A 70,325-nucleotide genomic window follows, 5' to 3' on the forward strand; every position below is an offset into this window, starting at 1 on the left:
CTGTAAGACACTGATGAAAGAAACTGAACAAACACAAATAAATGGAAAGATAGCCAGTGCTCATGTTTGCAAAGAATATTCTTAAAAGAATATTCTTCCCTGGTGACGCAGTGGTTAAGAATCCGCCTGCCAATGCAGGGGACAGGGGTTCGATCCCTGGTCTGGAAAGATCCCACATGCCACGGAGCAACTAATCCCGTGCGCCACAACTACTGAGCCTGTGCTCTAGAGCCTGCGAGCCACAACTACTGAAGCCCGCGTGCCTAGAGCCTGTGCTCCACAACAAGAGAAGCCACCACAATGAGAAGCCCGTGCACTACAACGAGATGTGGCCCCACTCTCCGCAACCAGAGAAAAGCCCACGCGCAGCAACGAAGACCCAACGCAGCCAAAAATAAAATTAAAAATAAATACATTTATTTTTAAAAAATGTCCATTCTACCCAAAGCAATGTTCAAATGCAAAGTAAGCCTGGTCAAAACTCCAAAGGCATTTTTCACAGAAACAGAACAAACATTCCTAACATTTGTGTGAAAACACAAAGGCCCCTGAATAGCCAAAGGGATTCTGAGAAAGGAAAACAGGCTGGAGGCATCTTGCTCCCTGACTTCACACTACATTAGGAAGCTACAGTCACCAATAAAGTGTGTAACTGGCACAAAAACACATTCACACACCAGAGGAACAGAATAGATAGCCCAGAAATAAACCTACAGGTGTGTGATCAGTTGATTCACAAGAAAGGAGCCAAGAACATACACCAGGGAAAGGAGAGTCCCCTCAATAAACGGTGCTGGGAAAACTGGACACCACACACCAGACAACAACACTGCACTCTGTCTACACCATACACAAAAACTGGCTAAAAAGCCAGTTTTCCACATCAAGCCCTTCCTCTCCTGGGTCCTCTAAAGACAGACACCCTCAGCGGTCAGCCACGCACAGGAACCTTCCCCCCACTTTTCCTCACTTTTTCCCTCAGGAGCATCACCTCCCAGCAGGTCCTGAGGAGACCAGACTTCCATTACTGTGGCCTCGATGCCTGTCCTCCCGGAGCTGCGGCCGTCAGCATGGCCTCGGCCCCACGTGTTCCAGAAGCCAAGGCTCCAGTGGGTCCTGAGGAGACCCAGCTCTTCTCATTTGCTCGGGCAGAGCCAGGTCCGCAGTCAGAGCGGGTATTCCTGCGGAGGGTCAGGGAGGTGGGCTGGCGTCCCCTCCAGCCAATGCGAATGTGCCGACCAAGCCTCCCTCACAGTTCAGCAGAGGCCCCGCCCCCTGAGAGCAGTTCTGCTGAATCCATTAAACTGCAGAAATTCAAACTGAAATACAGCCAAATATCTCATGACTTCTCCAAAATAGTTAAGGAACAATTTAACTGGAAACCATATGAAATGAAATGACTGCAGACACAAACTTTAAAACTTACACAAAAATCATTCAAATTTATTCACAGACATTCAAAATGCAAAACTATCAAAATTATAGAGAAACATAGAAGAAAATCTACATGACCTTGGGTTTGGTCTGTAGATCATGAACTTTGAGATTTAACACACAACACAAAAACCCAATCCACAGGGCTTCCCTGGTGGCACAGTGGTTGAGAGTCTGCCTGCCGATGCAGGGGACACGGGTTCATGCCCTGGTCCAGAAGGATCCCACATGCTGTGGAGCGGCTAGGCCCGTGAGCCATTGTCGCCGAGCCTGCGCTCCACAACGGGAGAGGCCACAACAGTGAGAGGCCCGCGTACAGCAAAAAAAAAAAACAAAAACAAAAACAATCCACAACACAAAATAAATAATATTGTGGACTTTATAAAATTAAAGATTTCTACTCTGAAAGACCTTATTCAGAAAGTCAAAAGACAAGCCACAAACTGGGAGAAAAATATTTGCAAACCTCATATCCAATAAAGGATTTGGACTCAAAATAGACAAAGACCTCTGAAACAGCCCTATAAAAACATGGGTAAGGATCTGAACACACACACACAGCCAAAAAAGATATACAGATAGTAAAAAGCAAACAAAAATATACTCAACATTATATACCATTAGGGAATTAAAATCATGAGATATCACACCACACCTATTAGGAATGCTTAACTCCAAAAATGTGACAATACCAATTGCTAGAGCATGAGGAACAACAGGAACTCTCCCTCCTTGCTTTTGGGATGCCTGTACAGTCACTTTGTAAGACAGTTTAGCAGTTTTCCTTTCCAAAGCTAAACAAGTCTCACCTTGGGATCCAACAATCATGCTTTGAAAATCTATGTCCAAATGCAAACAAGGATGCAATTATGCACAGCAGCACTATTCATAATGGCTAAAAACGTGAAGAAATCAGGATATCCTTCAATAGATGAATGCATAAGCAAATTGGGGTACATCTATGTCAAGGTGACTAGAATATGCCACCCCAAAATATGTCTCTCTGACATAAGGATTATTTCAGTCTGCTTAAAAAAAAAAAAAAAAGGAATCTGAATCCCTGTTTGTGAGTTGTAGGAGCCTCAGGAACTGAGGATGGGGTCCCTGAGGATAGGCACAAGATACAAGATTATAGGCATTGGGGCTTCCCTGGTGGCGCAGTGGTTGAGAGTCTGCCTGCCAACAGGTAGGGGACATGGGTTCGTGCCCCAGTCTGGGAAGATCCCACATGCCCTGGAGCAGCTAGGCCCGTGAGCCATGGCCGCTGAGCCTGCGCGTCCGGAGCCTGTGCTCCGCAACGGGAGAGGCCCGAGTACCGCAAAAAAAAAAAAAAAAAAAAAAAAAAGATTATAACATGACTGCATTCTTCTTTTTGTATTTTATTTTATTTATTTATATTTTGGCTGCATTGGGTCTTCGTTGCTGTGTGCAGGCTTTCTCTAGTTGCGGCGAGTGGGAGCTACTCTTCGTTGCGGTGCGCGGGCTTCTCACTGCAGTGGCTTCTCTTGTTGCAGAGCACGGGTTCTAGGCGCGCAGGCTCAGTAGTTGTGGCGCTCGGGCTTAGTTGTTTCGCAGCATGTGGGATCTTTCTGGACCCGGGATCCAACCCGGGTCCCCTGCATTGGCAGGCGGATTCTTAACCACTGCGCCACCAGGGAAGCCCGACGGCATTCTTCTTAAACGAGCCTGACCTACACTCACACGAGATGGTTTTCTCTTGTATGCACACTGACATCGGCACCTTCAGTCTGAACTGCAGACCTTTGGCTTCACCACCTGCACTGACAGCGTTAGCTTCACCTGCTGTGAACCACCTCCTATACGATTTCCAGAACCAGACAGCATCGAAGAGCTCATGCTCACGTGTAATCACGTTTGACAGGACCAGAGACTGTGCACTAGCATATGGGCAACTCATACTGTCCTCCCTTGATAGCAAGAAGTTCTTCCACTTGCTAAAATAGCAACTGTGCTGTTGGTGGTAAACTCAAGGCTCTGGCTTTGGGCATCAGGTCCTCACATCAGAGACTGGCCCTGATTGCCCATGTGCCTCAAAAAGCACACAGACTTCATTTGTGACTCTGGGAGGTGGGAGCCCAGTAGTCACACCTGGCCCCTGGCCATATTAATCACCCATCCTTGAAGAATAAAATTGCTCATTTTCCAGTCTTTTCTCTCTCCTTTACAAAGAGCAGAGACCGAACGCTGGGTGGTAAGGAAACTCTAGCTTAGTGAAGCAGTAGGAGTTTCAAGGGTTATTCCATGCCACGCAGTCCACAGTTGGCAAGCTTTCTGCGGGACGCAGGGCCGAGCCCTAAGCTCACATGGCGCGCTGAGACCATGCGGCCCCAGTGAGAAACTGCCCGTTGCGAGGCCCAGCGGCCCCCATATCCTTGAGTCTTAACGAGTATGAGTGTCAAAAGTTTATTACAGCTGGAAGGCCAAAGAATTATGGGGTAACAGTCTGCTGTTTGGATGTTGTGGCCAGCCACACTCAGTGTTGGAGGGTTATTACTTCTCTTGGCAGGCTATGAGGCTGTGAGGGAAGAGACACTTCTCTCAATCACATGGAAGTAGGGAATTGAACCACCCAGGGGTCTGTCTATGCTGCCCAGGTAGCTATTCTATTGCACAGTAACATGGTCAGCTCAGTGACTGGCAACAAGGGCTTGACAGGGCCCAGGCTGGCCTGGGCTAGAGGACTGCAAATGCCTGCCTGGATGGTTGAAGGTCAAGGGCTGTCCTGGCTAAGACCTGACTGTCTACTGCTGGCCACTTGAATAGGACAAAGGGTCCATTCAGTCCCAGGAGGGCCCAACCAGCCTTCAAGTATGCAGCACGTGGGGGCTGGCAGGTCACTACCCCCAGTCCTATATAAACCCACACATGTCTTCTGAGTGCTCTGTGGGTCAGGGCTGTGCTGGAATCTGGGGCTGCCCAGACAGAGTGGGCAGACAGAGGGTGGGAGGACAGAGGGACACCCTGTGGGACTTCTGGGGCCCTCCACAACACTTGACTGAGTAGAGTTAGATTTGAAACAATCAGTGACCAGAGTAGACATTTCATTCTTCTAACAGAGCCCAGTACTGGGGTACAGAAAATCAACGGTTCAGCTTACCTTCCTGACTCATGTGTGACCCTGGGCCACTCCTACCCTTCCTGGACGCCTCACAAAGATGGAGAGTGAGGAGGTGGAAGAGGACCAGTTATGCTTAAACCTAACTCTAACCCTAATCCTCTGATTCTAACACCCTAACCTATAACCCTAATCCCCCTATATATAATCCTAAGCTGTAACAACCCTAGCCCCAGACCCCTAGACTGTGGACCCTGACCCCCTAAGCTCTAAATCTTAACCCTCCAAACCTGACTCTCTAATCCTGACCCATAACCCTAAACTCTGACCCCGACCCCAGCCCTAAACTCTAGCCTAGCACTGACCCTGATCCCCAACACTGACACTGACCCTGGATTTTGAGCCAGAGCCCAACCCTAACCCTAGGGGTTAGGGTCCTTAATCCTGATCCTAGCCCCTAAGCCCAGGAAGTCTGTACAAGACGGGTTCTGGCTTCAAGGGTCATTTGAACTTTGGTCTGTCCATATCTTGCATATATCAGTTCATTCCCAAAGAAGTAGCCCCAGTAGCAAGGAGATCACGGTCCATTCTGCCATAGTTTGGGTCAGTAGTCCCTGACTTGAACCATGATCTTGGGCGGGAATGGCCATGGTCTCGAGTCTCTAATTCCTATCCCTGTCCCCGACCTCGATGCTGATCCTAACAATGAACAGTGACTCTGAATATGGCCTCTGACATTGACTCTTGACCCTTTCCCTGACCCTGGTCCCCAATCAGACTTTTGCTTGGACCCTGAGTCCTAATTCTTACTCTGTGACTTTTCATAACCTTATCCATATCATGAGAGCTATGGATTTTTAGACAGCATATTCACATTGATGTGACAGTTCAAGCTTTGAAAACTTCAGAAGGGTGCATGTGGTAGCGGTGACAGCCTTTGTAAAGGCTTAAGGTGGGTTTGAGCCTATTTATCTTGAGGAAGGAGGCTGGTGGCTTGAGCAGAGTGGGTGAGGGGGAGTCCAGCCAGGTTGTCCTTTGACAGGATTACATGAAATAGTCTCCTACCGTGACGAGAATAGGAACTGTTCTGGCACAGGAAGCCCTCCTTACATGTTAGTTCTTGTTTGCTATTACTATTTCCAGACTACAGATGAGGAAAACTGACGGCAGCTCTTAGAGCAAAGCTTTTCACAGGTAGTTCTCAAAACTGCTCCTCACACTTCGTTGTTACTGTCATGATTGGATCCCGGTCAACAGGTGAGGAAGACGAGGGGTGGGATGTCTTGGAACAGGATTTGTGCACAGTGAACACTCAGATGTCCAGATTCAGGCTGGTAACTGTCACCTGCACCGCCTGCAACCAGGTCCACCGGCCTCCCCCAAAACGTGAATTCTGCCCCATCCAGCGCGCGGCAGGGAGCCTGGCTGAACCTCCCCTCCACATGCAGCCCTGAGGTCCACCACGGTCCTTCCAGACCCACAGGGGAACGCGGCAGTTCTGCACCCCCAGCCCGCCCTACAGACCCGACATCGTCCACCCTTCGGCCCCGCCTCCCTTGAGAATGTGTCACGCTAGGCAGGGCCAGCCTCGGGATCACGCTGGGAAGAATCAGGGTCTCGCTGCACCCTTGCCCTCTCCTCCGCGTCCAGCCACGAAGAGCGGCCAAGATGAGTCTGGTGGGGCCAACTCACGGCCTCGGTGCAGAACGCCCACGCGGAGGTTTGCGGTAAACCGGAAACCTCGCCTAAGCCTGCAGAGACGGAAATCAAACTCGGCTCCCCACCGCCAGGCTCTGGCCCACTCGCCGCAACGCAGGTGACGTCACGTGGGGCGGGCTCTAGGGAGGCCTCTACACTCTCGCAGGCCACGGCTCCTCAACCGGCCAATCGCAAGCCTGGAAGACCAGGCGCCGCCCTCGCCTGCTCTGCCCTGAATCGGCACCGGGAGGCCTCAAGCATACGCACTGGCGCTTGCCCAACTGTCTATTCCGCGGTCCGCTCTCGAAGGGATCGGCGCGGGGCGCACTGCGCAGGCGTGCTGAGGGAGCCCCGCCCCCGGCGTGCGTTCCGTCCAATCCAAGCGGAGGCGCCAGACTGAGAGGAAATGGCGGGGCGCTCGGAGCTTTCGAGCGCGAAGCGGGCGGGAGCCGTGGGTCGGGCTGACGAGGCCGGAGGTAGAGCCGGGCGATAGAGGGCTGGGCGGGCAGGGAGCGCACGCGGGCGCCGCTTCGAGTCAGGGCGGACGTGGGGAAAAACGACTTTCGTCCCCTCCGGAAGGGTCTCGGCGGCTCTGCCGGCAGCCGCGAGGACTCACCCACAGGCCCGCGTCCTACATTCACACACCTCTCGCTGGCCTCGTTTGCCCCATCTGCTCCGTTTAAGTAGCGAAAAGTAGGAAGAGGACATCCTTTCGACTTGATGTCACACTCAGATGATAGGAAGACTAGTGGGTAAAGCTTTGCAGTAGCCCATCTGGCACCAATTTTAACATTTAAATTATTTTTCCCCCTTTTTTTTTTTTTCCACCTTCCTAGAGGATCACACAAAACATATAGATGCATGGACTGGATGGTCCCTGTAGCCTGGGTGGTGGTACGAAAACGGGGAGGGAACAGCTAAATCCCATGCAGTTCTCGACTGGTGGGCGTTCACGTTTTTTTCCCACTTTTGACGTAAATGTTGCTTCAGTGTCATTTAACATACCTTTTGCATATTTAACCAAGCATATCTGATGGATACATTCCTAGAAGTGGAACTTGTCTTCAAAATGTTGATGTAGCCAGACTGGCCTCCAAAAGGTTGCATCAGTTTCCACAGTCTGCCAGTTTCCCTACATCATCACAAACACTGGGCCTTATCAGACTTACTAATCTTTACCAACCTGCTAGATGCAACATGTTATTTTCATCTCTTTAATTATGACTGAAGTAGTACGTCTTTTCAAATATTATTAGCCATCTGTGTAGTTTTTGGTTAATTGTTCTCTCCATTTCTCCATTCTTAGGTAGAAATGATTATTTACCTTCTCTATATTGTTTGATTGGTTGGTTGCTTTATTTTTTTTTTAACTTTTTATTATGGATAAATTTAAGCACATACAAAAAAATATACAGGCACATGAAAAGATACTCAACATTGCTAATTATTAGAGAAATGCAAATCAAAACTACAATGAGGCATCACCTCACACTGGTCAAAATGGCCACCATCAAAATGTCTACAAATAATAAATGCTGGAGAGGGTGTGGAGAAAAGGGGACCCTCCTACACGGTTGGTGGGAATATAAACTGGTGCAGCCACTATGGAGAACAGTATGGAGGTTCCTCAAAAAAAAAAAAAACTAAAAATAGAGTTACTGTATTATCCAGCAATCCCATTCCTGGGCATATATCCGGCCAAGACGAAAGCTCTAATTCAAAAAGATACGTGCACCCCAGTGTCATAGCAGCACTGTTTACAGTAGCCAAGATGTGGAAGCAACTTAAATGTCTATTGACAGATGAATGGATAAAGAAGATGTGGTACCTATATACAATGGATTATTACTAAGACATAAAAAGTAAGGAAATAATGCCATTTGTAGCAACATGGATGGACCTAGAGATTATCATACTAAGTGAAGTAAGTCAGAGAAATATATGATATCACTTATATGTGGAATCTAAAACTGGTACAAATTAACTTACTCACAAAACAGAAATAGACTCACAGACACAGAAAAGAAATTTATGGTTGCCAAAGGGGAAAGGGGTGTGGGAGAGTTAAGTTAGGATTGGGATTAACAGATACACACTACTAAATAGAAACAAGGACCTACTCTACAGCACAGGGAACTATATTCAATATCTTGTAATCTATAATGGGAAAGAATCTGAAAAGTATATATATAATATAACCAAATCACTTTGCTGTACACCTGAAACTAAAACACTATTGTAAATCAACTATACTTCAATTTAAAAACTTTTTTTTTTAATATTTACTTATTTATTTATTTGGCTGTGCTGGGTCTTAGTTGCAGCACACGGGATCTTCATTGCAGCATGTGGGATCTTTAGCTGTGGCATATGGGATCACGTTCCCTGACCAGGGATCAGACCCGGGTTCCCTGCATTGGGAGTGCAGAGTCTTAACCACTGGACTAGGAAGTCCTAAAAATATTTTCTTAAGTCAAGAACAAAGTATAATTACCCCATGAACTCATCTTTCAGTTTTAACAGTTATCAGCTCTTGGCCAATCTTGTTTCCTCGTTATCCTCACCCACTCCCTACCACCGACTCCACTGTTTCATTTCGAAGTATCCCAGGCAACATAACATATCATCCATAGATATTGGGTTGGCCAAAAAGTTCGTCCGGATTTTTCCATTAAGATGGTATGGAAAAACCCAGACGAACTTTTTGGCCAACCCAATATTTGCATATATCTCTCTAAAACATAAGCACTCTGCAGAAAAGTAACCACAATAGCATTGTCACATGTGAATAATGGCTACAATAATTCCTTTGTTTCATCAACTATCTAGTCAGTTTTCAAATTTCCTTGATTGTGTCATCACCATTTTAAAAAGCGCTTTCGATTGAATCGAAATCCAAGTATGGTCCATTTATTGAAATTGGTTGATACGTTTCTTTAATCTCTTTTTGTCTGTAAGGGTCTTCCTTTCTCCCTTTTCCCCCAAAATGTATTTAAATTAAAGAAACTGGGTTGTTTTTCCTGTGACGTTTCCCAGTGTGGATGTTACTAATTGCATGCCCATGTGCCACTTAAAATGTTCCGCTCTCCCTGTATTTCCTCTGAATTGGTTATTTAGATTGAGAGGCTTAACAGGTATTAGTGTCATTTTTTTACAAGAATCCTACATTGAATTTTTACATTACATAGCTCATAATATCCAGTTATTTTTATTGTGATGTTAATCCATTAATAATAATTGCCTAGATCTACTAATTCATCAAGGAGTTAAAAATAAGTGCCTATATTGATTATAAGCAAGTTAATATGAAATATTTTACTTGGAGGCTACAGAATAACAATTGTATATAGGAAAGCTATTTATATTTATTTAAATGAGACATCTTATTAGATTTTCTCAGTATTCCTTGTAAGGCTTCTTTGGGTAATATTCTCTAGAAATTTCTAGTTCATTATGCCACCTACTAGTTAACAGTGATTTCTGAATCCTTGTTTCCAGTTTTTAATACCACTTCTTTTTTTTTCTTTCATTATTACATCCTGAGCTTTGGCCAAGCCTTGAACAGTATCAGCAGTAAGAGTGTACCCCTTTCCTTGCCCTGAGTTCTATTAAGGGGAAATCTGTGGTGTCATTTCACCCTTTAGGAAAGTCTGCCCAGGAAGGGCCGGTTCATCCCTTGTGCAGTGTCTCCCTCAGGGCAAGGAGCAGACGCCCCACTCTGGCTGGAGACCTGCCCTCAGGCCACCTCAGTCCCGGCCCAGTGTTATCAGATCCTTCCTCAGGCCTCTCACTCCTACATAATTCTTTTTTTTTTAAATCTTTATTGGAGCCTACATAATTCTTAAATGTTTGGTTTTCTCTCCACAGGGCAGGCCAAGTCCTCACAGAAAATTGAAGACTTGATGGAAATGGTGAAGCAGTTACAGAAAGGTCACGTGTCTCCTCTGTAGCTGGGGCTCAGCCTGAGATTTGGGGTCAGGCAGAAGTGGAATCAATTCCAAGGCCCAAAATTCACCACCTTGGGAAATTAACTCATTTGTTCTCTCTTACTTTTAAAACAATTTTTTGAAGTAAAAATATGAACCCATGATTCAAAATTCAAGTATAAGGGGATAAAGTACAAACGTTTTCCCAAAACTCAGCTGCAGTCCCCTTGCTGGCCGTCCATTTGGTTCCCATGCACTCTGCTGGATCCAGGGTTTCACCTTCCCTCCACCTCACCTCCGCTCCTCTGGCTTGCTCACCAGGCACCTTCCACCCGTGTTCCCACCTTAGGGCAGGCCTTTGTACTGACTGTCTCCCACCCCCACCCAGGGAACAGCAAGGTCTGCCCCCCTCACTTCATTTGGGGCCCTCAAGGGGTCTTGCCATATCTGAAGAAGCACGTCCCACTCCACTTTGTAATCTGTTGCCCCTCCTCTGTTTCTCTTGACTGCACTTAACCACAACCTGACTCAGGTTCTTTATCTGTTCCTGTCTCCCCTCCCCAGAATGTGAGCCCTTGGAGGGCATCCACCTCCCTTCACCTGCCCTGTCATTTTCACTCAACCTCCTTGTTTCCCTGCAGCCGGAAGCCTAGAGCCCAGGATTGAGGTCCTGATTAACCGGATTAATGAGGTCCAGCAAGGTGAGCTCAGGACCTTGGCTTGTCTGCCAGGTGCGGTTGCGTGATTGGCAGGGCCCAGTGCAAAATGAAAACGTAGGGCCCCTTGTTCCAAATTACTGTGTTTTGAAAGAGCAGAGCATTAAACTTAGCATGGGTTGGTCGGGCCCATCTAAATTCAGGTGCTGTACTCACACGTTTATTAACCTGTCCTGCTGTCAACTGAGCCCAACAAGAAAGGCTTGGGCTCTGGAAGCCTTGTTTCCTGCTTCCGGAAACAAGAATCTGGGCCCCTCTAGGTTTGCTTAAAGACAGATGTGAAATGTTTGCAAGGACAGACACTTACACAGTGTTCTGCGGTTTGGCACAGCAAAAAAGAAAGCCAGTGAGGAGCTAGGAGAGGCCCGGACTGTCTGGGAGACCCTGCAGAAGGAACTGGACTCATGTAAGCTTGTGGGGGATGACCCAGAGGTCCCCGCAATGTCATGCATCCTTGAACCCAGTATTCCAATCAGCATCCTTGCCGTGGCCAAGGGCTCCTGCCCCCTCTCCAACCTCAGGTCCTACCAATCTCCCCGCTCCAACTCTGTGGGTGGGAGTGTTCCGGAAACACGCTCCAAGCATACTCTTACCTTAGGGGCTTTGCTAGGAGAGGTTCCCCCAGATAATACAGGTTCCTATTGCCTCACATCATCATTCAGTTCTCAGCTCAAATGTCCCCGTCTCAGAGAGGCCTTCCCCAGTTACCCCACCCAAAGACCGCACTCTGCCCACACCTAGTCACATGGCTCTTACTGCTTGATGTGTTTCTTCGCAGCCCTTATCCAACTTCATGCAATGTGTTTATTTTTCCTCTTCCCTCCATGTAAACGCACTGCCATTCCACAGGGTCCTCACAGCCACCCTTTATCAACTTGAGGGCCCTTTGATGCTTACAGGGAGTATGGGCCCAAGAGGGAAGGGGCTCACCTCAAGGGGTCTACATCTGGGGTTAGGGCTCACCTTGAGGGGTCTACATCTGGGGTTGGGGGTAGGGCTGTACCAGACCACACATGTGACCATGGGCAAGCCCAGTCCCTGAAGGTTCAGTGTGTGGACTCTGATGCCTGAACATGTTACTGCTTTTTCCAGTGAGTGGAGAGAAAGTACGCCTGAAAGAGATCTTGAGCAAAAAGCAAGGTAATTGCAGCTACTCTGTCTCCAGGTTTTTGCCTTTGCCACCCTGCAGAAGCCCACTCTCTCTATAGAAGTAGGAGCCTTTTGAAACCTGAATCACCATGCATCCCTCCTGTGGCTTCCACCAAACATGCAGTAAATGACAGAGTCCCATCAACTCCAGAGATCCCACATGATCTAGCACTTTTACCTCTGCCCAAACCTCATGCCCTGATGGGCTCTCACGGGGCCCTCACTTCCTCTCCCTGCAGAGACCCTGAGGATCCTCCGGCTCCACTGCCAGGAGAAGGAAAGTGAGGCACAGAGGTAAGAGCTTCCCCCTGGCCCCTGCTCAGCGCTGTCCATTCTGGTAGAGAGAGAAAGCAGAGGAAATCGGTCTTAGACCCACAGCTCTCATCTTCTCCCTAAAACGGGGAGGCCAAATGCCGTCTTCCCACCTTGACTCCAGCAGTGGGCAGTAGTGCTAGGAGTACTCATTCACGGGGACGGGCACTCATTTGCTAGAGTGTCAGTTAAATTCCCTCGGCTGGTTTTTATTCTATACCTTCATACTTCCTGCAGGCTGTCTTGGCTGTCTACTCACCTGTCCCTTCATGTAGGCGTCAAGCCAACCATCTGTGCACCAGTCTCTCTCCATTCATCCATTATCCCTCCATCCACCCAACTACTTGTACATCCATGTCTCTACCTCCTGAATCTTTATTTTGCTCATTTTGTGACCAGAGGCCCCAAGCCCCTAGCATACCAACTTTGAAACTGTTTGAGAAATTCACATGAGATTAATATGTGTGTGTGCCTGTACTTGTGACCATGCCCACATTGATCTCCCCAGTCTTCACAATGACATTTCCAGAGGGCATGAGCTCATGCCCCCCTCCCACAAAGTTACAGAGAAGGACCTCAATCTAGAAGGTTAGAACAGACCTCAAGAGAAGGACGCGGAAGCCCCACCCCAGGCCCCTCCTAGGGAGACATTCAGAAAACATGACGGCTGCCTTGCCTCTTGCCAGGAAGCATACCATGCTGCAGGAGTGCAAGGAGCGAATTTCTGCCCTGAACTCCCAGATGGGGCAGGAGAAGAACAAGCAGAGGCAGTTGAGGTAAAGCCCATTGCCCAAGGCCTGGGGGCTGGATGCATTGTAAGTGGGGGGAATGCTAAGAATGGGGGTTAGAAGACGAGCTGGCTGAGCTGAAGCTTGGAGGGTCAAGGAGGCAAAGGTGCTCCCAGCAGAGTGAGGAGCATGGGCGAGCTCTCCCATGTCTCTGCATGAAGACCCCGGCCTGAGCCAGGTTGAGGAGGGGCGTCTCTCAGCCCACGGCCCCTCATCCTGTGTGGTTGGTCCCCAGGTTGGATTTTGAGGAGCAACTGGAGGATCTGATGGGCCAGCATAAGGGCCTCTGGGAATTCCACGTGAGTCACTCGGGGCCACTCCTTCCACCTTCCACATCTTCTCTGGCAGCACCAGCCCAAACCTCGGGGTCATCCTCCAGGCCTCCTTCCTCTCAGTTGCCGCACCCAGTTCCTGAGCAGCCCTGGCAGCCGTGTGTTAGAATCATGCTCAGTCCAGTTCCTCGTCACCCTCACTGCCACCCGGTATTGTCCTCTTCACTGGCCCTGCCCACCCATCCCTGATGCCCTCCCAGGGGCCTTAAGTGGTCAGGAGGAGCCCTGATGAACCAAGGAGGGGTTATCCATCAAGGAGACTCCAGGGTGTGTCTGGGGCCATCGCACACACAGGGCAGATAGTGGGGAACCAGGCAGGCCGGTGTTTGCCACCTGGGGATCCCAAACAAGAAAACAGAATGAATGTCAGGACGGAAGGGCTGAGTGCGGTCACAGAGCGGGAAGAGAAGGAGCTGCAGGGCTGGGCTGGTAACTGACTCTCCAGAGAACAGCCTCGATTTGTGGTGTTTGCAGGATGCCCTGTAGCGAATACCCCAGGGCTGATTTCAAACCTTGCAGAATTCCTGAACACTAACCCTCACGAGCCTCCCCAGCATAGCACCACAGGTGTCTGGGGTGAAACAGCTCCAGGTGGACAGAATGGCCAATGGAAAGGCCCTGAGGCTGGGCCATGCCTGGCATGCATGGAGGGCCAGAGCAGCAGGAAGTAAGGCATGCAGAGTAAAGACCAGATCCAGATCGGCTTCTCTGAGGCACATGGGAGGAAGCCAGGAGATGTGGACAGGCTGCATTTCTACCCCTCAGAAGCCAGAGCAGCTGGCCCTGGAGATCGCCGCCCTGGACAGCAGCAAGGAGAAGCTGCTCAAGGAAGGTGAGGCCTGGAGAATGGGGATGCCCTGCCCTGCCCTGCCCTGCCCTGCCACTGTCCCTTCCTGCTGCAGAAAAGCTGGTGGAGGCAAAGCTGGAGGATGTGAAGCATCGTCTGTGCTCCCAGTTCGGAGCCAAGGGCTGCTCGGCAATCACTGAGGGGCTCTTCCTGCGCAGCCAGGAAGCAGCAGCTGTGGTGTAAGAGAGGGACGGTGCGGGGGGGCGGCGGGGAGGGAGAGGTGCTGCCATCACTGACGCCCACCCTCAGGCATCTGTTTGAGGAGGAGAACAAGAAGGCCGGGGAGTTCCTGGAGGCTGCTGCCCAGCGCCAGGAGCAGCTGCAGCAGAAGTGCCGGCAGCTGCAGCAGCAGAGGCAGAGGTAGGCGTGGTCCCCAAGGGGAAGGTGGCTAAGGGAGTCTCTGCTCCCTCCTAGACTCTGTCACTTGGTCTCTTTACAATCCTTCCCTTCTCCCCCTACCCTCCTACCCTACCCCCCTACCCCTTTTTGTCCAGGCTGAAGGAGGAGCTGGAAAAGCTTGGAGTGCAGGTCCCTGCTCAAGGCCAGAGCAATCAAGAGGAGGGGGCTGGCCCAGGAGAAGCTGTGAGTCCTGGCATCTGGGTCAGGGAGCAGAGACAGCTTATGAAAGGAGCTCTGGGTGGGCAGGCAAGGAGGGGTTCTGCAGAGAGCTCAGAAGATGGTCTTCAGGGAAGGGCATTCCCAAAGGGACACAGCCAAGGCAAAGGTGCAGAAGCTGGCAGCAGTGGGGTGAGGAAGGGCAGGACCCAGGGAGGGTGTGGGCATGGGGATGTGAGGAGACTCCCACGTCACACTCTGACCTCCCGCAGGCCAATCCCAAGCCCCTTGGAGTCAGTGAGGAGAAAGACCCAGAGCCGCCCACTAAGCAGAGCCTGATGCCCTCCTAGGCAAGGAGGAGCCACCCTGCACTACAGCTTATGCCCTGCACTGGAGCTTATGGGCTTCAGGAAATAAAGGCACCATATTAACACAACTGCCTCAGCTGAGTCTGTGTTAGGTGGGGGGTTGTCCATCCCAAGACCCCTGGCACCTGAGACTGAGTGAAGCCTTGGCCACACTCTGCCTCTTGGCTTCAGCCAGAGTCCCACAGCAGGCACTCAATAAGTGCTTCCCTCACCTCACAGTCTCTGGTCTGCTCATCTCTAGGACTTGACATGTTCTGGGTCCCCAGGCAGAGGGATGCAAGACTGAGACCCTCTCACAATAGGCCCAGGGGTTCTGAAAACCCAGCCTGTGATAGTTTCTTCCATTCCTTATTCAGGCCTAGACCACAGAGTCTCAGAAATCCCAACAAGGACCAAGGGTCCTCAGCCAGTCAGTTCCATGCCCACAGCCCCCACTGATTCGCTGAGAAAAAGAAATGTAATTGGAGCCTAAATGTAATTTGTGCCTGCATAGGCACAAAACCTGTACCTGAGACACTTGTCACAAGAACATAATATGTTAGAAATCCTCAGTGTCGTGGAAGTCAGTCACCTAGGACAGTTGGTGCTTAGGGCATGTTTCAAATCCACTGGAGTGCATCACCCAAGCCAGGGCAATGATGGGAGTCAAAGTCTGTGTTCTTGGGTCAAAAGACAGTGAATTCAGTACGTACAAAGAGATTCCTTCTCTTGAACGGCTCCCCCATCCAGGTAGGACAGTGACACAGTCGGGCAGACAAACCTCAACAACTCTCATTTCTGAATATATACATATATATATATATATATATATATATCCATTTCTGTAACTGGTCGTGGAATCACAGCCGGTATTTATATCCATCTTCACCTTCTTCCACCACCCATTCTGCTTCCCCTTTGCCTTCATCAAGCAACTCAGCCGTCTGTGCCTTTTTACCCGGTGGAGTGACCAAAACCTTTATTCCTGAAGGATCTGGGCCATCAGTACTCTTGCTGGATTGGATTGTTATCGTTTTTCATTGGCATTAATCACAGGGCGTGGTCATACTCAAAGAAACCCTAAGGTATCTCCTGTATCACAGACATGGTTTCCCTACCTGCACTGACGAGAAGTCCAGTTTCCCTGTGGTAGTCAGGCTCAGTGATCAGTCACACCAGCCAGCACAGGGACTCCTTTGCCTGTTGATTCACAGGCATGAGAAGCCCAAGGGGGCTGAGCGGCGGTCTTAACTTCCCGTTCAGTGGAATCATTATTGTATCTCCTAGTGGAGGCATTCCTCCCTCTGGGACTAAGGCCTCTAGGCCAGTGGAATATACAGTTGGGGGAACAGGAAGCAAAACTTTTCCAGCTGATCGCTAGGGACAACAGTGAATGTTACCACTCCCATTTCCACCCCATGATTTTTGGACCTTAGAGTGCTGGCCATGGGAGACAGCACCATATATTAGACACTGATTCAGAACATATGCAACCTTCTGGAGAACCCTGTCCCAGCCCTGCAAGGTATTGCCACCTAGCTGGTATTGTAACTGAGTCTTCAAAAGACCATTCCACCATTCTATCAAGCCAGCTGCTTCAGGATGGCAGGAGCATGGTAAGACCAGTGAATTCCATCACAACTTGGGCCCACTGCATAACTCTTTTTTGTTGTTAAGGGAACTCTTCAATCAGAAGTAATGCTGTGTATGAGACCATGATAGTGAATAGGAATTCTTAACTCTGCAGATGGCAGTTTGGGCCGAAGCATTGTGTACAGGGAAGGCAAATCCACATCCACATTTAACCCTACCCTCATTCCTTCTGGGGTAGCAGGCATTACTGATATTAACCGAGGCACATAGTTCACTTCTCAGAATACACCATGTTAGACTCTTTAAAAAGGCCTTCAATAGCACTTTTATCTTCCTGATAGGTTCTTGATAGCCGATTCAACTGAGAGACATGATGGTCTCCTCAGACAGTTTTTCAAATTCCACTCCAGCAAATGGACACCTTATATGGGTCTCTGTCTTGTCCCAGGCCTTAATCGCTTAATTCAAAGCCCCTTGTGAAACCATACCCTGTAATTTACAAGGTCCATGTAGTAGAAACAAAATGATACACCAAGAACACCAGGGAAACCACAGATAGGGAAACAACCTGCTGATGCACAGGCACATTGAGGGACTAGGGTGACTGATAGTGAACGTTAGATGCCACGAGCCAAAAATTCGGCCCCTGCTACACACCAAACACCCTGAATTTGCACATATGACACATGAAGAGCAGAGCAGTACTGCCTGGGCAGAGAACTCAATACTGCCATTGAAACTTACACGTACTTTTCACCAATCATTTCTGAGCTCCCTGCCCCTCTTTCTCCCTCTTTCCAAGATAAATACACCACTTTGCCTCCTGTCTCCTTGCTTGGCCACCCTGCAATAAAGCCTTTTTTTTTCCTGCAAAAGACTTGTCTCAATATTTGGTCTTTTCTATTGTGTAGCAGGAAACGAGCCCACACGCTTGGTTACAAATTTGCTGACATCTCCATGTACTCCAGGACTGTTCTCACAGGCAGTGTGGACTACGGAAAAGATAAATAGAAAACTCCACTTAGTAAATGAAATTCACATTTGGAGATAATAAAATCAAAACCATATTCCATAAGGATAAAACCAGAACACCTCTACCTGTTACTGATACGTGCTGGAGGAAAATCGACATCAAATGACAAAAGCCAGCCAAGTGAGCTGTAACCACTCTGCTGGATGTCTCCTTACTGTCAGTCTGGGTGTTTTCATTGGTTTGCAAACCAGAGTCCCAAACCTTCCAAGGAAGCCATGGTTTAAACCAACATGGTGAATGCAGGCCGACATGCCATCACTTTTGACTAATACAAGTTTTACAACCCAAAGACTGCAGGCTAGCCTGTCACCATCCAAACCAACAGCTGAGGCAAAGGGACCTAGAAATTGGCCAAATTAGAGGGCCTGTCTAGAGGGTAATGCCAAAGCTCCACAGCCACAGATATTTTAATTGTCAACCGGACACCCTGCTAACAACATACACCCAAATCAGGCCATATGACTTAAACCTATTTGCAACAGAATCCAACTCATCACCCATCTGGGAAAAACCTTGGAGAGTTAAAACCTCAGATCTGGCCATCTTTAATGGAGCCTTTAACTGCGCCAGTTGAGTGCCGGCACTTTGGTTCATGATGACAGCATCACAGGTGCCAACATCACCTTGGCTACCTGTGCACCCACGGCCCCTTAACTTAAAAGATATTTGCAAGTCAAGCTCCCAGGCCCAACGCTGCCTTCAAATTAGACAAGTTGTTCAGCATCTTTATAATGCCAAAGAGTCAGAAAAATAAGACTCATACCACTCCAAGTGGGTGTCCACTTGAAAAGGATACCCCAGTCTCACATTCTAGACAATATTGCTCTATCCAGGAGCTCAGTGTTGGAGATGACATCGCCCCCTGAGGTGGAGACAACTCTGTCCTGGACACTAAAACCTCTGCTCCGGGGATGCCTAAGACTTGCCCCACCCAAGGTGCTGGCAAACTAGCTCCAGGACATTCACTGCTTTTCTTCCTTTGACATTAGGGATTCTGTTGTGTTTCTTGAGCTCCTGGCCTGCTTATCCCATGATCCAAGTATACTCTTGCTCTCTGCAGAAACATACATCCCTACACGTCTACGCCTAAAGGGAAATCTGTAGAGATTACTACTGTCTGTACCGTTCTACAAATTAATGGAGACTATTGCCTTTCCCAGGAGACAACTGCCGCCTATCAGTCAATTCCTCAACCTGCTTGGGAAAGGACAACACACTCCCCAGTGCCTCTCCTACTCCCTGCCCCAGCTTTCCACCACCAATTCCCACCTGGAGTCTCCCACCACGAGCACCACGACCACCGCTTTCTACTAGTTAACACACGAATACAACGAATCTCTACACTGACTTCACTAACAATCCATACTCTCCAACAACACAGTGGCCAGACCTGCCACACTGACCCGAGAAATTGACCCTATGCTGTTTAGGGCAATGTATGTCGTACACTCATTTATTCAGGCCACTCCAATACCCCAAATACTTGAGCTCAGTATTGACTCAATTTTGCGGCCCTAGCTAGATGAGTTTACCCTCTTAAACGGCCAATTAAGTCCACACTCCCAAGCACCTGCTGAGTTGTACCCTCACACTCTGCACTACTGTACACCTGCCCTAATTGCCCTAGGGCCAGGTAGCAGAACAGTCAGGGACAGCCTCAATGCCCCAAAGTCCACTGAAAATATTCACATTAGCCAATCCTAAGCCTGCTTGCAATGCCTATCCCCTTCCTTCTTGCTGAATCCACAGTACAGGCACTGGATCCACAGTTCCCCCTCTCCTCTGTCTACCTCTGAGTGGCCCTGCACGGTGTGCCGTTTCTTCCCAGGAAATTGTAACTAAACTGTGAAACTTTCTGGATTCTCTCTCTTGTTCTGCAACCTCATGCAAGACAATAGGATTAAAACAGGGTCAGAGTGATAACGGCCACACACGTGTTAAGCCACACACACACACACACACACACGTCAGCTTCCCATGTCTATTGGGTCAGTTGAGATGTACATGACCCAGCTCCTTACGGAGTACCCAGCACGATGGATGTCAGCTTGTTCATAGTGGTCACCAGCTCAGTAGCATACACCTTACTGGCTTTTCCTCCTCTCCGCTGTCATTTCCCCCACTACCTCATTCCTGCTTTTTGCAATCACTTCCCAAATAAACTGCTTACACAAGCTCGTGTCTCACCTCTGTTTTGGAATACAAAACGAAGACAACAGGAAAACCAAGCAAGGCAACCCAGCCCCTACTCTGATCAAGTCAAAGACAAATATAGGGACTCCATCCAAAAATAAATTGATAGCCACCTTAACACTCCCACCAAGAATTAAAGAGTGGACAGGTCCCCAAGCTAGCAATCCCAACACAATCACCCAGCAGAATCAATTATCACCACCAGGAGAGTCAGTAGTACTTCCGTTGTGTTTTTCAGAACATCCGATTTGTCCATTGACAGCTACCACTTAATGCTGGGAACATCTGCTTGGTGGAACCTCAGTCAGATACAGGATTCTAGCTGCAATGGATACTGTTTCCATTGCTGTGTAAGAAATTACTGCAAACATAATAGTTTAATAAAAAGAAATGTACTCCCTCACATCTGGAAGACAGAAGTTCAAGATCAGTGTCACAGGGCTGAAACCAAAGTGTCAGCAGGGCCCATCTCCAGAGACTCTAGGGGATCATCTATCCCTTCCAGCCTCTGATGGCTGCTGGCATTCTTGTGGCCAAATCACTCGATATCATCTATCCCTTGGTGGTTTCAGGAATTTCTTAAGTGTCAAATCTTCTCTCACTTATAAGAACACTTGTGATGGCATTTCGAGTGTACCTGGACAACCCAAGGTGACCTCATCAAAAAATCCTTGATTTAATCTGTACAACTCTCTCCATATAAGGTAACACACACAGATACCAGAGATGGAGATCTGATACCTCTGGGGGCCATTATGCAGTCTTCCATACCTGGGAAAGAGCTTTCACCTTTCAAGCTTATTTAATGAGCAAAGGCCTGCTGCCACAGTGTTGGACTGGTTGCACGTTAAGTGAGCCGTTATACATTATCTACTATACTCCCCCAACAGCAAAATTAGTCATCTGATAAACTCTCACCCACAGGCCCAGAAGACAAAGAAAGGTACGGCAAGCCAGGAAGGGGCTCAGCCCTGACTTGGAAGAAACAAGAAGTTTAGCAACTCTTGGGACAAACACAGGGTAAGCTGAGAAGGAGGCTGAAACTGAGGGACAGGAGGTGGAAGGTGGTGGGGGGAGAAGGTATCAGAGCAATAAAAGAAGGAAAATAAGAGGAAGAAGACTCCAAAGTTTTCCAACGTGACAAGAGCTCCTGGGAAACCAAGGGCCGAGTGCTGGGGGGAAGTGGTTGAGGTGGAGGCAAGGGATCAGGCCTGGGAGAAGAGATGCTACCAGTAAGACGTGAGCATCTGCTTCAGTTCAAGGTGGAGGAAGGGAATGTGTTCCAGAGGAAATGTGCGTGTGGCTTCCATCTAACGGAATGGATCACAATTTGACATATCGTGAATCCCAAAACTTTTTTTTAAGGATTTCAATCAATTTGAAATAAAAGGTTTAAAAACAGTTCAAATGAAAAGAGCCCTCTGGGAATTCCTTGGTGGTCCAGTGGTTAGGACTTGGCACTGTAACTGCCAGGGGCCGGGATTCGATCCCTGGTTGGGGAACTAAGATCCCACAAGCTGTGTAGCATGGCCAAAAAAAAAGAAGGAAAAAAAATTTTTTTTAATTTAAAAAAAAAATTTTTTTTAAAGAGGAAAAGAATAAAGAGAAGAAAAAGAGCGCTCTGGGCAGGAAGTAGGACTGAAGCAACTAGTTAGTTATAAAATCAGGCTTTGTCTCTTGGAAAAGGGAAGACGACTTCACTCAGCACAGAGCCTTGGAAATCATCCCCTGAAACACTGTAGCCTAATCAAGGAACTGATGGTGTGTCCTGCTAGACTCAGCCAGTGATGCCTCAGTGCCTCCCCACTGCCCCGTGAATGGACGTGCTCTTGGTATCCCATCTCTGTGTTACCATTGCCTGTTGAGCGTTTGCAGGGCAGGTGACTGGTCACTTCAGGTCACACATCTTCAGATTCAGAGCAACCACGAACATGGAACTGTGCCCAAAGAGCCTATGTGTACCTAGACCTGATACAGATGACAAGCTCCTAGATTTCTGCGCCAACAGCTTTATAAAATGAGATTTGGGGGAGACTTAGTAGAGTATGAGTATTTTTTGTACGTGGAAGCTATGTGAACTCTGTGGCCATACAGTGGACAGTATCATACTATATTTTCCAAAGATGGTTGCATTAACATGTCCCATCCTGCACACTCTTCTGCAATGTGCTCTTGCAACATTTCCATCAAAGACGGAGAGTCTATTTCTCCACTCCTCAGAACTTTCATGGGCCTTGCAACTTCTCTGAATATGAAAAGGCAGAAGTGGCACTGCGCTGGTACCAGGAGTAGCTCTGCCAAATGTTCCTTTGGAGGCAAAATCATTCCCATTAGAGAACAACTGGTCTACAGTCTTAAATTTTTCAATACATTAATATTTCTATCTGAAAAATTGCATTCACGTTACCTAAGCTGATAGTTTTCATTAGAAATTCTCTGATGTACATAAAGTTGTTTTATTGAAAACTCTGACACATTAAAGATATTTATAAGGCTTTACTTTATTCTCAGTGTTCAATGAGCTGTCTCTGCCTGATAAAGGCATTCCTACATTTCTTGCATTCTTTGTCTCTTCATATGACTTGATTTTTCCATCAATTGACTGGGGATGAAAGATGACACCACAAGGAATTGTGTTGAATTTTCTACACAATTTGTGTGAATTTTCTACACAAGGACTGGTAACTTCTCACAGAAGTCTGTCTCAAATTCATAAAATGAACTGGCCACAGTGGACTGGTAGCGTTGTAAATAGATTACACATGGGAGGGCCCAACAGTGAATATTTATTTCTCACTCAGGTAAAGCACAACTGAACATTTTTTTTGGTAGAGTTGGGAAAATTTCTGCTCTCCATAATCATAATCAATTTTTTCTGTCTTAAGTCATGATTGCCATCTCCACCCAGTGGCTCCCAAGGCAAACTGGGGTGGGGGTGTGGGGAGCAGATTTGCGCTTCAGAATCACAGGGCATAAAAAGTCAGCAGGAATGCATGGAAGGTTTTTGTTTTTTTTCTTCTGGCCTGGCCTGGAATTAATGTTTATTGCTTGTGTTCAAATTCTCCTGGCCACAGCTCAGTTATATGGTCCCACCCACAGTAAAGGAAGGCTGAGAAATGCAGGCTAACTGTGTGCCCCAAAGAAAAAGAAAGTGAGTTTGCGTGTACAGACAGCCAGTCTCTGCCATACATGATTTCTCCTCTGTGTGAGTCCTCTGATGTTTGCTGAGGTGTGATTTCTGGCAAAAGGTTTTTCCACATTCATTACATTCATAGGGCTTCTCTCCTGTGTGAGTTCTTTGATGTACAGTGAGGGCTGACTTCTGGAAGAAAGTTTTCCTACATTCTTTACATCCATAGGGCTTCTCTCCTGTGTGTGTTCTCTGATGTCTATTGAGGGTTGACTTTTCACAAAAGGTTTTCTGACATTCGTCACATTTATAAGGTTTCTCACCTGTGTGAGTTCTCTGGTGTACAGTGAGTTTTGACTTCTGGTAGAAAGTTTTACCACATTCTTTACATTCATAGGGTTTCTCACCTGTGTGAAGTCTCAGATGTACAGTGAGTTTTGGCTTCACACAGAAGGATTTCCCACATTCATTACATTTATAAGGTTTATCTCTTGTGTGAGTTCTCTGATGTACAGTGAGGGCTGGCCGGTGTCCAAAGGATTTCCCACATTCTTTACATGCATAAGGTCTCTCTCCTGTGTGAGTTCTCTGATGTGCAGTGAGTACTGACTTCTTATGGAAGGTTTTACCACAATCATTGCATTCATGAGGTCTCTCCCTATTGTGAATCCTTTGATGAACAGTGAGGGCTGAATTCTGGCAGAATGATTTCCCAAATTCATTACATTCATAGGGCTTTCCCCCAGTGTGGATTCTCTGATGAATAGTATGGCCTGATTTATGGCAGAAGGATTTCTCACGTTCATCACGTGCATAGGGTTTCTCTCCAGTGTGTACTTTCTGATGTTTAGTGAGATTAGACTTTTTATAGAACGTTTTACCGCATACATCACATTCAAACATTTTCTCTAACTGAATTCTCTGAAGCTGAGTGGGATGTAATTTCTGGCAGAAATTATTCCCACTTTGATTACATTTATGCTGTTGCTCCTGGAGATCAGCTCTGTGTTGGTTTCTGTGTTGGTTTCTTACAAAAGGTATTCCCCCATTTGTTACATCTATAGTGATTCTCCCTCACGTGAGTTCTCTCTTGGGCAATGAGAGCTGACTTACCACAGGCCTTCCAATATTTCTTATATTTGTAAGCCATCTCACCCATACGAACCATCCTATGTATAAAGAATATTGCTTCCTTGATGAAGTCTCTCCCTTGTCTGTTACATTCAAAAGGTTGCTGCAGAGTTTGATTCTTCTTCTGATGCCTAGGGTACTCAGCATATCTGAGGGATTTCCCAGTTCTATTACTATCCTCCGGTTTCTCTCCAGCATGCATCTCATCAGGCTCACTAGGGAGAAACGTGTTCTTACACATATTCAACATTTCTGGCTTCATTTCTGAATAGTTACCATCATTTATCATCAGTTTTGAAATATGAATTGGGCTCAAATTAAATGTTTTTCCTAAGTCAGCTGTCCCCTTAGTTGACGTTTCATTGCTGGTGATTACAACTTGCCACAAACGTCTACCGTGATTTTCCTGGCTGGTCTCAATCATGTCATCCACAATCTGGACATCTAAAAGGAGATAAACATAATTACAGGTCATACCTTTGAATCACATATAAGTATTTCCTATTGAATGGTTTGTAAAGGTAAAGAAGTTTCTTTTCATCCTAGCAGGATATGATTCTTTAAAAAATCAGTAACGGGGGACTTCTCTGGTGGCACAATGGTTAAGAATCAGCCTGCCGATGCAGGGGATACAGGTTCAAGGCCTGGTCCTGGAAGATCCCACATGCCGCAGAGCAACTAAGATCCTACATGCTGTGCACCCCAACTACTGAGCCTGTGTTCTAGAGCCTGCGTGCCACAGCTACGAAGCTCACATGCCTAGAGCCCGTGCTCTACAACAAAGAGAAGCCACCACAGTGAGAAGCCCACGCACCACAACGAAGAGTAGCCCCCGCTCGCCACAACTAGAGAAAGCCGGCGCTCAGCAACAAAGACCCAACGCAGCCAAAGATAAATAAATAAATATTTTAAAAAATCAATAATGGGTACTGATTTTATGTGATTTTTCTCCCTAATGAATTAATGTAAGAACCTTCACTGATAGGTTTTCTAATGTCAAATCATTGGGTTTTTTGTTTTTGTTTGGTTTTGCTTAAGTTTTTTTCTTTTCTTTTAAATTCTTTTCAATGAGGAAGTATTAGATGAAAATATTTACTTACTGTCTAAATGTAGATTTCAGCTGACAGCTTTTCATCTACCATTGGTTTTCCATTCATTATCTCTACCTTTCTTCTTATAATTGTGGGTAACTTGTGCTAGCCCTTTTCTAATAGCTCAGCTTTGAAGATGGCATGATTTTCCTGGATAAGTTACTTACAGGATACGGGAGAGGGCCACTTGTCTGTCACCTAAACAAGAATACTGCTTAGAGAGAAGAACTTTACACCTATGTTTGTTTAGTTTTTACTTCTCCCTGGGGAACACCTATAGGCACCTGTGGGTTTTTCAAAGGCTTAATCTTTTTTTCCATGCTAGACAAGGGAGCTTTCTGCAAATTCTTAACTTAACACTATACCCTTGGCTTCTCAGAACCCTAACAAGTTCATGAAACTCTAATTCATCACTTTGTGAAACTCCTCCCTGCTGGCCTGAAGGATTTAGGTTCTGCAACCCAGCATGTGCCCACCATCTTCGAAAAGCTTTCTCTGGGTGCTTCTGAGACCAACAGCCAAGGCATTTTCACCTCACTTCATGGTGCGAGTGACTCTACTTGATAATTCACTGCTTCTGAAGATATTAACTTTACTGTACTTTACAGTTTCAGCTGTCCCTTAGTTGTATTGAAACTGGAGTCCCATGTATACTTCTCATTCTTTTTAAAAAAAAAAAAAACAATGATCTTCACAAGAGAAAGTAAAAAAAAATTTAATTTCAAACTCTTGAAATTCTTGGTTTCACTGGCCTTGGACCCATAGTCTCTAGTTTATCCTCCCGTGTCACAGGCCACCGCTTTCCACGGTGAACAGTTTTCTGGGTCCTTCTCAGCCTCATGGTTTCTGATGTAGTGATTCATGAGACCTGTACCTGGACCACTTCTCTCATGGTCTTAATAGGTCCGTAGGCCACCTCCTCTACTCCTACCAGTCTTGAGTTAATGATTTGCTAATTTGCATCTCCAGCAGTGATGTCCATCTTCTACTCCAGATTTTACATGCATGCATATGTTCCATGTCAAAATGGAATACAGTCATCTCAAACGTAAGCTCTACCAACATAAACACTTAATCTCCCCTAAATGTGCCTTCTTAACACCCTTCTGGAAACACTATACTCTTATTATCCTCTCTCTCATCCTTGTTTAACACTTTTGTGGCTCTGATTTCACTACTAAACATGTACATTTGTTTCATTTTTCTCTTTCAACAAAATATAAGTTCTATATAAAAAGGACATTTCGGGACTTCCCTGGTGGCACAGTGGTTAAGAATCCACCTGCCAATGCAACAGACACGGGTTCGATCCCTGGTCCAGGGAGATCCCACATGCCGCAGAGCAAGTAAGCCCATGTGCCACAGCTACTGAGCCTGCACTCTAGAGCCCGTGAGCCACAACTACTGAAGCCTGTGCACCTAGAGTCTGTGCTCCGCAACAAGAGAAGCCATAGCAATGAGAAGCCTGTGCACCGCAACGAAAAGTAGCCCCCGCTCACCACAACTAGAGAAAGCCCATGTGCAGCAACAAAGACCCAATGCAGCCAGAAATAAAAATAAATTAATTTTAAAAAGGACATTTCTTTGATTACTGCTGTTATCCACACATTTACAAAATTTACCAGTGTGTAAAACTTCCCAATTAACATGTTAAAAGAATAAATGAATGTACGACTAAATGCCCAAAAGAAAACAGTCTCTGAGAATGAACAAAAAGGAGGCCTATTGGGACTTCCCTGGTGGTCCAGTGGTTAAGAATCCTTCTTGCAATGCAGGGGACGCCAGTTCAATTCCTGGTCGGGGAACTAAGATCCCACATGCTGTGGGGCAACTAAGCCTGTGCGCCTCACCTAGAGAGAAGCCCGTGCACCACAACAAATCGAAGATCCCACGTGCTGCAACTAAGATGCGACGCAGCCAAAAAATAAATAAATATTTTTAAAAAACCAAAAAAGGCGGCCTACTGAGAATCTAGGGACAGTGACTAACCAAGAAAAAATTCCAAGAGGAGGCAGGTGGGCACCGGTTTTTGGTAAGTCTAAGAAAACGTTCAGCAATTAACAAAAAGGGGGAGGTTTACATGTGAGAGCCGTATCTGGAGACTGAATAATGCATGAGTCTGATACATGCAGACTGAAGTCTGTCCCAAGGTATGAACTTGGAGAAAACAACTGGTGAAAAAGAGCTCAGCACGGCCAACATCTGCTGTGCACTTGTCTTCGCAGCCTCCCTGCTCAGTGTGCACTGACTCCCTGCTCAGTGTGCACAGTGACAGTGTGCACTGACACCGGGAAACCCTGGTCTGGGGTTTTTCTTTTACAGTCCATGGTGCTGCTCCTTGCTCCAACTTGATGATCACCTCAGGCCTGGTAATGCAATGCCCTGTTGATGAGAAATACTGTAGGACTTTTGCCAAACTGTTTATGTTTCATGGGCTCTTGAAAAATGCCAACAGCACAGCCTCAAGAGTAGTGCAATGAAGGGCCAATCTGAACCTCTGACTGCAGGGGTGAACACACGTTCTTCCTGGCCCGGAATCTTAAACCTAAGTAGCATTTCATTTCACAAACAACTGTACATTTACCAATGAAGAAAAACGTGCTTGCACTTGGCAGTTACTAGGGGAGTTTTGCTCACCCAGTGACACCAGGCTACTGTAGTTCTCCAGCATGACATCCCTGTATAGGGTCCTCTGAGCATCATCCAGGTCCTGCCACTCCGCCCAGGTGAAGTTCACAGCCACATCCTCAAGTGACACCAACCCCTGTAATGGTACATTTTTCCTCAATTCAAGGCATCAGCCTGGGTCAAAAGAACAGGAAGTCTAGGAATTCATTCTTATGTGTGTGTTTTATCTTACACAGGATATACCATACCATGCTTTGTACTCTATATTGTGGGATAAGGAGAAATCATCATAGAAATACCCTACGTCTGTGTTAATTTAGTAGTTCTTCAAAGTACCATCATAGTTTCCCTTATAAATCTGGAATGGTCCTCACTGCCAAAGATACAAGGAACATGTGAGCTGGTATGGAGACGTAAGTACAAACACTTACCTGGAATAATGTGTTAGATGAACCAGGTTACACACATATTTAAGGTAGCCTGGGGTATCAAGGGAGAAAAAGAATAGTTGTACTTTGTACTGTCAGGTTGCACTTCACTGAAGAGCTAAACATGTCAGCTGTTCAGTGTGAACCACATGTTCTCATGAATATGAGGCAAGAGCAGAAGTCAAGCTGAGAGGCATAAAGAACAGATGCCACTTTAACAGAAGTACAAGCAGCACCACATCCAGGTGGGTGCTCCTGGGCTGAGATAAGAGATAAAGACAGTAAAGGTATTCAAGGAACTGATTATAAAGTTACCCTGCATTTAAATATATGACCTAACTCCATCAATAAAAAACCTTACGTGCTCACCATTTTTTTAAAAAAGTATGTACACATGCATCCTAGAATTTTCTTATTACCTAAGGAATTGCTTATGTCTACCCAAGAGTGAACATGACCCACTTCCTAAACAACAGGGAGTGAATAATGAGGGGCTGCTAACGAGAGGTAAGCTACATAACCAGATGTGCCCTTTAACAGTCATCATCCAGCAGGAGAATGGAGAAGGGCTTAAGGGAGAATCAGAGGAGAAAAAACCAGAGGGAGAAATGACCAACTACACTAGGTAACAGAGGTAACAGAGGAAGATGAATACGGAACAGGGGACTAATTCCAAAACAGAAAAAAAGAAAAAGAATTTGGTACTCATTTGCTCTGAGAAGGTGAAGGGAAAGCTTTACTACCAGGCTGTCTGCACAACAAGCTGGTAGATACTAGCGCTATAAACTGATATTGGGATAAGGACAAAGAATAGGATTTGCAGAACAGACACAGATCTTGGACACAGCATGTTTGAAGTTTGAAATTTCTGTGGTCAAATATGTGAAGATGTGCAACTGGCAAATGGATATATGCTCTTGAGCTCAGGAGAGAGATACAAGATGAAGAAAAGGATTTAGGAAACAGCAATATTTTAGTGGTAGCTGAAGCCATCAGAGTGAATAAAATTGCTCAAAGAGAACCTAAGAGATTGAAAGGAGAAAATGAACAGGTATGGTGTTTTAGGAAACACTGATATTTACTGAGATTACTGAGAAAGAAAAACAGACCATGACAATGGAGAAGAAATTTTTAATTATTCTAGGAATAGAGAAAGCCTCAATATTAAGAAATCTATTAATACAATTCATCATATTTGTAGTTCAGTGGAGAAAATTCTAGATGCTAATAAGTAGACATCTATAAAAATACCCTCTCATTTGTAATAAAAAAAACTTAAAAGAGGATTCACGGGATTTTTCCTTAACATGATAAACATGTATGTCTTAGCCACAAGTGAAAGCCAGCATCACACTTATGGGGAAACATGCAGAGCAAGGATGCTTCATCACCATAGTTACTAACACGGTACTAGTAGTGTCAGTCAACACAATTAAAGAGAGAAAAACAGCACTGAAAGTGATGATGGTTTCCATATAATTCATACTTGGGAAGCTGAAGAGAATCACATGACATCCAAGTACATCCAAGTACTCCACATAGGAAGACTTAATAAGTTAGTAGCTTATATGACTAATATAAGGCTTTTATATAAACCTTCATATACATGATACTCACACAACCACAATAACAAGAAGACAAAACACCTAGCAATACATTTAACAAAATAATGTACAAAATTTATGAGGCGGGGAAAAAACCCTGAAGGATACAAAAAGGAACTAAACAAATGAAAAGACACACCATGTTCACGGATGTGAATGAGTAGTACACATCATGGCAAGCTGATTTAAAAGTTCATGTGGAAAATTAAGAATAAACATGTGGTAGGTTATATTTCTGTCCAGCTAAATTCAGTGCCATAGACTGGGTGGCTTAAACAACAGAAAACTCTTTTCTTACAATTCTAGAGGCAGGGAAGTCTAAGATCAAGGTGCCAGCCAATTCATTTCCTGGTAAGAGCTCCATTCCTAGCTTGCAGATGGCTGTGTTTCTGCTGAGTCCATATATGGCAGGGAGGGAGGGAGAAGGAAGGAAAAGATCTCTCTCTTCCTTTTCTTATAGGGCCACTAATTCTATTGGAGTAACGGCCCCACCCTACGACCTCATTTAAACTTGATTAAATGCATTGGGAGTTAAGGCTACAGCATATATATTTGGGGGGAATATAATTCAGTTCATAGCACTCCTTGCAGTGCCTTTCTCTGTAAAAGGATGTATATATCGCCTTGCGCTGGAACTCACATATAAACAGATTTGTAATTCCCCACCTGTCTTGCTTTGACCGATGACATGTGAATGGAAGCATTACTCCTAAACAGAACCTATTTAAGAGTCACACAATGATCACCGTATTTCCCCTTTACCATGTTCATCCTCAGCAATATGACAGAAAGAAATACTCCTCTGTCTGGGATGCTGCATGATGCTGAAAGGAACAAAACTAAAGCTGACCCATGAAGGACAGGTAATAGCACTGAGAAAGAAACCTTTCTTCCTGACCGAACTGGTAACTGAACTGGCACCAAACCAAACAGAAACAAACACCAACAATGGCAACAAGTAGCGCAAAGAAACTGTGAGGATGGTGTTATAATGGACCATGGTGTTACTTAAGATAACTGGTAGTTATATACTTACTGTTACTTAAGCCACATGAGTCATACTTCTTAAATCAAATAATGTTTACCTCATGGACTTAAAATCTTAGAAAAAGAGGCAGGAAATCAAAATGTGAGTAGTAAATCTCAACTACTAGTCACCGCTTCTGATAAAGCAATATAGGAAAATGATGAGCTAAGGGGAGGGAAAAAAAAACAGATTGCAAGGAGGGATGAAAGAAAATAAGCAGAAGCTAGAAATTTGGGGTCTTGTAGAGTAGGAAAACTCTCAAAACATTTCTTTAGCTTTTACTGTGTCAAGGCAGAAAAAGTTGCCTCTTTCAGTTCTTACAGAAAAACATACAATGAGAAACACTTTAGGAATCAAAAGTAATTATAGTGAACCGTGTGGCAAGTAACAAATGAAGAGTATAACTATGACAGTCACTGTTAAAACTTAAGAATGGCTTGAGCTGGCCCACAATAAATCCCTTCTGCTGCACAAAATGGCGAAGACTGAGGATGAAATACTTAAGAATAAAAAAAAACTTACAGTCTAAAAAATATAGAGATACATGAATACCAAAAAAAAGAAAGGTATGTCTCAAAAAGCTCAGACTGGCTGAAATCAAAGATATATAAACCCAACTATATTTTTTATGGTTGTACTGTCAAAAACCAACCAAACTGAACTAAAAAGTACTGACAGTTTAAGATTTAAAGAGGCTGCTTGAGACTATCGACAAGAGGCATATCAAAAAAAGCAGCCCAGCCACTGAGGAAGGCATATTTATTTTTTATTTTATTAGTTTTTAATTTTATACCTAATTTTACATTATTCCACTTTTATTGAAGTATAATTGACAATTAAAATTATATATATTTAAAGTGTATAACCTGCTGATTTGATAAATGTATGCATTATGACCTGATTACTACAATCAAGTTACTTAACACACCCATCACCTCACCGTTACCCTCTTTGTGTGTATGTGTGAGAACACGTAAGATCAATTCTCATGGCAAATTGCAACTAAACAATAAATTATAAACTATGGTCTTATAGTCACCATATTGTACATTAGTTCCTCATAATTTATTCATCTTATAATTAGAAGTTTGTACCCTTTCACCAACCTTTACCATTTCCCCCGTCCCGACAACCACCATTCGAATGTTTTCATGAACTCGACTTTTTAAATCTTCCCTTCCACAGTTAAGTGATACCACAAAGTAGCCTCTCACTGTTCGGCTTATCTCGCTTAGCATAATGCTCTCAGGTTCGTCTATGTTGCTGCAAATGGCAGAATCTTTCTTTTTAATGGATAAATAACATTCCCATAGATATACATACCACATTTGCTTTATCCATTCATCTGATGACTGACACTTAGGTTATTTCTGTATCCTGGCTGTTCTAACACTGCAAGGAACACGGGTGTTAAGATACTTCTTTGAGATACTGATTTCTTTTCCATCAGAAATATTCCCAGAAGCAGATTTCCTGGATCACACAGTAGTTCTATTTTTAAGGTTTCTTATTGTTTCTTTCTTCCTATCTATCTATCTATCATCTATTTGGCTGTGCTGGGTCTTAGTTGCAGCACGCGGGATCTTTGTTGCCGTGTGCGGGATCTTCACTGTGGCGTGCGGGATCTTTAGTTGTGGCATGTGGGATCTAGTTCCCTGACCAGGGATTGAACCTGGGCCCCCTGCATTGAGAGCACGGAGTATGAGCCACTGGGCCACTAAGGAAGTCCCTATTTTTAAGTTTTGAGAAAACCTCATATTGTCTTCTAAAATGGCTGTATAAATTCCCACCCTAGCGTAAAAGGTTTCCTTTTAACTACATCCTCACCAACACTTGTGATCTCTTGTCTTTTGGATACTAGCATTAAACAGGGGTGAGGTGATATCTCATTGTGGTTTTGATTTGCATTTTCCCAATGATTACTGACATTGAGCACCTTTTCATGTACATGTTGGCCATCTGTATGTTTTCTTTGGAAAAATGTTTATTCAGGTCCTTTGCCCATTCTTGACTTGGTTATTTTTTCCTATGAGTTGTAATAAATTCCTTATATTTTGGATATTAACCTCTTATCATATGACTTGCAAATTTTTCTCATCTCACGGGTTCCCTTCTCATTTGGTTGAGTGCTTTCTTTGCGGTACAAAAGCTTTTTAGTGTGATGTAGTCCTACTTGTTTATTTTTGCTTTTGTTTCTCGTGCATCTGGTGCCATATATTGCCAAGTCTCATGTAGAAGCTTTTTCTGTTAGGAGTTTTACGGTTTCAGGCTTTACATATAAGCCCTGAAGTGTCTTGACTGATACAAGTATCTTTGTTTAACCTGATAGCTTTGGGTCACACAGATACCCTATGCTAAAAATGTGATTAATAGTGGGAGGCCTTGTTATCAGCACATTTTATGAGCTCAGTCTATGGAGGGACTAGAGACTAAGGTCAGCCACACAGATGGTCAGCCAGGTCTACATGACAGAGCCCCAGTGCAAGCTGGATATCAAGGCTCAAGTAAGCTTCCCTATTTCTCCACATTCCACGCACACTGTCAAACCCTGTTGCTGCGAGAAAAAGGCCCCGTCCACGTGGCTCCACTGGCAGGTTTTTGGAACCCTGCACATGAAGACTCGTGGACCCTGCTTTATGTGCCTGATCCCTTAACTGATTTTAATCTGCATCCTTTCACTGTACAAAACCATAAACATGAGTACAACAGCTCTTTTTTTAAATTTATTTACTCATTTATTTAACTTTTGGCTGCACTGGGTCTTCGCTGCTGCACGGGGGTTTTCTCTAGTTGCTGAGAGCAGGGGCTACTCTTTGTTGCGGTGCACGGGCTTCTCATTGCAGTGGCTTCTCTTGTTGCGGAGCACAGGCTTCAGTAGTTGTGGCTCGTGGGCTCTAGAGCGCAGGCTCAGTAGTTGTGGCGCATGGGCTTAGTTGCTCGGCGGCATGTGGGATCTTCCCGGGCCAGGGCTCGAACCCATGTCCCCCGCATCGGCAGGTGGACTCTTAACCACTGCGCCACCAGGGAAGCCCACAACGGCTTTTCTGAGTTCTGTTGAGTCCTGCTAGTGAATTACTGAACCTGAGGGTGATCATGGGGATGGTAAAGGGCATGAGGGCGCTCTGGGGACCAGACTTTGTACAAGCAAGAAACATCAGGTAACTAACTAGAACAAGGACCATGATAATCAAATTGCCTAAAATCTGAAGAAAAATGTATCAGATAGAAATCTGGGTATATATAAAGGAATAAAGAGCACTCAAAATGGTAAATATATTAATAAATATATAATATATATTGTATTATGTAATATATGTTTTATAATATATTATGATATAATATTATATTATTTTTATGTTCAAACCCCTTTAAAGGTAATTGACCATATGAAGCAAAATAAGAATGCATGTGGGGGACTTCCCTAGTGGCGCAGTACTTAAAAATCTGCCTGCCAGTCAGGGGACACAGGTTCGATCCCTGCTCCGGGAAGATCCCACATGCCATGGAACAACTAAGCCCATGCACCGCAACTACTGAGCCTGTGCTCTAGAGCCCGGAAGCCACAACTACTGAGCTCACAGACCACAACTACTGAAGCCTGCATGCCCTAGGGCCTGTGTGCTGCAACTACTGAGCCCATGTGCTGCAACTACTGAAGCCCGTGCACCTAGAGCCCAGGCTCTGCAACAAGAGAAGCCACTGTACTGAGAAGCCTGTGCACCACAATGAAGGGTAGCCCCCGCTCACTGCAACTAGAGAAAGCCGGTGCGCAGCAACGAAGACCCAACGCAGCCAAAACAAAAGAATGCATGTGGGAGTAAACGGTATGCCAACGATATCACAGAAGCTGGGAGGAGAAAACTTCTGAAGCGCACTGTTTTAAGGCTCTTATATAAGTGGCCTCTTATTTGAAAGCAGACTAGGATAAATTAAAGACGAACAGCACAGACCTTACAGTAACTGCGTGAAAAGGCGTAATAAGCCAACGAACGAGCTCACAGGCCACACAACAAGAGGCAGTAGCCACATCTGACCTGTGCGCCGTAATTTACTGCCCCTTACCTTGGATGAGTTATTCCCATGGAAGAAAGAACTGAGCTGGGATAGTAATAAGATTGGGAGACTTAAGAGAGCTGACCAATAGTCCAGTGGAGAGAAAATGACCCTACGATAAAGACAGGCCAGATAAACTAGTGAAGATAGATTTAAAAATATAAACATCATAAATGTAGCATGGCTTGTATGTTAATGGCAAAGTAGCTTGACCAGACTAACAATGTGCAGAAAACTATTATAAAAGCTGGACAAAATTTATAACACAATCACCTAAAGGCACTGGAGAACAACTAAAAGTAGGCAGAAACTAGATTTGAATAATCCATTAAAGGACAAACTACTTTGCAAGTTTATGGCATTTTACCAGAGGGCAATCTTCACTCTGCAAATAGATCAAGAAACTGAAAGCTGAAGCTTTACTGGCTTAGGTGTCAGAGGGCATAGTTCAGGGCTGCCAACAAAACTGGAAAACTCAGTGGGGGTTGGGGGGTAGCCCTCGGAGAGAAGCAGCAAAAGAACATAATGTACCAAATTTCCACACAAAACCAACCACAGTTGTTGGCTGACTGCTAAACTACACATATGTGGAAGACCTCAGAGGGCCCAACAAGAAAGCAGCCTCTCAAAGCTGAAGGAAATGAATGAAGAGTCAGCTGCTGGTCACTATAAGAAATGAAGTTTAGAATTTGAATCCAGCCAAGTTAACTGCCTTGTAGAACAAAATCACTCTTCAGAGAAATGTAACAGGATCCAAAAACTCTTGCAACATATGATTTACAATGTTTAGTACATAATTCAGAATCTCAACACATGTAAAGTAAGAGGAAAATGTTACTCATATTCAAGAAGAAAAACAAAAAACGACCATAAACAATCACTAGAAACTAATCCCAAGGTATCCCGGATGCTGCACGTAGCAGAAACACAGTTAACCCATCCATAAATACATTCAAGTACTTAAAGGAAGATAAAAAATAATGTATTGGCGGGGGGGAGGGGCAATATCAGTACAGAAAAACAAACTAGAAAAACAATTCAATGGAAATTGCAGAGCTACATACTACAGTAACAAAAATGAAAAACTTTCTGACGAGCTGAACGTCGCATTGGAAACAGCAAAAGAAAGCCAATGAACTTAAAGATAGATCAGTAGATATTTTCTTATCTTTTTGAGAGAAAAAAATGAAGAAAAATGAAAAGAGGCTAAGAAACAATTTAGAAAACAGTCTAACATATATGTGACTGTAGCACCAGCCAGAAAGGAGGGAGAAAGAATGGAACATAATATGTATTTTTAGAAACAGTGGCTAAAACCTTCCCAAATTTTGTGAAAGACACGAATTTACAGACTGAAGCAGCTCAATGACCCATGATCAGCTTAGATTCAAAGAAAACTCTAGGGACTTCCCTGTGGCACAGTGGTTAAGAATCCGCCTGCCAACGCAGGGGACATGGGTTCGAGCCCTGGTCCAGGAAGATGCCACATGCCGCAGAGCAACTAAGCCCGTGCGCCACAACTACTGAGTCCGTGTGCCACAACTACTGAAGTCTACGCGCCTAGAGCCCGTGCTCCACAACAAGAGAAGCTGCTGCAATGAGAAGCCCGCGCACAACGAAGAGCAGCCCCCACTCGCCGCAACTAGAGAAAGCCCACGCGCAGCAACAAAGACCCAACACAGCCAAAAATAAATTAATTAATTTACAAAAAAAGAAAAGAAAACTACTCTAGGCACACCAGTCACACTGCCAGTATCCAAAGGTAAAGAGAAGATCTCGAAAGCAGCCAAAGGAAAAGATCCCACTCAGGTACATCTGCACATGAATGATAGATGACTTCTTATCAGAAACCGTGGGGAACGCCTTTATTACCCTGAATGGAAACATCCTTCAAGTTGTAATTCTACCCAGTGAAACTATGCTAAAAATAAAGATGAAATAAAGACATTTTCAGATAAAGATAAACTAAGCTAATTCATCATCAGAAGATAGCACTAAAAATGATAACGGACATTCTCCAGGAGGAAAGAAAAAGATACCAGATGTTAACCTGAATCCACAGGAAAGAATCAGGATCACTGGAAATGGTAAATATAAAAGATTTTATTTATATATATATATATATATATATATATATTTCTTCTCTTAATTCCTTTAAAATAGATATGATTGTTTAAAGAAAAATTATAATTAACATACAGGAGACTCATAATGTATGTAGACTCAATATGTAAATACACATGTATAAAAACAAAAGTACAAATGATAGGGGTTGTAAATGGAATACTACTACTCAAAGGTCTCTACATTTTATGTGAAGTAATGCACTGCTCCTCTAGTATATTCTGGTAAGGACTCATACCGTAAGCCTTACAGTAACCAATAAAAAAGCCGTGGAATGAAGTGCAGTGTATTAATTTGACAGGCTGCCATAGCAAAGTAGCAAAATGGTAGAGCCACTCTAGAAGACAGTTTGGTGCTGTCTTCAAAATTAAACACACACTTTCAACCCATGATCCAGCAAGTGCGCTTCTGGTATTTATCCAAAGGAACTGAAAACGTATGTCCACATAAAACCAGTACGCGGATGTTTGCAATAGCTTCATTCATCAACTGCCAAACTTGGAAGCAACCAAAATGTCCTTCCGTAAATGAGTGGATAAACTGTGGTACAACCAGGAAATGTAATATTACTCAGTGCTAAAAATAAATGAGCTATCAAGCCATGAAAAGACACAGAGGAAACTTAAAAGCATGTTAACAAGTGAAAGAAGCCAATCTAAAAAACCTACCTAACGTGGTTCTAACTATATGACATTCTCTAATAGGCAAAACTATGCAGACAGGAAAAATACCCGTGGTTGCCAAGGGCTACGGACTACAGAAGGATATGAACAGAAGGAGCGCAGAGGATTCTCAGGGCAATAAAACCACTCTGCATGACTATAATGGTGAATACGTATCATTACACATTTGTCCAAACCCATAAAAAGTGCAGTACCAAGAGCGAATTATAATGTAAACCGAGGACTTTGGGTAATAATGATATGTCTGTGTAGGTTCATGAATTGTAACAAATGAATACCTGATACTGATAACGGGGAGGCAGCGCCTGGGGGCAGAGAGTACACTGGAAATCACTGTATCTTCTGCTCAATTTTGCTGGGAATCTAAAACTGCTATAAAAAAATAAAAGTCTATTTAAAAAATGTGCAAAAAGGATAAACAAATGGCCCATACACACATAAAAACATGCTCAACATTGCTAGTCATTAGAGAAAAGCAAATCAAAAGCACCGTGAGACACCATCTTATGCCCAATAGGATGGCTACTATGTAAAAAACAAAACAAAACAGGAAAGAACAAGCGTTGGCAAGAATATGAAGAAACTGGAAACCTTGTGCACTGCTGGTGGGAATGTAAAATAGTGCAGCCACCACGGAAGACAACACGGTGATTCCTGAAAAAATTAAATACAGAATTACAACGCGATCCTACAACTTTACTTCTGGGTGTATAAGAAACAAAGTAAAAGTGGGAACTAGAAAAGATACGTCTACACCCATGGTCATAACAGCATTATCCTTTATAGCCTGAAGGTCGAAGTAACCCATAAAACCATTGATGGATTAATGGATAAGTAAAACGTGGGCATACATACAATGGTAATATTATTGAGACTTCATAAGGAAGTGAATTTTACCATGCTACGATACGGATAAACCTTGAAGACACTACACTAGGTGAAATACGTCAGTCACTTAAGGACAGGCACTGCATGATTCCACTTACATGAGGTTCTCAGAGTCATCAACTTCATAGACACAGAGATTAGAGTGGTTGCTGCCAGGGGCTGGGGGAGGGGAGAATAGAGAGTTAGGGTTTAATGAGTAAAGTTTTTTTTTGTTTGTTTTTGGCTGCGTTGGGTCTTCAGTGCTGCGTGCGGGCTTTCTCTAGTTGCGGTGAGTGGTAGCTACTCTCTGCTGCGGTGCACGGGCTTCTCACTGCAGTGGCTTCTCTTGTTGCAGAGCACGGGAGAAGGTGCTCAGGCCTCAGTAGTTGCAGCATGCGGGCTTCAGTAGTTACAGCGCATGGGCTTAGTTGCTCCGTGGCATGTGGGATCTTCCTGGACAAGGGATTGAACCTGTGTTCCCTGCATTGGCAGGCAGATTCTTAACCACTGCGCCACCAGGGAAGTCCCGAGTAAAGTTTTATCTGGGGAGGATGAATCTGGATATTCTTAGTGGTGATGATTACACAACAGTGTGAATAAACTAAATATACTACGAGTACTGAATTGTACTCTTAAAAATGGTGAAATTGCCAACATTAGCTTATGTATATTTTATCACAATAAAAAAAATTAACCAACAATTAGGAGAGTTCTGCTCCATAGTCATAGTTATGAATAATGCACACATGCACTTCTCCCTATTCATTTTTAAGTGATTAACTGAAATAGCAGAAGAATTAAATAGTCTTTAACAGGGTTTGGAAAAAGGTCATTTTTGAACTAGCAATACGCAATTATATCATAATAAAAGCGACAGAATCACTGACAAATTTATATAAATGGAAGCTAAAAATTACAAAAATCTGTAACCCTTGTTTTTAGACTTTGTGTAACTTTGTCCTGACCCTTGTTCAAAATAACTCTGAATAACTCCTGAATTCTTTCTCTCACTGGACTCCTAAGGCTGTCACCACACATGCTGGCCAGTAGCACAGCTCGAGGGGAATCTAACCAGATCACAGCAAACACATCCTTCAGGTTTTGCCAAGGATGACAATTCCAACGTAAAAAAGAAAGTTACTGCGTTTGTTGGTGAGCAACAATGCAGACATCAGACGAAATTAAAGGCACAAACAGAAGTAGCAGGACTTTACCTTAGATGAGATTAAAGCTGAGAGAGAGGGAGGGGTCCAGGAGAAATCCCATTTTGGTGGTTTGACTCTCTGGCTCCATGAAAGTAGCATCATATGTACGGGAAGAAAGAAGAATGTGGTTTTCATTTTGGATTTGTTGAGCTTGTGATACCTTCTGGATAGCGACAAGAAAGCATTCAACAAGGAGCTGAACCTATGGTCTAAAGGTAGGGAAGAGGTCCAAGCTGGAGAGAAACAGGACTGTCAAATCACAGAGGGCCAAACAGGTCAAGGAGAACTGCAGCGTGTGAAGAATGGGGCCCAGGTTTGAACACCTGGATGAGCAACACTCAGGAGCAGAAGAAAAAGACAGAAGAATTCGGGAATAAACCATCAGAGAGGCCACAACAGAAGCTAATGGCCGAGAATTTCCAGGAGATCATGGACAGTAGCTTCAATATGGCAGAAGGTTCAAGTAAGGCAAAGACTACAACATATTCATTGAACCTAACTATAATTTAGGTTACTGGTGAGCTTGAGAAGAAATGAATTAAGACCATGTTGAGTAGGTTAAGCTGCAAAAGAGCAGTGGAAACATTTGCCAGAAAATATAGCCTTGAACAGTCTGCTATACAACCTGCATGCATTGACTAGCGGAGAGAAATGAGTTACTTAAAGGACCTGCAGTCAATTCAATCCTCTAGACATTCCACGTTTTATCCATGCATCAAGTAGGGCCTTCCAAAAGCTGTCTGGGACCACACTCTTTTAGCAACTCCAGAAAAACCTTATTAAGCAAGTTCTGCTTCAGCACTAGGTAAGTGTCACCATTGCAGAATGCATGAAGTGTTTATTTCCAGACTGGCAGTGAAACACTGTCCACTCCATCATCTATGTGACCAATTAAGCCACTGTTCAGACATCTGTGCATGCAAGTTCTCACGTCTCAAAGGAATATAGCATGCTTTCTTCTAAGGGTCCATTCTGATCAGAGAACAGGTGTATCTGTGTTTTTGCCATTGCACTCACCTTGGACCACTCTAAGGTCATATTACCTGCCTATATCCACATGCCACCTTTATCTTTTTTATGTATATTGCCCTGAAGCTGAATCTTACTTAGTTTTACTTTTCCATTTTACTTTAAGGACCCTCATAAAGCTCATACAGTAAAATAGAAAACAAGCTGAGGAAAAAAAACAACTCACCAGAGATGTATTCATTTCCTGCTGTTCTTAGAAACACACAGAGGACTCTGGAAATAGAGCTGCGAGAGAAGGTGAATGGAGGGGCATCAATTTAAATTTTTAAAAATGCTTATTTAAACAATGGTTGCTGCTTTATTTAAACAATGGCTGCTTCTCCGCATTTATTTCCCTGTGAAGTTCCCTACAACTGATGTGGGCTCTGCCATTTGACTTGCTTTGGTTAAAAGGGCATAGGATACAGCAGAAACTAACACAACACTGTAAAGCAATTATATTCCGAAAAAGATATTAAAAAAAAATAAGGACATATGATGCAGACACAGATGCAAAGCACTTTTCCACTACAGCTTGCCTTCTGGGGCTAGCCTGTTAGGGACATGTGGTTTAGCCAACAGCCAGCACAAACCACCAGAAAAGTAAATGAAGTCATCTTAAATCAAACAGCCTCAGTCAGGGCATCAGATGACTACAGCTTCATTTGTGAACCAGGCAACACGAACATAGGAACTGACCAACTAAACCCAGCCCCAAAATGCTGAACCACAGACCTAGAGATTGTCACACTGAGTGAAGTAAGTCAGACAAAGACAAACATCATATGATATTGCTTATATATGGAATCTAAAAAAAATGGTACAAATGAACCTATTTACAATACAGAAATAGAGTCCCAGATGTAGAAAACAAACTTATGGTTACCGAGGGGAAAAGGACAGGGGGAGGAATAAATTGGGAGATTGGGATTGACATATACATACTACTATATATAAAAGAGATAACTAATAAGAACCTACTGACAGCACAGGGAACTCTACTCAATACTCTGTAATGACCTATATGGGAATAGAATCTAAAAAAGAGTGGACATATGTATAACTGATTCACTCTGCTGTACAACAGAGACTAACACAACATTGTAAATTAACTATGCGTCAATAAAATTTTAAAAAGTAAAAACAAAACAAAAATTTTAAAAAACCCAAAATGCTAAACTTTGAGCACATTTTTTTTTAATATACTTATTTATTTATTTATTTTGGGCCACGTTGGGTCTTTGTTGCTGCGCGCGGGCTTTCTCTAGTTGCGGTGAGCAGGGGCTACGCTTCGTTGCAGTGCGTGGGCTTCTCATTGCGGTGACTTCTCTTTGTTGTGAGGCACGGGCTCTAGGCGCACGGGCTTCAGTAGTTGTGACACGTGGGCTCAGTAGTTGTGGCTCACAGGCTCTAGAGCGCAGCCTCAGTAGTTGTGGCGCACGGGCTTAGCTGCTCCATGGCATGTGGGATCTTCCCAGACCAGGGCTCAAATCTGTGTCGCCTGCACTGTTAGGCGGATTCTCAACCACTGTGCCACCAGGGAAGCCCCCAATGTTTTTTTATTATTTTTTATTTTTTAAGTCAGTAAATTTGGGTTGGTTCATTACTGAGCAAATGCTAAATGATATGTCTAAGTCCCCAACCTCAATGTTTTTAACAAAATTACGTGGGGAAAAAAGTCTTACATTACATGCTGAAAAACAACCAATAGAACTTCACAACACATGCAGAACTTCTGAAAGGAAAACAAATGTCACCTGGATGGACCTCAGTAAGGTTGTTGCACTAAGAGACCACGTGAATTTTAAAAAGCAATTGTGTGCAGACCAGAAAACTATATTTTAACTTTTTTACACCATAACATGAGCCTGTTAATTTTATGGGGGCATATGCTGTGTTTTATTTACATTTTTAAAAAATCAGTTTGGAGCCAATTAGAGTGAAGTGTGATTCACTCTAATTTTCCCATTTTAAACAGTGGAAAATAGGCTTCTGTTATTGTGCTGTGGAATTTATGATTATCAAGCACAGATTTCTGATGTTAAGTGGGAAACACTTGTATTATGAGTCCCCGGAGCTCACTTAGTCCACAGAAAGAATTAGGGAAAATAAGACAGGCATGTTTAAGACAAGGTCTTCTAAAACTTATTTGTTCTTAAGTTGACTGCATTTCTCAAAAATGGTGTCAAAAGTAAACGTGTTTGACTTAATGGTGGCAGAGTGGATAATATTATCCAAAAGTCAAGATGCCTGATGTATACAAAAAATCACGTGAGCCTGGCACATCACCCATGTCCTCAAATCCTTTTTCCTCTCCTCCACCCACACCCCGCTCACTCCCCAGTCTTTCTCATAAGGCAGACATACCCTGACAAACCCTTCCTGAACTAACAGAAAGAACTGCTGGGAAGAGCAAGCACCAGCATACCTCCAGATACCAAACTTGACGGTATAATAGGCTTGAGAGAGCTCAGATAACAGAAACAGTGGGAGCAGAATGAAGGAATGGGAATATTTAGGGAGCACCATAGACAGATTCTCTCAGCTGTGACAGGTTATCCCTCCACCCCAGACCACACCCTCGGGACCTCTCCAATAAGTAACATTTCTTTTGGCCTCTGCCTACCCGCCTCAGCCTAGCTCAGGTCTCCTTCTGAAAGTCCATTCGGACCTTCCATTATCACCCAGTCTTTGACAACTTCGGGAGGAAGCAGTGTCACCCATATCTCGTTCACTCTGCGCAGAAGCATCAATGATTGCTTGGCCATGCAAAGCTAGAATCTCCTCCTTTCTGTGATTCTTCTGCCTCTGCTCTGAAGCGCTAATAAGCGGGTTCAGGTTTCAGGGGTTGTCTTTCGTTCACAGGGCGCCTCCCCTTCATGCTTCGTAATAACTACCTTGTTCCAAAGAAAAGGGGTCAGTCATTCAGAGCCCAACGATCCCCCCTGGCACTCACGGTCCCTAGAAACTAGGTCTTGTGAAAACTAAACGAAACCTGGTGCTCAGCAGGCTACACAGCGCGGGAGGGGACCTGACACCTCACCTGCTGAAAAGACTCCGAGAGACCCCAGTAACAACTACCACACAGTAAGACTCCTCGTGCCCTTCACACTGATTTCCCCGGGAATCGGGGGCAACTCGCTAGTCCTTAAGGCGCTCGCGTCACAGGTGAGCAAACCGAATGTCACAGAGGTTAATGACATCGCCCGGGAGGCTTGCTTCGGCGGCACAGCTGGACAGTGCACGCAGCCCGCAGCCCACCCACGCTCGCTCGCGTGGTCTGCAGACCCGCCCCGGCCTCACAGTCACCTTGGACTCCACCCCCAGGTCGCGAAGCCTCCGGAGGCGGGCGCCCGGCTGTCCGCAGTGCGCCGTTTTCTGACCAAGCAACACTCGAAGCACGGCCCGAGCCGGCCCTTTCCAGCCCTGGACCAGCGGGTCCTAAGGCCACAATCGCCTCCCGGGCCCTGCCCAGGGTGCGGCTCGCGCCTGCGCCTCAGGCCGCGCCGCTCACACCCGCCGACCTTTACGCTCCCACCGAGTGAAGCAGCGTCCCCACCCCGCCCTGCGTCCCCGCGCCGCGGCCGCCTTCCACCCTTGCACCCACCTTCAGGGTCCCAGAAGGACAGCCAGCGCGCGGGCGCAGCTGCCGTAGCGCGGTGGGGCCCCGACGTTCCGGACGGAAGAGGGTGAGGTGGGCGGGGCCGCACACGCGCAGGAGAAACCCGTAAGACTCCATCCCAGAGGCTCCCGCGGGAACGCGTCCTTGCGTGGGGAGAGTGCGTGTCCCACACGCGTCTCCGTCCGTCGGCGCCGTCGGGGGACGTTTTGTGTATCGAGGGGTAATGGGTCTTGCTGCCCTGAGCCCCGGATGTGATGGATGAGACTTTGTCTCGACCCACGTGCAACCACGTGGAATTCTGGTTTGTTATTAAGTCCTAGTTTAAGAAACTGAAAGAGATGTTGTGAGACGAATGGGTAAATTCTTATGGGGGCCGAGAATCCGATGATACTATAAGTTAGCTTTAATGTTTTTGTTAACTATAATGGCATTGCGGTTATGGATCCCACGTCCTTTTTTTTTTTTAACAGTTGCATACTACCGCATGAATCGTGAAATATCACAATGTCTGTCCTTATTAAAGTACGTAAACCAATATTGCAACTGTTGTGACTTTGTTAAATTAACAGTTTAAATGTATATCCTGTGTGCGCGATATTGTTGAACCACTGTCAACAAAGACCACGAGGAAACGTGAAATAGAAAATTTTATTACACGTAGGTCTATGCGTGCCTGTATGTGCCACAAGAGGAGTTCAAGGCAGGCGGTGTGGATGGGAAAGGGACAGGGCATGCTGCTTGGGAGGCTCTGGGACATTGCAGTGGCCGCAACGTGACAGAGCGATAGGAGTCCTGTAACTCTTTGTTCCGGCAATGCTGGCCCTTTGAGTTTATCTTGTTTTTTGTCCTTGGAGCGCCACATTTCCCCCTCTCTTTATTTATAGGGCCAATCCTTTGGCCCTGTTGGACACCCTGCTCATGTCTACCTGTCTGCCTAGCTCCTTCTCAGGCGTTCCAGAACGCTTTTTGTTAGGAGAAGAGGCAGGGACGTCGTAGGGGCCCTGGGTTCCTGATGCCTGCTCTCTGTCAGAGTATTCCTAGAGAGGGGGTGGGGGCTCCATGGGATGTGACGGAGGCTTGTTCAAGTGTTGTCTGGGTGTTGACTGGCCTGTATTCTTGTCACCTTACCATCTGGAGGTTCATTGGTTGTATTCTAGAAGAGACAAACTTAACAAGGAAGTTAAAAATGCATGGCCCGAAGATCAGTAGAAGTAGGAAGGCTGCTATAGGACCTAGAAGAGGAGTTAGCCAAGAGAACCAGGACCAGATATTAGTCTTGAGATCCCACCAGTCGAATCCCTCTGAGGCTCCCTTCATATAAAACCCTTTAGCTCTTTCGATAATATTCCGAAGTTTAGTTTGAATTTTGCCCAGTTGGTTGACCAAAAAAAACAGCAATTCTCCTTTAACATTGCACAGGTCCCACCTTGTTTAACCATTGGTAAGTATAAAGCTCTCCTATTCTGTAAAACCACTCCTGCTAGAGAATTTATTTGTTCTTGTAGAGTGTTAATTTGAGCTGCTGGGTAGGCAGTCTGTTGTGTAAGTTCAAGAAAGAGCTGTCGGGCAGTGAAAATAAAGTTTAAAAGTCCAGATGAGCCTGTTTCTATCCCAACAATAATCTCTAGGACTGATATTACAGTGAGAGGTGCCCGCTTTTGTTTACGTGATTGAGAGTATAAGGGAAGTGGGGTGCTGTCATTTATAAGGATAAGATTAGGAATAATGTATGCAAGGGTACAGGTCCCCCGTCCAGTTGGCTGGAAGGCATAAATAGGCATTGGGTCCGCAAAGGAAACAGGTGCGATTTGTAGGGGCTAGGCAGACGTCTAAGGTGATGTTGAAGTAGGGTTTTCCTAAATGGGTGCGGGAATGTTCTATGCCCTCACAGGTAGTAGCTAAAGTCATTCCAGCTAAAGGAGAGAGGCAAGCAACCTTTGAGGGATGAGAGGAAAAGTTTTAAGCCCAGTTGAAAGAAGGAATAGTAAGGTTCCACCCTATGTCATAATCCTCAGGTGTCTTGAGATTTTCGCAGTCTTCTTGCTTAATATTTGAGGGTTGGAACCAAACATTGTGGTTCTGTTAGGGACAACTTGGGGATGGGGTGGGACTTCAGCTAGAGTAGTCTTCGTGGTGGCTGTTAGGGCCATATTTACTGGTGTAAATGATAAAGCAGCTTCAAGTTTTGTTAAAAGGTCCCAGCCCAGCAGAGGCGTGGGACAGGCCGGGAGGACTAGGAAAGAGTGTGTGAATAAAGCATTTTCAAGAGACAGGGTGAGGGAGGTGTAAAATGGCCATAAGAGGGTTGTCCATCTATCCCTGTTGGGAGGATCGAGGAACAGCGAGTGGGACCAGAGAAGGAGGTCAGAGCTGAATAAGTAGCCCCAGTGTCAATCAGACACTGATAGGAGCCCCTGCCACATCCAGGGTTACCTGGGGCTCCTCCGGTCTTACGGGGAACGTAGGGGCCTGGAGGTTGAGCCCCAGGCACCTTCAGTCGTCCGCACCCAGGAGCCCCAGATCCAGAGCACAGTCCGCTTCTCGTTCCTGGTGGCCACTTACCACCGACAGGGGAAACTGGCCTTGACTTTGGCCCAGGGGGCAGGGACCTGAAATACCCTGGGTGTTGGGTGGTCATGGTGTTGGCCTACCCGCTTGAGGATGGGAGGGACAACTCCTTTTCCAATGGCCCTTTTGGTGACAGTAAGGGCATGGGGTATGGGGTGGCAGGGTGCAGCATTTCCTGACAGTGTGCCCCTGCTGACTGCACTGGTAGCAGGTCAGCGGTGGTCTTTGAGAAGGAGAGGGGATTCCTGTCGGTCCCTGTTGTGGGGGACTGAGCAGTGGCAACGGCCATGTATTAGAGCGTGTGTCGCTTTAATTTTTCCTCCTCTCTTAGTTCTCACCCATTCCTGGAAATTTCCTCCCTGTCGCTGAAGATCTTAAAGGCCGTGTCAAGTAGGACAGAGAGTGGGGTTTGCGGGCCCTGTTGTAGTTTTCGTAATTTTTGTCTGATGTCAGGGGATGCTTGGCTTTTAAAATGAACTGCAAGTGTGGCCTGACTTTCAATGATGCAAAGAGGATCATTCCCAGGCTTTAAGGTCTTGTCATTTGCTCACTAGGTTTTGGATTTGCTTGGGACCCGACACCCCTTCCTTCTTTCTAATCTGTGGATATGTTACCTCACGTGGTAGGTGGGACTTTGCATATGTGATAGGGTAAGGATCCTGAGAAGGGGAGGGATTCCAGGGTTACCTGGGTGAGCTCGATGTTATCACAGGACCTTATAAGTGAGAAGCAGGAGGGTCAGTGAGAGCTGGAAGATGCTGCACTGCTGGCTGTGAAAACTTACTCACTTTACTAAGGAACATGGGGCTTATGTGCTGCACAGTGTTCCAAAGCTCTGCATCTTACCCGTTCAGCCCTCACACTCTATGCTGTGGAGGGGGGCTGCTGACATGCCCATTTTACTGGAAGTCTGGACATACAGTGCGTTTCCTGGTGTGTGCCCTCTGGGTGGGAACAGGGTTCTTGTCCCAAATTATTCTTCTGTTTCACAACACTGAGGTTTAGTTCACGGAGCTGATTAATGATTTCCTCGTTTCTGCCTCATTCTGCACAAGGGTCCCCATATCCTTATGAGTTCCGCTTCCAGGCACAAAGACTTAAGAGATAATAAGAGATCTCTATGCTGACTTTTCAGACATATTTTAATCTTAAAATATAGCACAGGATAATGCTATTAGTGAGCCCAAAGGAATACTTCACATCCTAGGGAAAGATGTCAGGGGATACTTTTAGGATATGGCTAACAAATCCTCCGAAGGTATATTATTTTCATTTTTTCCAAACAGCAAAATAGTGTCTGTGCTCCTTTTTGTGAATCCTTTACAGGAGATGCTGACTCTGGTGACTGGGGAGCTCTACTTTTGCCGAAGAGTTCAGTTTAACCTACACTGATATGTTCTTACTTACCATGGTTTCTAGGAACTCCAACACAAACTAAGTCATAGTTTGCTTTAATTACTTTAATTAGTTTGACACAATCTTTTATGGACTTTGTTTCAAATTCTATCTGAAGAATGTGCTTGGCCTGGAAAGCAGCCTCTCTGGCTCAGGTGGTTCCCTGTGGAGCCCTGGCTAGCCTTGCTGAGGGGCACAGGGAAGCGGGAGGCCTCCAGGCCAGCATCAAGGGACCCGCGGGCTTCAGAGAACGTGTGCCTCACACTTGTGAGCGGGGAATGACACAGAGTCTGTAATGGGGGGGGACCTTGGCAAACCCAACTGCGATGGGGCTGAGGTCGATATCCACGGGGTCCACTGGCGACTTCAAGTTAAAGTGCTGCAGGATGGAGGCCAAGAACAGGAACAGTTCCATGCGAGCCAGGCCTTCTCCAACACACACCCGCTTTCCTGGAGGTGACAGCAACACTAAGACACCGCCCTGGGCGACACAGCAAGGGCAGAGCTGGGTGGGAGGAGGCTGTGCGTCAACGGCCACCCTAAGCAGAGTTGAGCCCCGTCTGTCTGTTGAAAGGGAGCCCAGAGTGGATTTCAGTGTAAGAGTATCAGCGACGGGTGTGCTCAGGGACCAGCCTTCACACAGCCTCAACCACCAGGACTCAGCTTCATGAACCTGTGTTAGGTTGGGAGAATGGGCCCTGCCCAGTGCTCAGCCTGATGTCCTACAGGAAAGAAGAGCGGCCCCAGGTGGAAGCCAAAGCTCTCGTGTTGGTGCTAAAGTTATCGAGTTGGTTTCAGATCTTCCATCATACCCACACCAAGGGCAGGCCCTGGAAAGGCAGCCAAGGGCTGGAAAGGTTAGATGGTCCTACGATGAGTCCAGGTAACCAAACGTTAAAATTTGCTTAGTAACCCTTGTTTAAAATTATGGAGAGTCAGTAATATAGTTTTGAAAGATTTTCACTAAGTTCTAGTAAATGAAGAGTTTTAGCACTGAATGAAGTGAAGTATCTAAGGAAAGAAGAACTCATCTCAACTCATTCCCAGGACTTCTGGTGAAAAGATGTCATTTAACCTCTCTGAATAGGGAAGAACACATTTGGGTCATGTTGGGGACGGAAATCAGGGGCACGATGCTGGTCACACATGGAACGGAGAGCAGGACTTAGGGACAATCCCCGGGAAGGGGCTACACGTGACCTCTTCTTACCTGCGGAAAATGGCTTGAAATGGTCACTGTACTTGAACTTTCCATTTTCATTCAGAAAGTGCTCTGGCTTAAACTTCTCTGGTCCGGGGAATTCTTGGCTGTCATACAAGAGGGAGTCCAGCGTCGGAATTATGACTGTGCCCTGGAAGGAAGAGGCTGCCTTGGTCAGTCAAGTTGACACAACACAGGCTCACCTGGGAGCCAGCGGTTGAATGTTACGTTAGACAAGATGGTATGTTCCCAACCGGGGAAGGAGTTCGCCTGAGGGCAGACAGAGAGCAGGTGGGGGTCACGACCAAATGGCAATGAGAGCTCTCATCTTTTCAGGGAAGTAGCTCCTCTGACCTACTCATCCAGGGCTGGGTGCTACTGTTGTTGTCTCTTTCTGCTGCTGGAACACACCTCAACCCCAGGCACCGTCTGAGGAGCCCCTTCCCAGACTGCCTCCATTCCTGTGGCCACCAGGTCCCCACAGGCCTGCTGGGGCAGCAGCACTTTGCAGGGTAGGGGTGCTGGCCCGGCCCCCAGTGTTCAGCCGCCTCTGCCTAGAGCAGGTGTCCTTGGTCCCCGTCCTGTTCCCTGGCCGGCGGCTGATCGGCAGGGTGGTGCTCGGGGGTGCGCTGTAGGCTCACATCTGACCTTGGGGATGACGTATCCTCTGAACACTGTGTCCCGGGTTGCTTCGTGGAACAGGTTGGAGGGAATGAGGTCGATGAATCGCTGAATCTCATGCACCACGGCATCCAGGTAGGGCATATCCAGCCTGTCCTTGATGGCAGGGATTCGGCTTGGCCCAATCACCCTGTCAATTTCCTCGTGAAGTTTCTCTGCGAAGACATGCATGGAATAAACGCACGACTCCAGGCTGGCTCAGCGATCATGCTCCCGTCCATATACCCAGTAGATGCTCATGGAGCTTTGGATTCTTGGGTAGTTCATCCGCGTGCGTCAGCAAGAACCAGGCTCAGTGAGGCTAGGAACCGTCTACAGCATTTATGTAGTTACTTATTCATGGCCTCCACTACCTTAGCTGGTCATGGCTAGCCCCGTTCTGGTCGTCATGCCAGGAGCAGAGAATAAGAAAGGGTCTTGGGGATCTCTAGTTGGAGGGAAACTGTGTTTATGGTTACCCCAGGCTGGTTTGTTGCAGGCTTGTAAGGAGTGTGGAGGCGAATGGAGGATGGAAACTGACATGCTCCGTGTGTTTCTGAGCAGGCTCCGGCAGGCCAGCCTCCGCTTGGCCTCTGTGGGTTTGAGGTTGCCTGTGGGCCTTGTAATCTGTTGAGTGAACTGCAGAGCTTCCGCAGTATGGCAACCGAGTAACAATTTTAAACACGTGTAACAAGAGGGACAGTATGCTGATGTTTACTAGATGGTAAATATAAGAAGTGGTGCACAGGGATCTCACGTGGCAGTCCAGGGATATGTGGAGTTAGGGGTGGGTGGAAGGCAGGGAGGCGAGGAGGGGCCTGGGCTGGCTCTGCACCCTGCTTTCTTTCCAAGAGCTCTGAGCCAGTACTGAAAACTGTCAACACATGTTAAGTTCGGCAGTGGATGTGTGGGCGTCAGTCATATTTCCTTTCTGTCTTTTTCTCTGTATTGGAAATTCCTCATAATCCATAATTAAAACAGTCTTGGATTCCGTGGCTCCCCTATAGTACAGAGTGGTCAGAAGCCCCCTCAGAGCTGCCACAGACCCGTGGAGCCTTCGCGCCCTAGACTTCCGGCTCTTTCGCATCACCTTTCTGTCAGGTAGAAAAGCAAAGGCTTTGGAGTCGGACCAGGTCTGCCCCTGGACAGGTCACATATACGCATTCCTAGGGAAAATAACCTCACGCCCTTTCCATCAGCCCTCAAGAATACAGTGTGTTAAAGGGCTGATTCCCATACCTGGCACACAACCGCAGCCAGCATGGCTCGGGTGGTGAGGGGCTCCTTGCAGTGGGGACCCCCCCTCCCCAGCTCTGTGCCCAGGCCTGAGCACTGCCGGGGAGGGCACCCTGGCCCCAGGCGATGGCTCCTTTACCTCCTCTTTCCTTGGAGGTTGGCGCTGATTGGCCTGTTGATAAGTGGCGTTGCTCACATCGCCTCCACTGGCCCATGCGGCTGGTTCTAGTGCCTCGTGCTCTGTGCATGCGGCCCCCAAAGCCATGCCTGATCCACCCTGGGTCCCACCCGGCCCAGTGCTGGGGAGGAGCCCTGGGAGGGAAGGCCGGGTCCAGGGCAGCAGGCAGACTTGCAGTGCTTTTCCTGGGGTTCCGCCTCTGATCCCCACTCTTCCAATCGGGTGAGACACGCCAGGAGGCCTTGCCCCTGCCCCCTCCTGCCTCTCAGCTCTGCCTGGAAGGCTGGGGCTGACCCAGGGGCGGTGTGCCCATTTTTTCTCTGTCATAAATAGATCATGGCCTGGAGTGGATGCAGCTGGCCTGGCGTTTCTCCACTGGGCTTTCTTCCTGCAATCTGGGGTTTGCCAGTGGGTGTGGGAGAGCTGAGTGCCGGGGCCTGTCATGTACGGGAACACTGCCCCTAACGCATTCGTCCAGCAACCCCAGTGTCACTGCTGCAAGGGTTAACAAGCAGTCCCCGTGTGGCCGACGGGAAGCTGAAGCCTAAATGCTCCAGGCTGACCGTGCAGGTGTGACGGCCACATGGTCCGGTGGCCTTGCCTGTTACTTGTCCTACCTTCGACCTCCGGGTATTTCATGAGAATCAGGAGCCCGTATCTCAGGGTGGTGCTGGTGGTCTCTGTCCCCGCAAAGAGCAGGTCAGCCACGGTCACAGCAATGTTGTCCAAAGTGTACACAGGGTCTGTACTGTGTTTTTCCTGCGATGTGAGAGATAGGGCCTCAATACAGGGAGGTGTTCAGGTGGATGAGAAAGAGACCCTGTGTCCCTCAGCAGAAGAGCACCTGGCAGCCCTGCCAGCTCCACAGGGGGCCCATCCTGCACAGACACCATCGTCTCCATTGCAAGGCTAGGGAACAGAGGCTCCCAGAAAACCGACCACGGGTGGGACTGTGCCCTCACCTGGCTGTGCGGTCCGTGCTCCTTCTACAGCACCGAGGGCCCTCCTGGGGGTGGGGCTCTCCCTGGCCCTGCGCCACGACCTCCAGCAGCTCAGGGCTGAGCTGTGGGGCTTCTGCAGGGCTGCCCTCGGCCTCATTCCACCCCAGGCCGCTGCCTTAGGTCCCAGGAGGCAGGGAAGTCACAGGGGAGCTGGGCATAGGGTGGGAGGTGGGAGGGGTGGGAGGAGAGACTCTCAGACTCCAAGGGCAGCCTTCCGGGAGGCAGGTGTGGAGCTCACGTGTGGCTCTGGAGCCATGTGTGATGCCGAGGAAAGAAGAGAAGCTTGACTGATCTGGGTGGGCGACCCGGGGGGTGCCAGAGAGGTGGTGCCGGGAGGGCCCGGGCCCCCTTAGTCCATGCACGACGTGGGGGTTACGTGCTGACGAGGAGCACCGAGGGCCTCTCCCCAGGTGACATGTGGTCATTAGTCAGTTGATCAGAAGTGGTTAAGAGGCTGGGCTGGAGGGAGCCTACGTGAGGGGCCCACTCACCTGGTCCCACAGCCCCCTGATGGCTTCCCCAAGAAAGGCCATCCTGTTGGCCGGCACAGTGGACAGTACAGTGGAGCCTAGGGCGGCCAGGAAGGCTGGCCGTGTGTCGAGGTGTGGTGGTCACGCTCAAGCCAGTGCACTTGTATAAAACTAAGAGCATCAGAATGTACACGATGTGGGCGGCGTGGACACTGCAGTGCAGGTCATAACACAAATCTGAAAGATGCGCCCTGCCCCCGCAGACCCTCTCACAACGGCCGAGTGCCCGGCTCCGCCTGGTCTGGACGCTGAGAGCTGTGAGGGTACCTTCTCCATTTCCAACAGCATGGTGTCAGTGAAGTCTCGGGGGCAGCTGGCCTCCAGCGACCTCTGGTGGTCCTTCACTCCTTCTAGAGCGTACTCTTTTATTTCAGACACATTTTTCATTAGTTTTCTATGGCTTCCAGGCAGGTAACGTATACAGCCTGAGAAATTATTATAAAGCTAGAGAGAGAGGGAGGGAGGGAGAGAATTTTCTTACTATACATATTTTTTCCAGATGCAATAGCACTTGGCTTACTAGGCTGACAAGCTTCTCCAAACCTGAACTGATGGCTGTCACTACTGTACTGTTTAGAATATTTTGGCTGAAAGTGTCTTTCTGGGCACCACTCTACGAGGTCGTGTGAGTTCCGTGGTGGGAATGCGAGCACATAGGCAGAGGCACCGTGTGCCTGGTGAGGACTGATTTTAAAGAGTGAAATGGTAAGTGTCCTGCGGTTAGCAAGGGGGAAAGGCGGGCCCCGTGGAAGTGTCCCGAAGGAGCGCTCAGGCTCTCTAGTCTTGTGTGCCTGTCTGTCCGCACACACAAGTACCCCTTCTTATCCTTTCCCTGCTGTAAACCCTCGACTGAAGCCGGGTGCAGACCAGGCGAGAGGGAGGGAAGTGCTTCACCTGGATCCAGGGTGTGCTGAGCAGGTAGAAGTTCTCATTGAACAGACTCAGCATCCTCAGGGCCGTCCTGTCGTTGTAGTCAGCGCGTCTGTGGAAGAGGATGTCGGAGATGACGTTGTAGGGCGCGAAGCCGATGACAAAGGTGGGGTCGAAGGGCTGGCCTGGAAAACAGGGGAGCCATCAGGGCGCTTCGCTCGTGGGTGTGGCAGGAGGGCCGTTTCCAGTGCTTGTGAAGAGACACCCTAGGACTGTGAGAATTCTCGGGAGGTGGTGACTGGGAACCACTCGGGTTTTCTTCACTTGTCAGTTATTCAGGACACACCAGCGGCACCCTTGATGACCACGCCCGCTCCCTGGGTTAGAGGGGAAACCAGCTTGTGAAGTGGCGTCTGGGGGCCAACGTGGGGCGCTGCCTCGGTCGTCAGGGGTCGTGGGGCCCAGGCCAGGCTGTACGCACCATGGGTCTTCCGGAGCGCCCCCAGCAGGAGCTGGGCCTCCCTCTGGATCCGCTGCTCATTGCCCTGTTTCCCCATCCCGAAGTCACGGAGGGTGGTCAGGGAGAACCGCCGGGTGTCCTGCCAGGTCGGTCCATTATTGAAAATAATCCCTAAGGAAGAGGGAGCAGCAGGCTGTCACTGCAAACTGTCCTCTCAGGAGAAAGGGGCAGGAGTGATGGGCGCCCTGCGCTGCGCTCTGCGCGGGAGGGACCAGGGGCCGCACTGACCCGCGCAGTGACAGATGCTTGGGTTTGGAGAGAAGCCGTTGGGGCCGGCTGGCTTTCTCCGTTGCCCCTGTAAGCTCTGCAACCACCAGCCTGCTTGCTTTTCCCACTCTGCCTTGTGTCCTCCCCACAGGAGGGAAACCACACCTGACCACTGAGAAAAACCTCTGCCTCTTTCCTGTTTACTGACTAATTTCCTTGAAGCCATCCTGTTTCCAATGATTTTTTTACCCTCACACTATAGACACCTCAGCTCACACTCTGTGGCTTCACAGCAAGTCCTTACTAAAATCTGAGGTCACAGGGCCCCCGGACCACGGAGACCTCCGGATCCGGGAAGATCTTGATCTGGTTCCCTCCTGCACGTGGAGGCCTGAGGAAAGCCATGGCCCCGGACATTCCAGAAGGATGTCTGGCCGGACCTGAGAGGTATAGCGGAGGAGGGCTTCATTCTACCCCAAAGGGACACCTGGACGGTCTGCAGGGGGAGCACAGGCAGGGGTGGGAGGATAGGGATGTGACCCAAGGAGGCTGCCATGGAGTCAAGCCCGGGGATGGACAGCATGACTACTGATGGGTGTGTGGGCACCAAGAAGACCCATTTACAGGTGCCGTTCACCAGGTTAAAAGCACAGGTGACACTGAGTTCAGGGTCCTGTGTTCAGGTATCCTGGTGCCGATTCCTGTGGGGCACTGCATAACGGGCCAAGTGGATGCTGGGTACGTGGCACAGCAGCCCAAGAGGGAACCCAGGGGAGGGACGCTCCAAACTCGCGGGTGTCTATGCCATCAGCCCGGCCAGGCCTCGGGCAGCTCCAGCCTTCCAAGTTGCTGACCCAGGACACAGGGCAGACAAGCAAGCGGTGGCAGGGACCAGGGAGCGTGTGCTGAGGAGGCCAGAGGACAGAGCAGAGGCTGTGCCCCTAGTCCTGAGGACCAGAGAAGCCAGAAGGAAGGCAGGAGGAGAGGCGCTGGGGGACCACCCTGAACGGCATGTGATAAGGAGAAGGGGTGGTTAAGGAGGGAGGGGCAGAGAAGCAGTTAATTTTAAAATGTTCTGGCAAGAACTGTGTAGAAAGAAAAGGTGGAAGATACAGAAAAATGTGAGAAGAGACAGAGGGAGACAGAGATACAGAGACAGAAAGACAGAGACAGAGATGGAGAGCGAAAGAGACAGAGTCAGAGAGACACAGAGATGGAGAGAGGAAGAGACAGAACCCAGAGGCGCACCATCATTCGGGATCCAAACAGGCTGAAATGGGGCAACAAATCTCTCCCAGAGCTTTGTGAAGATTGACTGAAAGGATGGGTGCGGCCCCCTCGGCACTTTAATACGCAGCCGCTGCTCCACACTATTGGTAGTCACCGATGCTCACGTCATTGTTCCCGGGGACCAAATGCAGCCCTGGTCCAGGGCCTGGCTGAGGCTCAGGGTCAGCCCTGGGCCGTGTGGGACATACAAAAACAGCACTTTGGAGCCCTCAGGCAGGAGGCAGGCAAGCCCCTTGTGTCCCACCTGCAGGATGTGGATGCTGGCCCCTGCCTGACTGCTCTCAGGGGCCCATGACTTGGACCAGGGCTGGCAGATAAAGGGTCCCCAGAGCCAGGATGGAGCTCTTTGGCCCCAGAACTCCTGCTCTCCTGGGGCTCTCCTCCAGTAAGTCTCCTCTTGTGTTAATGACAAAGATTAGGGTGGTTAATTTTGCTTTGAGCCGCCCCCAATAACAAACCCACCCACAATATCTAAGAGGGACAATCAACCGCCATTGGTTGTGGCAGGATATAACCTCGGAAATGCAGACTGGAAAAATAAGGCAAGGAGCCCGTATACAACTGTAAGCACATCAGTTTGAAAATTCTACATAAAATGAATAAAAGTTTTCTAGAGGCTCATCACCAAAGTTGACTCAGGAAGCGCTAGAGGCTTCCAAGTTTTCCTGGGTTGGTGGGACACTGTTTCCTTCTCATCTGCTTTGGATCTCAAACACCAGGGAGCAAATGACAAAGGCCAAGCAGGTGAGGCTGGAGGACAGCAGGTGGGGCAGGGAGCTTTCAGAGCTCAGAGGTGGGGGAGGGGCGCCCCCGCCCAGGCTCCAGGACCTCCTGGGGGACGCGGAAGATGGAGTCTGAAGTCAGGAGTCTGGAAAACACTCAGATAAAGACCAGTTAGACCCCACCTCACCCCTGCCCCGCCAAGGCCTCCTCCGCCTGCCGGAGGGGAACTCAGGGGCTCTGGAGACACCGGAGGGGGGAGGGGCAGAGGAAAGAGGTGAGCCTGGGGAGACGGGGTCACTGGGAAGTCTCAACACCCCCTTCCTGGTCTAAGAACAGCCCCAGGTAGGACATCGGGAGGCCCCCTCGATGGAGAAGCGGGGTGCCCATCGTAGGTGAGGGGCCCTCGGTGGATGGAGCCCCAACACCCACGAGTAGTTGAAACTGTGACTGGAAAGAGCTCCCAGGGGAGACTGAGGGCCCAGGGAGGCGGGAAGGTCTGCGGGGGGAGGCCCGGCCCAGCCGTCAGAAGCAGCTCCCTGGGTCCTATTTCTCTATGAACACGTCTGTCCTGCTGGCCGGAGGGTGGGTGCTCCAGGTCTTGTCCACTCTGGGTCCATCAGAAGGTGCAGAGCAATGACTGAGTGAGTGAATGCACCAACCTTCACCCGAGTTGTCTGCGGATCGCTTCACCTTTCTGTCTTTAGCATGTTGTTACTGTTATCTCAGTACCTCCCCGCAGCATCTTCCCCACCCCACAAGCACCGCCCCCCCCCCCAAGTAGGACGCACCTTTGTCCTGGTGCACCCGGAACGCGGGGATTTCTCCTCTGCCAGAAAACTCATTCCTGTAGTCGAGCAGGACCTCCTTCACGGCCTTGTAGCCGTGCAGGACCACGAAGCGCCGTGAGCCCAGGTACAGGGTGAACACCGGGCCGAAACGCTCTGCCAGCTGCGGAGGCCACCAGGCCGGGGAGTGAAGCCACCGCGGACTTGGGGAACATGCCTCGCTTTAACGTGCCCCCCAAGGTCGCTGTTGTTGACCAGGAGAACCCAGAGTGATCTGGGGAAGACCTCCCTAGAGGCTTCTTCTGCCGGGAACACCTCCAGCGCACGGCGCACCTGGGTGTGCCTAGCTGCCCTCCCTCCGGGGAACAAGTAACTGGGAAGGCCGATTCCTCTTGTTCCCCCTGAGGCCCCTTTGCCCATATCCGCCCCACCCCTGTCTGCTGTTCCCAGTCAAGGTCCCGGACCCCAGGACGCTGCTGGAGGCCCCGGAGCCATACTGTTCGGAGGCCCGAGCACGTCTTCCTCTGCCGGAAGCTCGTCAACGCCTTTCAGAGCGGCTCCGTGCCCTGTGGCGTTCTTTTACTAGCTCATTTAATAGACTCATTAACGCATTTTGTTTTTAGATTTGTTAGCTCGTTCCCTGTTCACAGCAATCGTAGTGGGTGGGGGGGGGTCAAACACTTCACTTTTCCCCCTGTTCTTTGGCGGCTACGGAGTGCTGCAGGTTGACGCGCAGCTAGTGTGCGTCTGGTCTCAACGCGTGTCCCTCCTTGCATCCCAGTGGCAAAGAGCAGCAGCCCCGGCCACACTGCCCTGGCCAAGCCACCCAACGACAGCACGGCAGTTAACGCTTCGCTCGAGCAAGGGCCTTCGGGGCCAGCCATGGCCAAGGCCCACTGAGCTCCATACCCGAGCTGTAACACTAGCTAAATATTTTGAATATCACTCTTGGGTGCTACTGGTAATTCAGCGAATTCATAACAAGCTGGTATCGAATTACAATTTGTCTGAGAGTGAATTGAATGCACACATATTACATCTAATTCCTGAATGCTCCTCCCTCAAACCAACAATATTTCTCTTACCCTGGTGAAGGACTTGGGAATATCCTTAAATTCCAACTGGAAAATGTTCCCAACGATGGGCAGTGGGAAAGGGCCAGGGGGCAGTTGCCAGCTGCTGTAGATGTGTTTCCAGATGGAGATGAGCAGCAGGGTGGCCATCCACACCAGCAGGGCGACCACGATGCCCAGGGCGGCCATGGTGCCTTCCGGGGATCTGCCGACTCATGCGGACACTCCTGGGGAGAGGCACAGCTTTTATAGCGCATCCTTGAGAAGGAGGGTGACCAGCCAACCAATGTCACCTTCCTTTTCCTCTGGCCCAAGATATTAGTTCATTATTAGCTGCTGTTGGCCACCATTTCAAAGGCCGATCCCTTCAGTGTTTGCCGCTTAGAACTCCATCCAGGCACCCACTTGGCCACGCCTGGGCTCTGCCAGCACTGGCTACTGACACCTGCACCAATGTCAGTAAACTCGGCATCCAGGGGAGCTCCACCAACCCACACCTCAGAACATGGGGTGATGGCCTGTCCTCCCTTTGACACTGATTGGACAAGAAGGAGTACGGTCCTGTTTACATGGGTTTGTTTGGGGTAGGATTTACGTAAGGCAACATCAATTATGTGCCGACAGTCTCCATGGCAGAGTGCCTGATTTCCTGGTGCAGGTCTCACCTCTGAGCAGGTTTGTCTGAGCAGCCCCAGTGGCACTGAATCACCAACAGCCAAATTCATAAGCCAGAGAAGGAAAATGCAGCATCTGACATTTATTCCACTTTATCAGATCAACTGGCAAATTCAGTAGAAGAAAAAAAAAGAAAGAAAAAGAAAAGAGTTGACCAATTTTCAAAAACTTAACTACATTTTTAATGTAGAAAATTAGGGGATAATCACTGTTTAGAATCATTTCTTCAAATTAAAAAAAAATACGTTAGGATTTTTATTGTGTTTAAATCAATGAACTATTTTGGTAGACTTTATGTTTTAACATATCTTATCTTTGTGCACAAAAATCACCTTCTGTATATTTATTTATGTAAAACCGAGGCTGCATTCCACATACTGAATTTTAACCCACTTTCCCACCCAGTTTGCTAGCAATGTGATTTTTCTGCGTCTAGACCTGCAGCCATGTCACTGGTGTTGGACTTGTTAACTTATTGTGCCATGTAGGGGCGTTGGCCTTGGCAGGAGTCTCGGGCCTGTTTTGTGCCCGTGAGCTGCTGGGCGGCAGGCCCTGCCAGCTTGCGTGGGCTCTGCTCGTTCCTCCCAGGGGCTGATGTGGGGGCTGCAGGGCGCATTCCGCAGGATGGAGACTGAGCAACCTTGACCCCCCTCTGCCCTCTTCCACCCTGCCAGGCCTGCCAGACAGACATCCGGGTCCACGCGGCATTTTTCTTCTTGGTTTGTCCCTCTTGCTGGTGCTGAGGGTTGGGCAGGGTCAGCCTTCCCTGGGGCTCCAGTTCAAGCCCTGACTGGTGGTCGCGAGGACAGCAGACGTTTGAGGCAGAGAAGGCCCTCTGGCCCCCGTTGGCTGAGAATAACTACACCTGGCAGCTTATCTGAGCGTGTGCATCCTGCAAAGGGGCCCAAGGGCAGGCGCAGGTGAACCTAGACCTCACAGGGGTGCAGCCTGGGTGGTCTGGGGCCAGGCCCTACTATTCTAGGTCCTCTGTGGAAATGCCGTTGGAGGGCCAAACAACAACAAATTCTAAATGCAGGTACAGATGTCTTTTGAGAGTAAGGATATTGTTGAGTCCTTCTTTGCAGAAGCAAAAGACCTTTTTATTTGTCTTGGATCTTATTCAGTTGCCTGCACCTTCTCGGACAATGTTGACTAATTGGGATGACAGAGGTGGCCTTGCCTTGTGCCTGGCGGGAATGGGTACTTCTCCATCAAGTCTATTGTTGTTTGGTTGTAGCAAAGAGGCAATCACATTGGGATGATTTTCTTCTTTCTCTAGTTAGCAAGGAGTGTTTAGCAGGGATGAGTGCTGAGGTAATGAAATATCTTTTTAATTGAGACAATCCTAGGACTTTTCTTCTTAAACCTGCTGGTATGATGCTGGATGAAAACATTGTTTCGTATAAAAGCAGTCTTATAGTTCCGCTTCACAGCCAAGATTTTCATGGAACGATACTCTTTACATGCTCGCGGGTTTAACTTGTTAATAGTGTTTTTAGTAGTTGTGCATCTATAGCCATAGACAAAATTGGGCTTCAGTTTCTTATGTTTTATTATATCTGCTGTAAGAATTGTGCTAACTCTAGAAACAATTACAATTCTCTCCATCTTTTTCTATTGTCTGGGATACTTTAAATTGTTAGGGAATTATCTGGACTTTGAAATTTTGATAGAATTTACTAGTAAAACAATATGGAAAGGCCTTATTGAAGTTAAACAATTGTTTATAAAGATTACAAATATCATCTCAATTAGGAAATTAAGACATGCTCCTTGTAACAAATCAAACAATGCAGAACTGGATAAAGCAAGATGTGAGCGTACAGACTCTCCCTACCGCGGTAGTTCTCCTATTTTCAGTCCCATTAAGAAAGAAAAACTGCTGCCGACTTTTGTATTATTTCTCATCTTTCTTTTATACCTACTAAAAGATTTCTTTTGCACTTACTTTGATTCTGTGTATCAGACCTGTGCCTACATTTAAAAGGCACATGTAAACACGTATCTTGGTTAAAGTGTACTTAAAATAACTTCCTGTGCCCTGGCATGGCCTGGGGGGAGCCACACCTTCAACACTGGCAGAATCAGTGGCAGCAACTTGAAATAAAGTCCTGGAAGAATAGCAGATATCTTTTAAAAAGCTACCCTGCAATACTTTGAATGGCATAGAAGGAATATTGTGTAGGGAAACCATGGACTTTGACAACTCAGAGGAAACATGTTTCAGAGAAGTTGCATCCAAATGGTTTATTCTGGGTACAAGTCCCCGTTGGGTATAGAATTTGCAAGTATTTTCTCCCGTCCTGTGGGTTGTCTTTTTACTTCCTTGCTGATGTCCTCGGTAGCACAAAAGGTTTACATCTTGATGAAGTCAAGTTGATCTATTTTTTCTTTTGTCACTTGTGCTTTGGTTCGTATCTAAGAAATCATTGCCTAATCTAAGTTCATGAAGATTTATTCTGAGGTTTTCTTCTACGTGAACCATCCATTTTGAGCTGTTTTGTATATGGTATGAGATCGGGTCCAACTTAGTCCTTTGCATATGGGCAACCTTTGTCCTAACACCATTTGTTAAAAAGAGCAAACTTCAGGAATGGGGAAATCCCCAAGAGTGCCAACTGTCTTGGTACTTTTGTCAAAAGTCAGTTGACCACAGATGTGAGGGTTTACTTCCAGACTCTCAGTTCTATTCCATTATTCTGTATGTCTATCCTTATGCCAGTTCCACAGTGTCTTGATAACTGTAGCTTTGTGTTAAGCTTTTAAGTTAGGAAGTGAGTTCTTTAAGTTAGTTCTTCTTTTTAAAGATTTTTAAAGAAGGTATTCTGAACTTCTTGCATTTCCATATGAATTTTAGGATTAGTTTGTCAATTCCTACAAAACAGATAAGTGGGATTTTGAAACGGATTGCAATAAGTCTGTGCATCACTTTGAGAGAAGAGCTGTCTGTATGAGTTTGCTGCGGCCGCCATAACAAAGCACCGTAGACTGGGTGGCATAAGCAATAGAAATTTCTTCTCACGGTTCTGGAAGATACGTCCAAGATCAGGTGTTGGCAGGTTTGCTTTCTTCTGAGGGCTCTCTCCCTGGCTTGCAGGCAGCACCCCTCTTGCTACCTCTTCACATGGCCTCTCCTCTGTGCGCAGGTCCCCCCGTCTCTGTGTACCCTAATCTCCTCTTCTTATAAGGACACAGACCAGATTGCACTAGGACCCACCCTAATGCCTAATTTCAACTTACTCACCCCTTTAAAAGCCCTGTCTCCAAATACAGTCACGTTCTGAGGTGCTGGGGGTTAGCCGTCCAACATGCGGATTTGGCGGAGGGGAGGGACACACAATTCAGCCCATAGCACCACCTTAACAATGGTACAGTATTAAGTCTTCTGATCCCCAGAGGGGGAAAGTCTTTCCATGTATTTAGATTTAATTTACTTCAGTGAGGTTTTATAGTTTTCAGTGTTCAAGTTTTATACTTCTTTTGTTCATTTCTTCCTATTTTGTTTTTTGATGCTATTGTAAATGGAGCTTTTTCTTCACCTCACTTATGCATAGTTCACTGGTAGTGTCTAGAAATACGGCTGAGTTTTGTATACTGACCTTGCATTCTGCAACCTTGCTGAACTCCTACAGTTCTAATCGTTTTTATACACTCCTTAGGACTTCCTGTATACAGGATCACATTATCTACGAACAGACACAGTTTCACTTTTTTGTTTCCAGTTTGAACATCTTTCATTTCCTTCTCTTGCGTGATTGCTCGGGCACCTCCAGGGCTCTGTTGAGTAGAAGTGGTGAGAGCGGGCATTCTTGTCTTGTTCCTGGTCTTAGGGAGAAAGCAATCTTTCACCATTGAGTATAATGTTACCTGTGAGTTTTTAGTAGATGCCTTTTATCTGCTTGAGGAAGTTCCCACATATTCTTAGCTTGTGTAGTGTTTTTGTGATGAAAAGGTGTTGAATTTTGTCAAAAGTATTTCTGCATCCATTGAGATGATCATGCAGCTTTTGTCTTTCGCTGTGTAAGTATTGTGCATTACATTGACTTTTATATGTTAAATCAACCTAGCATTGCTGAGATAAATCCTACTTGGTCGTGCCATATAATTTGTTCTATGTGTTGCTGGATTTGGTTAGCTAGTATTTTGCTGAGAACTTTTGAGTGTGTAGTCATAAGAGACATTGTATTTTTTTCTTATGATATCTGTGTCTGGTTCTGGTAACTGGGTAATACAACTCTCTTAAAATGAGCTGGGAAGTGTGTGTGAACAATTGGTATTAATTTTCCTTTAAACATTTAGTAGAATTCACCATGAAGTCATGTGAGCCTGGAATCTTCCTTGCTGGAAGTTTTTTGATTACTTATTCAATCTCTTAACATTATAGGTACATTCAGATTTTCTCTTTCTTCTTAAGTCTGTTTTGGCAGCTGGTCTAGAATGTGTTGGTTTTCTAGGAATTGGTCCATTTCTTCTAGGTTACCTATTTTGCTGGCACACAGATGCTTGTAGCATCCCGTATAGTATCCCGTAGAATCATGTTTTTATTTCTGTAAGGTCACTTGTGATGCTCTCACTCTCATTCCTGATTTTAAGGATTTGAATCATCCCTCTTTTTTTCATGATCATTCTAGCCATATATGTTAAAATAATATTTTCAAATCATCAATTTTGATTTAAATTTTTTCTCTATTGTTTTTGTATTCCTATTCAATTGATTTCTACTCTAGAATTTATTACATCTTCCCTTCTGCTTGCTTTGGGTTTAACTTGCTCTTCTGCTTCTACTTAATTAGGATGGAAAGTTAAGTTACTGATTTGAGATCTTTCTTCTTATTTAATGTAGGTGTTTACAGGTATAAATGGTATATGCATTACAGGTATAAGTTTTCCTCTAAGCAGTGCTGTAGCTGCATCTCCTATGTTTTCATATGTTGTGTTTTCAGTCTCATTCACCAAAAAATATTTTCTAACTTGCTTAGTGATTTCTTCTTTCACCCACTTGTTATTTAGAAGCGTATTGTCTACTTCTCACATATTTTTTACTTTTCAAAATTTCCTTGTTATTGATATTTCATTTTATTCTCTTGTGGTCAGTGAATATACCTTGTATGAACTCAATGTCTTTACATTTATTGAGATCCTAAGTTACAGCCTAATCCACAGGCTGTCCTGGAGAATGTTCCATGTGTCCTCGAGAAGAATGTATATGTCACTGCTGATGGGTGAAGTGTGTTATAGATCAGCGGTCCCCAACCTTTTCGGTACCAGGGAACAGTTTTGTGGAAGACAATTTTTCCACAGACCGGGGAGGGGGGATGGTTTCGTGATGGTTCAAGCGCATTACATTTATTGTGCACTTTATTTCTATGATTATTACATTGTAATATATAATGAAATAATTATACAACTCACAGTAATGCGGAATCAGTGGGAGCCCTGAGCTTGTTTTCACTTGCCACTCACTGATAGGGTTTTGATATGGGTCTGCAAGCAGTTCATTTATTATGGTCTCTGTGCAGTCAAAGCTCTCCGCTAATGATAATCTGTATTTGCAGCCACTCCCCAGCGCTAGCATCATCGCCTCAGCTCCAACGCAGATCATCAGGCATTAGGTTCTCATAAGGAGCGCGCAACCTAGATCCCTTGCATGTGCAGTTCACAGCAGGGTTTGCGCTCCTACAAGATTCTAATGCCACCACTGATCTGACAGGAGGCGGAGCTCGGGCGGTAATGGGAGCGATGGGGAGCAGCTATAAATACAGCCACTTGCCCACCACTCACCTCCTGCTGTGCAGCCCCATTCCTAACAGGCCATGGACGGTAGCGGTCCATGGCCCGGAGGTTGGGAGCCCTTGCTCTAGATGACTATTAAATCGAGTTGGGCTTTATTGTTGGTCAAGTCGTTTATCTCCTTGCTGATATTTTGCCTAGTTGTTCTCTATATACATTAGTGAAAGGGAAGGTTGGTGTCTCTAGCTAGTATCGATGAATTGTCTATTTCTCCTTTCAATTATCTGAGTTTTTGATTAATCTAAATTTTGGGGCTCTGTTGTTAGGTACCTGTATATTCATAATTGCTGTATCTTCCTGATGGATTGATTCTTTTATCATAACAAAATATCCTTGTTGTCTCCAGCAATAATTTTTGTCATAGAATCTATTTTGTCGGATATTACTATAGAACTTCAGCTCTTTTTGGTTACTGTTTGCATAACACCTTTTTCTATCCTTTACTTTCAACCTTTTGCTGTCTTTGAATCTAAAATGTATGTCTTGTAGATCGTGTGAAAAAAATCATTAAAAAACATCCATTCTGCCAATCTCTGCCTTTGATTTGAGTGTATAGTCTGTTTACATTTAATAAAGTTACTGATAAGGTAAGATTTACATCTACCATTTTTCTATTCGTTTTATGTGTGTCTGATGTCTTCTTTGGTCCTCTAACCTCTATTCGTGCGTGTGTGTGTGTGTGTGTGTGTGTGTGTGTGTATGAAATTGATATTTTCAAATATGCTATTTTAATTCCATTCTTTGTTTAAGCTATATATTCATATACATTACATTACTTTATAGTATAATTAATGTATTATAATAGAGACTATAAATTATATATTATTATATTATAATTATGAGTTATTTTCTTATTGGTTGCCCTGGAGACTACAATGACCATCTTAACTTAAAATGATCTAGTTTTATTAATACCAACTTAATTTCAATATTATTCAAAATTTGCCCCAATTTGACCTTGTTCTCTCTCCCGCTTTTGTGTAATTTTTGTCATACAAATGACATCTTTATACATAGTAAGTCTATTGACACTTTTATAATTATTGAGTTATGTGTTTTAAATTAGATAGAAGAAAAGAGTTACAAATGAAAATTCATTTATGCCATATGTAGTTACTTTTACTGTCAATTTCCATTTTTCATGTGGATTTAAATTACTGTCTAGTATCTTTTCATTTTAGCCTGAAGTACTCCCTTTAAGATTTCTTGTAAGGCAGGCCTGCTAGTGGTGAATTCTCTCAATTTGGGTTTATCTGAGAATGTTTGAATCTCTCCTTCTTCTTTTTTTTTTTTGCGGTACGCGGGCCTCTCACTGTTGTGGCCTCTCCCGTTGCGGAGCACAGGCTCCGGACGCGCAGGCTCAGTGGCCATGGCTCACGGGCCCAGCTGCTCCACGGCATGTGGGATCTTCCCGGACTGGGGCACGATCCCGTGTCCCCTGCATCGGCAGGCGGACTCTCAACCACTGCGCCACCAGGGAAGCCCCCTCTCCTTCTTTTTTGAAGGATTGTACTTCTGGATATAGAATTCTTGACTGACAGTACAGTTGACGCATGAACAACATGGGTGAGCAACACGTGTGGGTCCACTTGCTTATGTGTGGATTTTTTTTTGTTTTGTTTTATGGTTTTTTAAAATATTTATTTATTTATTTGGCTGTGCTGGGTCTTAGTTGTGGCTGGCGGGATCTTCTGTTTTTGTTGCAGCATGTGGGATTTTTAGCTGCAGCATGTGAAATCTTAGTTGTGGCATGTGGGATCTAGTTCCCTGATCAGGGATCGAACCCAGGCCCCCTGCATTGGGAGCACAGAGTCTTAGCCACTGGACCACCAGGGAAGCCCTTTGTGAATTTTTAAAAATAGTAAATACTCAAACTAGTGGTTTCCAGCGGGGAGAGGGAAGGGGGAAGGAGCAATAAAGGGGGAGGGGAGTAAAAGGTACAGATTATTAGGTATAAAAGAAGCTACAGGGAATATAGCCAATATTTTATAATAACTATAAATGGAGTGTAACCTTTAAAAATGTGAATCATTATATTGCACACCTGTAACTTATATACTACTGTACAGCAAATATACCTCAATAAAAAATAGTAAATACTACCGTGCTACACGATGTGCAGTTGGTTGATTTGGAACCATGGATATGGAGGAGTCGAGTGTACAGAGGAGCATCTATAAGTTATATGCGAATTTTTGACTGTGTGGAGAGTGGGAACCCCTAACCCCAGCGTTGTTCAAGGGTCAACTGTCTTCTTTCTGCACTTGGATTATGTCATTTCACTGCCTCTGGCCTCCACAGTTTCTGGTGAGAAGTCAACTGTTATTTTATGGAGGATTGCTTACACATGGGGTTCACTTTCTCCTGCTGCTTCCACGGTTCCCTCTTTGTCTTTGTCTCTGACAGAGTGACCATGAGGTGTGTAGGTGTGGCACTCCAGTTTATTTTCCTTGGAGTTTGTTAAGTTTCTTGCATATGCAGATGAATGTTTGTCATCGACTTTGGAAGTTTCTAGCAGTTATTTGTTCCAATAGTCTTTCTCTCCCCTTCTTCTTTTCTCTCCTCCAGAGGCTTCTATTATGCATACGTGGGTATTCTTGATGATGTCCTGCAGTTTTCCGAGGCAGTGTTCATCTTTCTTTATTTTGACATTTTGGTAGTGTTTTCATCACAGTTATGAAGGAGCAGATTTTCAGAGTTCTTAATCCACCATTCTGGAAGTGCTTCTCTTGCCTCTCCCTTTATCCCGTTGTCAGCGCTTATTCAAGAGCTTTCCAAAAAACGTCCAGGAAACCTGAAATTGCTTTTATTATTGGTTAGAACGTAGCCACTCCTATGTGCAAAAGAGGTTGGAATGTGAGCATTTAGCTTTTCCAGACTTTAAAAAGTGGATGTATTCAAAGAAGAAAGTGATTGGAAATGGATGTTAGATTATCAGTTAATAGCGTGTGCCCTGTTATGGTTAGCAGTCTTCTGTGTATTCTTCTGATTTTTAAAAACTTATATAAATACACACACACACACACATTTCCCTCCCAGAGAATTGTATCACAGTAATCACAAAATTATCTTCTTAGCAATAATTATACCACAGGTATGTATTTTTAGACCTGGAACATACAGCTCTTCATCATTCATCTTCATGACTGGAGAATATTTCATTTTGTGAATATTTCATAATTTGTCGATTTTGAGTTGATGAACAGTTAGTTTTCCCCCAACCTTTTGCCATTACAAACAGTGCTGCAATGATATCCTTGCACATGTATTTTTGTTCAGAGGTGCATATATTTCCATAAGATAGTTCTGTGAGAGTGAGGTTGTTAGATCATCAGGCGTGCAGACTTGAGATGTGAATAGATACATAAAATTGCCCCTCAGGAAGGTTGCGGTCCTTCAGAGCCCTGCACAGTGGTCAGTCCTTCAGAGCCCTGCACAGTGGTCAGTCCTTCAGAGCCCTGCACAGTAGTCGGTCCTTCAGAGCCCTGCACAGTGGTCAGTCCTTCAGAGCCCTGCACAGTGGTCAGGCGCGCTCATTTCTACACATGTTTTCTGCCACTGGATGCTGTCAGTTACTGACAACTGAGAAAATGCTATCTCATTACTCTATTTTGCATTTCTCTGATCAATAAAGTTCATCAGCTTTTCACTCATTTATTAGCTATTTTAATTTTTAATTTAATAAAATATCTATATATTTTTCCCTTTTTATATTCGTGTTTAATATATTTCTTTTTTTTAACATCTTTATTGGGGTGTAATTGCTTTACAATGGTGTGTTAGTTTCTGCTTTATAACAAAGTGAATCAGTTATACATATACATATGTTCCCATATCTCTTCCCTCCTGCGTCTCCCTCCCTCCCACCCTCCCTATCCCACCCCTCCAGGCGATCACAAAGCACCGAGCTGATCTCCCTGTGCCATGCGGCTGCTTCCCACTAGCTATCTACCTTACGTTTGTTAGTGTGTATATGTCCATGCCTCTCTCTCGCCCTGTCACAGCTCACCCCTCCCCCTCCCCATATCCTCATCGTGTTTAATATATTTCTTATGAGGTTTTTAGAACTTTTAAAAAATAGGTATAGGTTTATTTTAAATATTATCATACTTTTACTTGTTTCATTTATGAAAACATTGTGGCGTCAGGGAGGGAGGAAAAAAGGAAACTTTCTTCCTGCGCAAAGGGTGTGCTATCGACCCAAGAGGACAGGGCAAAAATTGCTCAGTTTGCTCTCCCGGGCTGAGGGCGGCCTGCGGTGAAACTTGGAAGAGAATTCCATCCCTTCCCTGGCAGTCGTACCGCGCCCAGGAACGTTCGGAAAAAAAGTTGCCTGGTCCCTGGTCCCCAGTCGGAGGCCCCCAGTGAAGAAACGCGCGCCAAGAGGATCCAGACCAGGCCCTGCGCCAGGGGGTCCGGCGACGAGTCCCGGCCGCCCAGCGATTCCGATGGGTCCCGCTCCCTGGACTGCCGGTTGTCCTAGAACTCTTTATATATCCATATCAAATAAATATTTGTTATTTTCCTGTTTTATGCGTTGAAAATAATTTCTCCCAGTCTCTTGTTTGATTTGTCATATAGACATTTAGATTTTTATGTAGTTAAAAATTTCAGAACTTTTCCTTTATGGCTTTCAAAATTTAGATCATGCTTAAAAAGACTTTCTCGGACTTTCCTGGCGGTCCAGTGGTTAAGACCCCGCGCTCCCAATGCAGGGGGCCCAGTTTCCATCCCTGGTCAGGGAACTAGATCCTGCATGCATGCTGCAACTAAGACACAGTGCAGCCTAAATAAATATTAAAAAAAAAAAAAAGAGACCTCTATCTTGAGATTACAAAACACTTCTGTTATATTTTTGTCTCTGTTAATTACTTTTTAATCGTGTAATTTAACACTTGTCTTAAATCAATGTGATCTTGTCATTTCTAAGTAAGATGTGCTGATTTCTCACATTATAATCATGTTTTGTTAAATGCTGCTTTATTTTAAAAGTTACTTTGATATATTCAATGCACATTAAGAC

General features: G+C 46.2%; 4 protein-coding genes across 6 annotated transcripts; 1 reads left to right on the forward strand and 3 right to left on the reverse strand.

Annotated features, from left to right (window-relative positions):
- The first annotated feature begins 6,614 nt into the window (after positions 1-6,614).
- SYCE1 (synaptonemal complex central element protein 1) lies at positions 6,615-15,229 on the forward strand. Its single transcript, XM_067708847.1, has 13 exons — positions 6,615-6,684; positions 10,076-10,138; positions 10,776-10,835; positions 11,182-11,256; positions 11,943-11,990; positions 12,239-12,293; positions 12,998-13,087; positions 13,335-13,398; positions 14,197-14,263; positions 14,334-14,457; positions 14,528-14,638; positions 14,773-14,860; positions 15,106-15,229. Exons 1-13 carry the CDS (start codon positions 6,615-6,617, stop codon positions 15,181-15,183), a joined length of 993 nt encoding a protein of 330 aa, XP_067564948.1. The 3' UTR covers positions 15,184-15,229.
- Positions 15,230-22,482: 7,253 nt separating this feature from the next.
- On the reverse strand, positions 22,483-24,167 carry LOC137208575 (zinc finger protein 33B-like). Its single transcript, XM_067708930.1, has one exon. It carries the CDS (start codon positions 24,030-24,032, stop codon positions 23,079-23,081), a length of 954 nt encoding a protein of 317 aa, XP_067565031.1. The 5' UTR covers positions 24,033-24,167; the 3' UTR covers positions 22,483-23,078.
- A 3,144-nt stretch (positions 24,168-27,311) lies between these two features.
- Positions 27,312-44,664, reverse strand: LOC137209486 (zinc finger protein 717-like). Its single transcript, XM_067711171.1, has 8 exons — positions 44,586-44,664; positions 41,166-41,224; positions 38,490-38,552; positions 38,177-38,270; positions 32,362-32,430; positions 27,989-28,115; positions 27,552-27,733; positions 27,312-27,335 (listed from the first exon to the last, which is right to left on the reverse strand). Exons 5-8 carry the CDS (start codon positions 32,377-32,379, stop codon positions 27,312-27,314), a joined length of 351 nt encoding a protein of 116 aa, XP_067567272.1. The 5' UTR covers positions 32,380-32,430; positions 38,177-38,270; positions 38,490-38,552; positions 41,166-41,224; positions 44,586-44,664.
- Positions 44,665-48,610: 3,946 nt separating this feature from the next.
- Positions 48,611-59,058, reverse strand: CYP2E1 (cytochrome P450 family 2 subfamily E member 1). Of its 3 annotated transcripts, none has more exons than XM_067708931.1 (9): positions 58,850-59,058; positions 57,768-57,927; positions 54,721-54,870; positions 54,264-54,424; positions 53,637-53,813; positions 52,456-52,597; positions 50,413-50,600; positions 49,774-49,915; positions 48,611-49,013 (listed from the first exon to the last, which is right to left on the reverse strand). In XM_067708931.1, exons 1-9 carry the CDS (start codon positions 59,024-59,026, stop codon positions 48,823-48,825), a joined length of 1,488 nt encoding a protein of 495 aa, XP_067565032.1. In that variant the 5' UTR covers positions 59,027-59,058; the 3' UTR covers positions 48,611-48,822. The 3 variants fall into 3 exon arrangements, with proteins under 3 accessions (XP_067565032.1, XP_067565033.1, XP_067565034.1); XM_067708932.1 differs by having other exon boundaries at positions 48,611-49,068; XM_067708933.1 differs by lacking the exons at positions 57,768-57,927; positions 58,850-59,058 and adding exons at positions 55,271-55,406; positions 56,215-56,235.
- Between the last annotated feature and the right edge of the window lie 11,267 nt (positions 59,059-70,325).

This window comes from Pseudorca crassidens, chromosome 16, assembly GCF_039906515.1.
Source record: "Pseudorca crassidens isolate mPseCra1 chromosome 16, mPseCra1.hap1, whole genome shotgun sequence".
NCBI classification, from domain to species: domain Eukaryota; kingdom Metazoa; phylum Chordata; class Mammalia; order Artiodactyla; family Delphinidae; genus Pseudorca; species Pseudorca crassidens.

Bases quoted from the DNA above. Each gene is read 5' to 3' on its own strand.
- SYCE1 (XM_067708847.1), top strand. From the start codon at position 6,615: ATGGCGGGGCGCTCGGAGCTTTCGAGCGCGAAGCGGGCGGGAGCCGTG. The intron at 14,264-14,333 runs GTGAGGCCTGGA...TTCCTGCTGCAG, and splicing joins GGAGAAGCTGCTCAAGGAAG to AAAAGCTGGTGGAGGCAAAG. The intron at 14,639-14,772 runs GTAGGCGTGGTC...CTTTTTGTCCAG, and splicing joins CTGCAGCAGCAGAGGCAGAG to GCTGAAGGAGGAGCTGGAAA.
- LOC137208575 (XM_067708930.1), bottom strand. From the start codon at position 24,032: ATGTTTGAATGTGATGTATGCGGTAAAACGTTCTATAAAAAGTCTAAT.
- LOC137209486 (XM_067711171.1), bottom strand. The intron at 27,734-27,988 runs GTGAGCAAAACT...TCTCATCAACAG, and splicing joins CAGTAGCCTGGTGTCACTGG to GGCATTGCATTACCAGGCCT. The intron at 27,336-27,551 runs GTTGGCCGTGCT...TTTCTTGGTTAG, and splicing joins AAGACAAGTGCACAGCAGAT to TCACTGTCCCTAGATTCTCA.
- CYP2E1 (XM_067708931.1), bottom strand. From the start codon at position 59,026: ATGGCCGCCCTGGGCATCGTGGTCGCCCTGCTGGTGTGGATGGCCACC. The intron at 52,598-53,636 runs GTACCCTCACAG...CTCACATCGCAG, and splicing joins TGCTGTTGGAAATGGAGAAG to GAAAAACACAGTACAGACCC. The intron at 49,916-50,412 runs GTCAGATGTGAG...TCTTCCTTCCAG, and splicing joins GAGGATACGTCATCCCCAAG to GGCACAGTCATAATTCCGAC.